The sequence below is a fragment of the Scardinius erythrophthalmus genome, assembly GCF_964197995.2.
Source record: "Scardinius erythrophthalmus genome assembly, chromosome: 3".
Classification (NCBI taxonomy): Eukaryota; Metazoa; Chordata; class Actinopteri; order Cypriniformes; family Leuciscidae; genus Scardinius; species Scardinius erythrophthalmus.
This window is the reverse complement of record NC_138223.1, coordinates 43,066,696-43,138,784: the sequence shown is the minus strand read 5'-3', so window position 1 is coordinate 43,138,784 and position 72,089 is coordinate 43,066,696. Positions and strand designations below refer to the sequence as shown.

Sequence of the window (72,089 nt, the reverse complement as noted above, 5' to 3'; positions counted from 1 at the left end):
GGAACATCCGTCGACGTAAGCTGTGGGCATGCTTTCGCACGCATTTTTGTCAAAGTACCTGTGGCAGGTCAGTTGTGGCTGCTGGGGCTCAGGTGTATTTAGCGTTGCAGCAGGTGCGTTGTCAGAGCAGTCTTGACATGCCGCCAGACCGTTACCTAGAGCGGATTTGTGGTTTTGTGCATATCTGGCTTCGATGTTTCGTCCTTGGAGAGCCATTAGCCATGTAGCTATGCGTGAGTTGGTGACCACACCGTCTCTTATCCGTTGGCTGTTAAGGAACATGACGGGCTGGTGGCAAGTCTCAATGATGACCTTTTGTGCTCCAATGTAGTTGGAGAAGCGCTGAATGGCCCATACCGTACAGAGCAAAGCTTTTTCACAGTCAGAGAATTTGCATTCTGGAGGGAGAAGTGTCTTGCTGGCATATGCGATCACCTTTTTGTCTTGGTCATGCCGTTGGTATAGGCCAGCACTTAGACATTGGTTTGAAAACCCAGCGTCGAGGTGGAATTCTTTTTGCGGATCAGGGTACGCAAGGCAAGGGGCTGAGCATAAATGTTTTTTAAGTTCTTTCATGGCGTGTTCTTGGGCGTCTGACCAGACGAAAGGGCAGTCCTTTTTCAGCAGAGCTGTGAGAGGCCTGGCTATGTCTGAATAGTGTTCGATGAATTGCCGGGAGTAATTGCATACTCCCAGAAAGCTTCGAAGTTCCGAGACGTTGGTGGGAGGCTTGATGTTTTGGATGGCATGGATGCGGTTTGATTGTGGTTCGATGCCATGGTGTCCAATGAGCAGGCCCACGTAATTTACCTTTTTGCGACACCACTGCCCCTTGTGTAGAGCTATTTTGGCGCCGGCAGCAGATAACTGGTTCAGAACATAGTCAATTTCTTTTAGGTGGTCGGCCACCGTCGTGCTTTTCATGAGCACATCGTCAACGTAAATCAGGTTACCTCTCGTCCTGGCGTCAGGGCAGGCTTTGTTTAAGAAGATGTTGAACTCGGCTGGTGAGTTTGCATACCCGAATGGGCATCGGTTGAAGGTGTACTGGCGGTTGCCGAAGGTGAAGGCCAACTTGTGTTGGTCGTCTGGGTGCACTGGAATAGTCCAGAATCCAGAGGCCACATCGAGTGTAGAGAAGATGGTGGCTCCCCTGATTCTGGGTATTTCTTGCTCCAGTTGTGTCATGGGCCATCGTGACAACGGCACCTGCTGATTTAGTTTTCGATAGTCTATTGTTGGCCGCCATTTGCCGTTTGGCTTGAGAACGGGCCAGATGGGTGCAGAGTAGGTGGAATTACAATTTCGAATTACACCTTTTTCAAGCATGGATTCGATGATTTCCTGCACTGGTTCGTGTGAGGCAATGGGAATCTTGTATTGCTTGACAAAGGTGGGAGGAGCCTTGGGGTGCGTGGGTATGCGCACTGTGTGGAGGTTGGTGAGACCACAGTCTAAAGAGTCTTTAGCAAAGTGTTCTTTGAATTTATATAGGACTTGTCGTAGCTTTTGGCGATCGGCATTGTCCTGAAGTGCGTCAGCATCCTGTAGAATTTGTTGCACTTGGGATTCAAAACCTGGATACGGTTCCTCCGTAGGCTTGTCGTCAGTTGAGCTGGTTGTGACAGGCGTGGCAGGTGTATCAGTCTCAGTGACAGGCACGGCAGGTGTACCAGTCTCAGTGACAGGCTGGTGGGAGACCGTGTACACTGTGAGCTGTTTGTCCTCTGTCAGCTCCGTTCTGCACACCTGGTTTTTGGCCACCGGCATGACAGATGTGATGGCAATGAATTGGAAGGGTGCTGTGAGCAATGTGTTGTCAGTATGCCCTTCAGGTATCAGTGCAGGTGGAATGGGCCCTATGACGGGTAACGTCAGGTCAAAGTCATGAAAGGCGTGACTGACTAGCCATCCCAGTCTGTAGGCTTTGGGGATGCCGATGTCAGTTGCCGTGCAATTGTTGAATAGGATGTAGACTACCCGAGATGACACTTCAGTGAGGGGTGTGGCTTCGAGGGTTAGTCCGAGTTCCACGCACTCAGGTGAAGGCTGGAAGAAGGCCAGTGTGTGGTTTAGGGTTTGGCCTTGTCGCAGGTTGAGCCGTACAGCGACCCCCTTAGTGTAAGCAGGTACCACCGTTCCCTGTTCGTTGATAAGAGTGCAGATTTCTGGAATGGTCTGCCCTGACAGTAGATTGTCATGGCTGATGGGAACAGGTGGCTGTAAAGTCAAGGGAGCCCATACAACTTCATTAATCATGTCCACATGAGCCTTGAGGCGAATCAAAATGTCTGCTCCAATGAAAACGTCGTGGGCCGGGTCTTCCAGAATCAGAAAGTAATGGGTCAAGTGTCGGTGATTCCATGTCAAGTTCAAAGCACAGATTCCTTTGGCAGATGTCATCGAGGATGGATCTGGGTTCAAAGGGAAACGTGTGCGTTTGCAGGTGTAGGGCAGGTCTGGAGTCTTTTCAATGATTGCATTGAATAGGGAGAGACTTATGGCTGAGTTATCTGCCCATAGTGCCAGGGTAATGTCTGTTGTGGTCACATCCTGCAACTGCAGGGGAGTTTTTACTTGGGGGCGGTAATTATCAGAGTCTGGCGTTGTTCTGAATGTGCAGAGTAGCGAACTTGAACCCTGATCAGCTGTGGGGACTTTGTCCTCGTGTCTGGCTGATGGAACTCCCGTGAACCTTGTGGTTTGACAGTCTGGTTCGATGGAGTCGTGTGGCTGAAGGGGGTGTGGTTCGCGCACCTGCGCCCAAACTTGTAGGTGCTTGAGGTCTAATAATGGTTCAAAGCGGTCCAGCAGGTCCTTGCCTACGAGAAATTGATAAGTATTTACTGGAGAAATATATACCGGGTGGACTATGCTCATCGGACCGATTGTCAGGTGAATGGGAGCCACGTTCTTTAGCTGGATGTCATTCTGGCTGTATGACTGCACGTTCAACTCACACGTGTGGAATTTAAGAGTTCTGTTTTGTCTTTGAGTTTCACATTTGAGTTTTTCAAACAGCTGAACAGAAATAAGCGTTAGATCAGAGCCGGTGTCCACCAGTGCTTCGATCTGCATTTCCTTTTCCAAGGTAACTGTTAAGTACAGTTTTCGTGCCACTCCTCTTTCTATTAGGTTGCCCAGAAGTTGCGGTGTTGAACCTTGCGTGTTGATTGACAAGCAATGAGGGTAGGTGTCAGGTGGCTTGTCGTGGGTGCAGATCAGCAAGACAGCACTGTCTGGTACTTTATCATGAGAGCTGCTGCAGTCCCGTTCAGGAAGTGGCGTTGTCAGCTGGTTGTAGTGAGTGACCCTGTCGTTTGGTGATGTAACAGCACGTTCAACAGTTTGTGGTTGGACAGTAGTGTTTTGTTGGCCTGTCACTTGGAGGGAGTGAGTGGAGCTGTCATTAGGTAATGTAACAGCAAGTTCAGCAGTGTGGGGTTTGACAGCAGTGGTAGGTGGGCTGTCAGTGCATATAGCATTGGTTTCAGGCCTGTGGGTTAGTCATGCAGTGTCTGGTTTGTCTTTGTCTTCTTTGTGGGGTTTCTTTTTGAGAAAGTCTCTCAGGACGTTCAGAAGTTCTTCTGCGTCGGACGTGGCTGCACTGTTCCCGCTGGATTTGGGCTCCATCTTGAGCTTACCGGTGTCTTGTCGGGAGGGGTCCCGTTGCCGGTTCTCTGGGCTTGTGTTTCGGGGAGATCGGGGTCGGCCTCTCCTGGGGTGTCGGTCGGCATCCCAGCTGCCCCCCCCCTTTTGGTTGTGGGGGAAGTGCTGTCGGTCCCGGGATCCCCTGAAACGGTCATTTTGTGGTTTTGGGCGGGTTCCCCCCCGCCCACGCTGTCCTCTGCCAGCTTGGAACGGTCGTGGCTGTCTGTTGCTGGGTCCGTAGTTGGTAGGCTGTGCACCTTCTAAGTTCAGTTCTGGAAAGGGTGCAGTGACAGGGAAAACTGTGGGGTATTTCCCAGGTTTGTCAGACCCAGTCGTTTGTTTTACGTATGCTTTGTGGGCCAGGTCACGTAATTGTTGAATTGACAGGGTCCGTGGACAAACTAAAACGCCCAGGTGTGCACTTTGAGTGGGGTGGAGATTCCGCAGGAAAAGCGTTTTGAAACTAACGTCCTCTTCCATAAATGCCTCATTCCTCGGTCCGAAGTAAGCGAGTCGCAGACGTTCGTAGTAGGCTTGCGGTGTTTCCAGACGAGCTTGTTTGAGGTCCATTGCCGCAATGATGCCTTGGTCCGAGTCTGGGTTAGAGAATTCGCGGATCAGGGCTTGTCGTAATTGTGGATAATTCTGTTTCACAGATTCTGGCTGTCTATCAAGGAAACTTCTTACAATACGACCAGAAGTGGTCCGAAGGAGGTATAACTTGTCCCAAGTCGTGACGTTGTCCACGGTTTGTAAGTGGAATTCAATGTCGGTTAAGTAAGAGTACACGTCGTTGCCCCCGGCTGGATTTGGATTGAATGTAGGGATGTTTCTTGCAAGCTTGTCCAGTTCTTTGGATGCTGTGCGGTGACTGGTGGCTCGTCCTTCCAGGACGGGGCCAGCAGGTGGGATAGTGTCATGACGTCGGCTTTCCTCTTCTTCTTTAAGCGTTTGGTGGTGAAGTGCAGGTTCGCTGGTGAGGGGAGACGAAGTGGCATGTGTCCCCCCCCCCAGTCCACCTTGCAGTCCGTACGCATGTTTGAGTTCGCGGTGGACAATGTCCAGCTCGTCTTTGAGATCCTGTCTCTGTTGGATGAGCTCGTTAATCTCAGCTCGGGCTTTCTGCAACAATGTCTCACAAGCCTTAATTCTTGCGTCTTTGTCCTTTATTTCTGTGAGTGCTCTTTCTAGCTGAGCCTCTCCACGTATCAGATCGTCATTGAGGGCTGCAGTGGTCTGTTTCTCCGCCTCCACTGTCCTGTCCGTGTCCAGACGCAGGTCCTCCAGGGCCTGTTGTAGTCTTTCCACTTCCTGTTGTAGTTCCGGTTGGGTGTCATCCTCATCCTCCAGAAGTAGCTCCTGTAGACGCTGTTGTGCTTGTTCCTTTTGTGTGCAGGCCTCCTTCAGCTGAGTCCTTAGTCCGGCGGTGTCCTTTTCCAGCTTGGCCTTGTCCTCCTCCAGCAGACGTGCCTGGGACAATAGGTAGTGGGAGAGACTCCCGATGATGCGACTCCAGTCTTTTGCACTGTAGGCTTGCGTGGGGTCCTGGGCCATGATCTGGTCCACTTTGTCGTCCAGCTCCTGTTGGGTCAGGAGTTTTGGGTCACCGAAGTCCTTGGGTAGACAGCTTGTAGTTATGGCGGTTAACCACGCCTCGAGGCTATTCCAGTGTTCCGCAGGACTGGATGCACGGGACATTTTGACTCACTGTAGGCGAGAGAAACACAACACACAAGACACACAAGAAGGGCCAATGCAATCGAGTCGCGAGACTAATAAACTATAGGACGGTGTGCCGTCTATAGAACTTTGGCTAACTGACTTTAGACAGTTAGGCGGGTCCGCACAGGGCCCGAAAATAGATGCTGTTCGGTTGTCCCTCTGATTACTTAGCCTTTTGGGGTCTCGTTGGTGCTCTGCAAGACAAGTTGCAACAGAACATGCAAAGCAGAGTAGGCGAGGATTGAAAGGGAGGGAAGAAACAAAATTAACAAAAATGTCAGTGATTTGGTCTGGGCTGCACTTTGGACACTAATAGCACAAGGGATGTGCCCAGAGGAAAATATTTACGATTATGTGGTTCATAAGAAAGACAAGGGTTTGTTTTGTTTTGTTTTTTTTTTTGTTTGTTTGATTATCAAAGTTCAGTTTACCTGAAATGGACGGAGGTCAACCCAGCCGGGCCCCGCGGAGCGCAGTCAACCTTTCTGGCGCCCAAACACCTGACCGCCGTGACCTTGGATTCTCTGTTACTCTGCTCACGGCCACGCCCACTCAAACAGAGTGACCGTAAGCACAATCCTAGTAGTCCCGGAGGTACCAGCCAACCGATTGCAATGTAAAGGTGGGTGCTGCCCAGAACCCACCAGCGTACGCTGGAGTGACAGGGGCTGTCGGTGGTTTGTGCAGCGGTCCCAACAATTAACTTTTGCGTCGGCGTGGAGGTTGGCACTCCGAGGCACCGGATTGCTGATGTCACTACTGCGTGCCGCCGCCGGGGCAGAGATAAGAGGAACTCAAGAGTCACCGCACGGTCAGTGCTGGTAACGTCAGTTGGCCAACCCGGCCCACGGAGGTCCAACCGGGCTCCCACAGTCCACTGCAGGTGCTGAGAGTCTTGCCTATGACACACAAAATGGAGTGAGCAGAGTAGCTTAAAGTGATTTTAAGATTCCTGGCTTACACCAAAGTGAGTTAGGTGGAAAATAGGACAAAAATCAGGTGGCCCGTGACAGGTAAATGAAAACAATGATAATAAAATAAAATGTTAAAGAGAGAAAGAAAATTAAACTAACCCAAAAGGGAAGAAGCAAAATAAAGGTGTGGACGGCTTTTGCCACCTAATGTTTACAGTAGAAAGGAGTTTGGATAGAATGAGAGTTATTCTGAAATAACCTAACCCGATGGAAGTTCAGCAGTGACCTCAATGCAGGTGGAAACCAGAAGAGGGGGTGGTAGGCTGCTGCAGTGGCTTATTGCGGCCTCAAGGGGGGCGTCTCTCTGTGGTGCACCCTAATTGTTTGACACAATTTACAATCTTAATTCAAAATTGGTTCAAGATCACATCCAACTAAGCCTGAGGAAGAGTCACAAGTGAATTAGAATCGATTCCTTTTAATGATTACAATAACTGAAGTTATTAAATTTAATAAATCTATAAATTTGTAGCAGGCAGATAGCTGACTTGAGAAGGCTCAGCCACCAGGGGGCAGTGTCCTTCTCAAGGCTAAAATGACTGGAATGTGACAATGGGAATAACCAAAATTAAATTAAGTTCAAATTTCACTTCAAATCTAACTACCTTTGGAGAGAAAAAGTTCTGTTGTTTTGGAGAAATAGAAAGATCTCTAAAATAAAATAATTACTATAACATTGAATTTGTTATTAAATGATTATGAAATGGGAATAAAACCAAACAGAATCATTAAGGCAGATTTAGAAATGGAAACACAGCAGAGTAGAGAGTTCGAACAGAAGAGGGATAGTTGACCCAGAGGGGTGTGGCCGCGAGGGGGCACTGTCCTCTTCCGGGTGAACTATCAGTGCTTTTGGATCGAGACACCCTATGATTTCCGGTTCCGTTTTTGGGAATTTGACAATTCACCATAAAATGTCTCAGTCCAAAAAGGGTTGTTTTAACGAACTCAGCGCGCGGGAAATACAAATATGTATTTAAACAACTTTCTTAGATATCAACGACCGCAAATTTTTGAATCACCAAAATCAAAGCGGAAGAAAAATGACCAACAGGTCTGTACCTGTGGTTGAACACGCGGTGGCAGTGTTGAGCTTACGCGGACCACGTCACCGGGCGGTATTTGGAGAAAGTTTCAGAACGCACAATTTCAAGCGTGCAGGCCTTCGCACGTACACCAAACCACGCTGCAAATACTTCTTTTTAAAGATCACGGCAGATCTTTGCAAACACAAACACACTGCAAACAATTTAATAAGATCTCGGCGGATCTGTTTCTGGTCTGTACAGACGCGGAAACGGGGTTTTCTTTCTGGTGAGCAAAACCAGAGTTTTATAACCCGTATTTTATCGTTTACGAACGATTTACAATAGAATATATATTCTTTCTGACCGGAGTAGCTTATTTGCTCTCGGGTTTTACAGAAAAATACCGGTAGTGCCTTGTGGGATTCCTCTGATCCACACACAGGTCTCAACACAGAATTACATGTACGGTCAAGTAAAAACTGATTTTTCTTAAACTCGCAACAATACTGTAACTGCAGTTTTTATCCAGACCAGATTTACTGGCGGATTATGGCTTTTCGCCCTTTGATCAGTTTTTTTTTTCGAGTCGACTTATTCAGTAATGCAATACTTATTCAATAACGTTATCAGATTCAAGCGCGCACAAAATTGTTAAACTTTCAAAATCACACATGAATACAAAACTTGCACAATCTGTATCAAACTGAGTATGAGAGTGCCAGCATTCCAAACACCAATAAATATGTAACAACAATGACTTATTTTGGGGAAATAATTAGCTCAAATTAGCATTAATGAGAATATGCATATGTTGCTTACATGAATTAAATAATTCCCAACTAGGGAGTAGGTCAACTTCAACGTATATCAACAATTACACGATTTCTCGTTGTAATTAATGATATAGGCAGATAGAACTATGTTTCAATTTGGGGAAATTTTAGGTATAAGTTGAAGAATGTTCATTTATTGTACAAAATGTGCGTCCAGCACACGAATTGTACAATTTCTGAACGGAAATCTAGCGTCTTTAACACCAAAAGATAACACTTTTCCTGTGGCCACAAAGAAAATAATTATCCTCGTGTTTAGACAATTTGAGATTTCTTTCAATAGTAAAATTGACCGTAGAGCTTAAGGTAAGATCTGCACTACCCAGGGACTCAGATTTGAAACAAACAAAGCAAACTTGATTCAAATGATTTAACAAGTTTATTTAAATGAACTAACTACTTTAAAATCACACAGGAGTAAATATGCATAAACAAAACAATATACGATCGCAATAAGGAAAACAACAAAATAAACGTAGGAATCAAAGGTTAATATAGGGGAAGAAAGGAGAATATAAGAGAGAGAGAGGGAGAGAGAGAGATGAGCAAAAGAGAGTAAGAGTGATTTTAAGAATGACTTCGTGTGTGTGGGTGTGTTGGAGCACGTGGTCTGGTGTTTTGTCCAGAACCACGTGGGCATGTATTTATGTGTATGCGAAGAAGTGTGAGTCAGTGTGAGTGAGAGAATTGTGAGATAGGAAGAAACAGTTCAATCGTTCACAACAAAAACCCAATAGGCACAGTAATATTAGACATTTGAAACAGCACTTCAGATTACAAATTTAAAGTCTACGTTACTCTTTGTCGGCCTTCCTGGTGCGTGTGTGTCGCGTAGGTGCAGACCAAAGCGCCTGGGTCACGTGTTCACCGGAGCAGTGGGTCACGGCGTTGTCGTTGCTATGGCAACTTGAAACGAGCGAAACTTAGCAAGTTGATCTTAGCTTTAAGTTGGTTTCGTTGTTGGTTGAAACAGACTATTTACTGGAGTAAAATAGTTAGGAAAATAAAACTTGGAAGAAAATGAAAATAAAAGCGAGCGAAGGTTTCCTTGAAGGAAGGAAGGAAGTGTGGTATTCTTCTCTCTCTGGCAGACTGCAATGTTTTCAGAGTTACGCGGCATTTTGAAGGAGCTGAGCTCACGCCTCTTGAGGTGTATGACCCAATCGCCTGGGAGGGCGATGGCGACTACCTCCTGACGTTTTTGCGGAGGCTCACGCCCCCCTTCTAACAGTTATGGAGAAGTTAAATTTGGTCCCAATATTAATAACACCGGAATTAATAAAAGAATGCGTCTTCGGAGATTTTGAGTTAAAGATTCACTACCGTTGAGATTTTTGGAAGAGAACAATACCGTGGACGACTATGTCATGATTTAAAGTCGTAAAGATATAAGATTTTTCACTATAACAAGCATTTCATTCTTTGAGTATATCATAAAACTAGGTTATAGCGGTCCGATTTATAAGGACCATCACATAAAACAAATACATTTCAAGAATACATTTGGAAAAGGGTGATTTTTGATCATAATGTCCGCACATCCGAGCTTCTCTGTGTGTGTAAAGGGGTACTGAAAGTTCACAGCTTGTGCGTCCGGTGCGTGAACTGCGTCTGCTCCCCCCCCCTCCTTTCTTTCCTGAGGGGGAAGACCAGTATGTATGTATGTATGTATGTGTGTTTGCACTCAATGGACAAAGGATCATGCCTACATCACGAGAATACAATTTAAACATTTCACAAGATGATTTCGATCCATACAATGGTAGGATCTGTGTGTGTTTCCTTGTGTGTGTGTGCGGGAAGAGTCACTGAAGGTTCATCCTGCTGCGTTGAACTTTTGTCCCCGAGCACGGGGTGAGAGAGTCTAGGTGTGTGCGTGTTACTCGGTCTGATTAGATTAGCGGTCGAACAGAGTCTGGTTGTTTTCTTACGTGTTGCCTGAGGGTCTACATGTAAATGAATGTCTGACAGAGAGTCCCTAGGGTCCTCTTGAGATTGCTTTTATTGGTCAGGGGGGATTGCTCTTGGTGATCAGCGGATGTTCGCGGAGCCATAAACTAGAAGTCAGCAGTAAGGGATCTCTGTTTTCAGATAGGTAGTTAATGATTTAGGTCATTCGTAGGCGCCGTTGGGTCTGGGGTCCAGGAAGGAAGGATCTTAAGACAATAGAGGTGTTTGTGGATTAGGACACCAATGATTTAATTAGGTCTCAGAGCAAAAGGGGATTTGAAGACAGGCTAATTTCAGTAAATTAACATATAGAGAGATAGAGCTGGTGATCTGACCATCTGATGTGCGTTACACTGGATTCTTTTGATGAATAGAAAATTTTAAAAAAATAAGACTATTGAACAAAGCAACAAAGCCAAAATGCCTGCTGGAATTTTCTTTTGGCCTAGACGCAATTATTATACCTTTGTTCTTATCTGTTATTTCGCAATAACCAAGTGACAATGTCCACACTTTAGTTCCACATCGTTTGCCTTTCTCTCTAATTGTGCCATTCTGCCAATTGATGGTCAACTCTTTCTCATAGGACACCTCTTAACAATGGTCTTATTCTTTCACGTCTGGTGTTTACCAGAAAATCCCTGACTATGCAAAAACTGCTCAGTGGCTGCACAAACTTCTCATATTGACCTTTGTAGTCCCTCAAAACACATCTGTAGTCCCTCAAAACACATCTGTAGTCCCTTAAAAACACATCTGTAGTCCCTCGAAACACATCTGTAGTCCCTTAAAAACACATCTGTAGTGTTGTCCCTTAAAAACACATCTGTAGTCCCTCAAAACACATCTGTAGTCCCTCAAAACACATCTGTAGTCCCTCAAAACACATCTGTAGTCCCTTAAAAACACATCTGTAGTCCCTCAAAACACATCTGTAGTCCCTTAAAAACACATCTGTAGTCCCTCAAAACACATATGTAGTCCCTTAAAAACACATATGTAGTGTTGTCCCTTAAAAACACATCTGTAGTCCCTTAAAAACACATATGTAGTGTTGTCCCTTAAAAACACATCTGTAGTCCCTTAAAAACACATATGTAGTGTTGTCCCTTCAAAACACATCTGTAGTCCCTTAAAAACACATATGTAGTCCCTTAAAAACACATATGTAGTGTTGTCCCTTAAAAACACATCTGTAGTCCCTTAAAAACACATATGTAGTGTTGTCCCTTCAAAACACATCTGTAGTCCCTTAAAAACACAGCTGTAGTCCCTTAAAAACACATCTGTATTCCCTCAAAACACATCTGTAGTCCCTTAAAAACACATCTGTAGTCCCTCAAAACACATCTGTAGTCCCTCAAAACACATCTGTAGTCCCTTAAAAACACATATGTAGTGTTGTCCCTTAAAAACACATCTGTAGTCCCTTAAAAACACATATGTAGTGTTGTCCCTTCAAAACACATCTGTAGTCCCTTAAAAACACATCTGTAGTCCCTCAAAACACATCTGTAGTCCCTCAAAACACATCTGTAGTCCCTTAAAAACACATCTGTAGTCCCTTAAAAACACATCTGTAGTCCCTCAAAACACATCTGTAGTCCCTCAAAACACATCTGTAGTCCCTTAAAAACACATCTGTAGTCCCTCAAAACAAATCTGTAGTCCCTTAAAAACACATCTGTAGTCCCTCAAAACACATCTGTAGTCCCTTAAAAACACATCTGTAGTCCCTCAAAACACATCTGTAGTGTTGTCCCTTAAAAACACATATGTAGTCCCTTAAAAACACATCTGTAGTCCCTTAAAAACACATCTGTAGTCCCTTAAAAACACATATGTAGTGTTGTCCCTTAAAAACACATCTGTAGTCCCTCAAAACACAGCTGTAGTCCCTTAAAAACACATATGTAGTCCCTTAAAAACACATCTGTAGTCCCTCAAAACACATCTGTAGTCCCTTAAAAACACATATGTAGTGTTGTCCCTTAAAAACACATCTGTAGTCCCTTAAAAACACATATGTAGTCCCTCAAAACACATCTGTAGTGTTGTCCCTTAAAAACACATCTGTAGTCCCTCAAAACACATCTGTAGTCCCTCAAAACACATCTGTAGTGTTGTCCCTTAAAAACACATATGTAGTCCCTTAAAAACACATCTGTAGTCCCTTAAAAACACATCTGTAGTCCCTTAAAAACACATCTGTAGTCCCTTAAAAACACATATGTAGTGTTGTCCCTTCAAAACACAGCTGTAGTCCCTTAAAAACACATATGTAGTGTTGTCCCTTCAAAACACAGCTGTAGTCCCTCAAAACACATCTGTAGTCCCTCAAAACACATCTGTAGTCCCTTAAAAACACATCTGTAGTCCCTCAAAACACATCTGTAGTCCCTCAAAACACATCTGTAGTCCCTTAAAAACACATCTGTAGTCCCTCAAAACACATCTGTAGTCCCTCAAAACACATCTGTAGTCCCTTAAAAACACATCTGTAGTCCCTTAAAAACACATCTGTAGTCCCTTAAAAACACATCTGTTGTCCCTTAAAAACACATCTGTAGTCCCTTAAAAACACATCTGTAGTGTTGTCCCTTCAAAACACAGCTGTAGTCCCTTAAAAACACATATGTAGTGTTGTCCCTTAAAAACACATCTGTAGTCCCTTAAAAACACATCTGTAGTCCCTCAAAACACATCTGTAGTCCCTCAAAACACATCTGTAGTCCCTTAAAAACACATCTGTAGTCCCTCAAAACACATCTGTAGTCCCTCAAAACACATCTGTAGTCCCTTAAAAACACATCTGTAGTCCCTCAAAACACATCTGTAGTCCCTTAAAAACACATCTGTAGTCCCTCAAAACACATCTGTAGTGTTGTCCCTTAAAAACACATATGTAGTCCCTTAAAAACACATCTGTAGTCCCTTAAAAACACATCTGTAGTCCCTTAAAAACACATATGTAGTGTTGTCCCTTAAAAACACATCTGTAGTCCCTCAAAACACAGCTGTAGTCCCTTAAAAACACATATGTAGTCCCTTAAAAACACATCTGTAGTCCCTCAAAACACATCTGTAGTCCCTTAAAAACACATATGTAGTGTTGTCCCTTAAAAACACATCTGTAGTCCCTTAAAAACACATATGTAGTCCCTCAAAACACATCTGTAGTGTTGTCCCTTAAAAACACATCTGTAGTCCCTCAAAACACATCTGTAGTCCCTCAAAACACATCTCTAGTCCCTTAAAAACACATCTGTAGTCCCTCAAAACACATCTGTAGTCCCTCAAAACACATCTGTAGTCCCTCAAAACACATCTGTAGTGTTGTCCCTTAAAAACACATATGTAGTCCCTTAAAAACACATCTGTAGTCCCTTAAAAACACATCTGTAGTCCCTTAAAAACACATATGTAGTGTTGTCCCTTCAAAACACAGCTGTAGTCCCTTAAAAACACATATGTAGTGTTGTCCCTTCAAAACACAGCTGTAGTCCCTCAAAACACATCTGTAGTCCCTCAAAACACATCTGTAGTCCCTTAAAAACACATCTGTAGTCCCTCAAAACACATCTGTAGTCCCTCAAAACACATCTGTAGTCCCTTAAAAACACATCTGTAGTCCCTCAAAACACATCTGTAGTCCCTCAAAACACATCTGTAGTCCCTTAAAAACACATCTGTAGTCCCTCAAAACACATCTGTAGTCCCTTAAAAACACATCTGTAGTCCCTCAAAACACATCTGTAGTGTTGTCCCTTAAAAACACATATGTAGTCCCTTAAAAACACATCTGTAGTCCCTTAAAAACACATCTGTAGTCCCTTAAAAACACATCTGTAGTCCCTTAAAAACACATATGTAGTGTTGTCCCTTAAAAACACATCTGTAGTCCCTCAAAACACAGCTGTAGTCCCTTAAAAACACATATGTAGTCCCTCGAAACACATCTGTAGTCCCTTAAAAACACATCTGTAGTGTTGTCCCTTAAAAACACATCTGTAGTGTTGTCCCTTAAAAACACATCTGTAGTCCCTCAAAACACATCTGTAGTCCCTTAAAAACACATATGTAGTGTTGTCCCTTAAAAACACATCTGTAGTCCCTTAAAAACACATATGTAGTGTTGTCCCTTCAAAACACAGCTGTAGTCCCTTAAAAACACATATGTAGTCCCTCAAAAACACATCTGTAGTCCCTCAAAACACATCTGTAGTCCCTTAAAAACACATATGTAGTGTTGTCCCTTCAAAACACAGCTGTAGTCCCTTAAAAACACATATGTAGTCCCTCAAAAACACATCTGTAGTCCCTTATAAACACATCTGTAGTGTTGTCCCTTAAAAACACATCTGGCTTTTATAGTATTCAAACTTATTCTACAATTGTTTTCTATAGAATAGATATAAAATATTTCAACAGTAGTGGCTCAAAAACTTCCAATGAAATGTGACCCTCAAAATCAAGGACATGCAATGATGTATAATAACGTAATGATAAGGTAATATCACAATCATAATTTTGTTGCACTGGGGGGATAAAAAGCACGTAATTTTACTGCAAAAACATTCATGGCTAACCAAGAAAGAAATCCAGTGCAATTGTGTTCATAAATTAGGGAAGGTAATCAACCAAATGCTAACTGTACCTGGATAGCACTGAATCATTTTACAAGAAGAATTATATACATGAGCTTGATAAATCAGTCTTTACGCCAAAGCTTTCAGGTCTGATTTATTTATTAATAAACAGCAGTCAACTCTGTCTACAACAACACAGACATGTAGATTAGTTCCTATAAAGGGGTCATATAAGGAATATCATTTTCCTTGAGCATCCTGATGAAAACATTTTGAACAAGATTTCAGCACCAGCTGTTTCAGTAATGTGTCCAAATGCAGGCTTTCATGTGTGAAGAGGCCATAGTCTTAAAGGCACAGGACACAAATATTGTAAATGAATTCCCTAAGGAGGAAAAATAAATAACAACAAAATACATGATATGACTGCTTTAGTGGACTCCGAGACAGATATCAACCACAGATATCATTGAAAGAAAACACACTATCATGGGTGGGTAATCATCGAATCTTATAAAATTCCTCTAAACAACAGTTTTATTCATGCCAGACTAAAGTTACAACAAAATAAATCTGCAGATCTCAGGGAAATCTCGTGTGCTTTTTGGCCGACAGATGCACATAACACTGCACAAGCCTTTACGTTAAATATTACTAAATATATATGAATATCAGGATCACAGACCCCAGCGCTTTTCTCCACAGCTCTACGACTGATCTCAGTTCAGTCCGTCTGCGCACATTTACATCCGTCATGATGATCATCATTCATTACAATAGTGCAGGACAGATGTGAATACACGCCATATCCACCTATCCTAACATAAGAAACATATATGCTGAGGCTTTGGTTTAGTGTGCTGAACATTCATCAGCCCATCTGACAGCAGTAGTGCATTCTGGGTACAAGGGCGTTTAACTGGGGGAGGACATTTGAGACAAAGTCTCTCTCATTGAGAAAAATATTTAAACACCAGAACAAAACGGCTACATATACCTAATGAAGTAAAATAATAATTCATTTACATATCATTAATGCAATTGCTTCAATAATTCAAATAAAATAATATAAATAAAGAACAGAAAGAAATATTTTAAGTTGGCTGATACACAGAAACACTGTAAACAGCCAGTCTGTATTCAACATTAACAGGCTACATGATCACAATATTGAAATACTGAATATAAAGGGAAAACTATTTAGTGAAACAATAATAATTATAATAATAAAACATAAATATTTAGACGGGGTGTTTCGACAACACTGTAAAAAATGTCTAACCTCCCCAATTCAAAATTTTCTAGTGACTGGTCTCATCTAAATTTTTCAGTTGGCCCAAGTGAAATTATTTTGGGGGGGTTAGACATTTTTTACAGTGAATGTTTATCTTCATGTACTGTACGTGTCCTTTTTTTTTCTTTTTTCCTTTTTCTTTTAGAAAAATAAACCCTTTGATATCAAAATAACCATTCAATAGTCTTTCACGTTCCTACTGTGAATGATAAAAAGAAACGGTCATTTAAAACAGGTCGTTTACTATCCTTCTGCGAAAGTGTCGTGAGCAGCTGAAATCTGAGCAAAGTGCTTTTCCTGCTGCCTTGCATGTGCAATTTCTGCAGCAACCAAACAAAATAACAAAAATAATGACAAAGAACAAGTTTTTTGGACAAACGCGTAGCTCACGCCGCTGGTTGAACTGTTCGGCCCAATTCGGCCGTCAGATCGCAATTCAGTCTGGTGTTGGAGAACTTACACACTTCCTTTTAACTGGGGCTTGAAGACATTAATGGCAGAGTAAGATTAAATATAGCACACTGCACTGGTTAGGGAGTGACAACTGCATGTAATTGCGAGTGAATTGCTTTGCTATGTTTCACCCCTTTCCCCATGAAACAGCCTCGCTTCACCTCCATTCATAAACCCTCTCCCGTGGCCTCATGGGATAGTAAAGTGTCCGTCGAATGCTCACTTCAGAATCTCACCGGAAGTAGTAGGTCATCCGGGATACTATGTATTCGGACATGCTACTCTTTTGGCGTGTTGTTTTTCACATGCTATTTAGTAGGGAAGTGTTCGATTTCGGACACAGCGAGCGAGTCGTCGAGTCATTCATTAGAACGATTCGTTCAAAAGCGAGGATTCATTCAGTAACCAAACAGAAACTGTGTTGCTCTGTGACGCGCAATGGCTCTAGTGTTTGGAACTATTTTCGTTGGCAAAATAGAAGAAAAACAGACAATGTTGTGTCTAAAATGTAAGTCACCTAATAGCATATTAAAGGGGGGGTGAAATGCTATTTCATGCATACTGAGTTTTTTACACTGTTAAAGAGTTCGATTCCCATGCTAAACATGGACAAAGTTTCAAAAATTAAATTGTACGTTTGAAGGAGTATTTCTGTGGCAAAAATTCTCCTTCCGGTTTGTCACAAGTTTCGGAAAGTTTTTTTCGAGTATGGGCCTGTGTGACGTCAGATGGGGCGGAATTTCCTTATACAAGTCCTAAGGGCACTTCTCCCAGAAAGGCGCGGGCGCGCACGCATCCGTAGACCAGAGCGAGAGAGCGAAAGCAGTTCGCCCATCAAAGCGCCCTGCCCGCCTGCCCGGCTTTAGGGAAGTCAGTGTGACCAAAGAAGTGGGTTTTTGGTTGCCAGGGCAAGACAACCCTGCACAGATTCCCAAAGAACCCAGCGTTAAGGGAGCAGTGGACGGAGTTGTGCAAGACTGTTTGTTCCCTGCATTTCGATGATGATTGTTTTATAAACAAAGCCCAGAATGACGGATTTGCAGATCGTCTAATGCTTAAGGATCGAGCAGTCACAATGATAAAGATTCGCGGTTGTGCGTTGGAACCGGGCGGTGAGTAAAACTGCTTCAAATGTCTCTGTGTGTTTTTAGCTCAGCGCGTTAGCACAGCTTTAGCTCCGCCCACACGGCACGCCTCCAGCCGCTCGTTTTTTTTCCGGAAAGACTCGGTACAGCCTATCTTTCTTTTATAAATATAATAAAAACTAAAGACTTTTTGGAGGTTTGAAGGATGCAATACTACTCTCTAGGTACTCAAGATTAACAAGGAGTGTTTCACCCCCCCTTTAACTTCTTGTTCATTGAATCGTATAAAATCAATATCACATTTGCAAACGTGCTGATATCCGGGAAAACTTTTACTTGTGTGATATTGCTTATGAATATTAAAAACAAGAAATTATACGGAGACATTTTTTGCACCATATCTTGGTTTTTGGGGGCATTTTTATTACGTTTGGCTGTCTTCAGGAAGCTAGTTATTATAACCAATAACATTTTAAATATGGATATTTATCTCACACAAACACATGGCTTCACTTCAGAAGGCCTTTAATAACCCCTGGAGACGAATGGACTACTTTTATGATGGATGGATGCACTTTTTTGGGCTTCAAAATCTCGCCCCCCATTCGCTCCCATTAGAAAGCTTGGAAAAGCCAGGATATTTTAACTCTGATTGTGTTCGACTGAAAGAAGGTAGTCATATACACCTAGTATGGCTTGAGGGCGAGTAAATCATGGAGTAATTTTTCATTTTTGGGTGAACTATCCCTTTAAGCACTCCAAACCGGAGTGACACTTAATTCAGCAGTGTGCATGTGGCCTGAGACTCTATTGGAATAGATGGCAATACTTTGTCAAGACAAAATGAGTGGAAAGAATGTGCTTTAACTATGCTTTTCTGGCATTATGATATACAAGCCCTGCCTCTATCATAAACCATATCAAGTCATAAACTGGGTTCTACTTCATAGGGAAAATCATGTCGTTGTGGTGTGATTTGACACGTCACAATGCAAGTACGATAAGCACTGGTGATACTTCACAAATAGCGTCTGTGAGACGACACCGGTTAGAGCACATGCTAATCGCTTTAGACACTCAAAGCAAATGTAGACCACATTCCTCGATGCATGTTTGTATTGGCAGTGATCCCATAGGGAAGCTGAAACAGTCAAAATTTCCCAAAAGTAAAAGCGAAAACATCCCTCTCAGGACCAAGTGGCTTTTCTAGTCAAGCTCCAGACAGTAGACGCCGTGAGGTTGATGAAGCCAAGAGGAAGAGGACAAGCAAGCTGTTTTTATAGTGCTGTCAATGAGGTCAAAAAAAGGAGGTTGCACACCTGTGCTGCTATTTCTCGTGCTCTTTTACTGTCCCGCTGCGTTCCTGCTTCCTTTATGGCACCAAGAGGCTTCAGTAATCTTCAGGACTTCACATCGTCCTGCTCTGGATCGGACTGAAGCTCTACCTCGGACGGGGCGAGCTCCACTGGCATGATGAGTGAGGTGTCTGAATCATTGCTCATGGAGGGCTGGTGCTCACCTGAAACAACAAAGAACATTACCAATGCCGTTTTGGCACCAAATCTAGTGTGAGGCGTCATTTTTGAATCTGAATAAAAATGTGAATAAGAAATGAGTTATATACAGGGTTGGCCATTTATATGGATACACCGTAATAACATGGGAATGGTTGGTGATATTAAAGTCCTGTTTGTGGCACATTAGTATATGTCATGGTCACCACCCATCTTGAGGAGTTTGCCCCCTCACATATACTAATGTGCCACAAACAGGACTTTAATATCACCAACCATTCCCATGTTATTACGGTGTATCCATATAAATGGCCCACCCTGTAGATTACTTTCATGGTGTTTTTTGTCCTTTTTGAAGCTTGATGGACGTATTTGCAGTGCTTGTGAGCAGAAAGTAAACTAGTCTATTAATCTGACTAGAGCTGCGATGGAGAACCAGGACAGGCTGTGCTTTTATTTGCCAAACGGTACCAAAAAAAATGACCTAAATATAAGAGATCTGAAAGTAGGTCACACAGAAGACCACTGGAACAGACTAAAATAATCAAATCCAGATTGAAGAGGTGTGTTCCTTTTAGACAGAACCTTGCATTACGTGGAAACATTTCTTTATTAGGACATTTTCCCATTTTGATAGACCCTCTTTTGAGTTTCATTTCAACTAAAAAAAATGAAATAAGAACAAAGGTCTATATTCCCACTTCTTTTGAATAATGATCTTCTATAAATTGTCCCGTTTTAAGGATTTTTAAAAATTATTTTATACGGATTGCATTGACAAAATAGCAATTTGAAAATTCTTTAGAAATTTCCCAGCCCTGGAAATCACCATTTTAAAATGTCCTAATATTCAAGGCTTCCTTTGACCGTGGGAACTGTGAATTATGAATATTTAGGCTGCACTGCCTTTCAAAAGTTTGGAGACAGTAAATCACAATAGAAAACTTCTTTTAATTTGTAATAATATTTCACAAAATAACTATTATTTCTATTACTTTTGATTGGTAGTGTATGTCATGAAATTTATTCAGAGGCTAGAATTCATTTATAATTACTCAAATATAATATTCATGAATAATCTTGTGTATGTCAAGATTACAGTTCAGGTAATGTAAGACACATGCCCGTTGGTTCATCCAAATACTCACTGCTGGCGATGTGGTGGCTCTCTCCGGCCGGCGGGAATGGGAACGAGTCCATCTCGTGGTAAATGTGTGACAGGCCTGTTGTTCTGAGCGCTGGGTCCAGCACCACCGAGCTCTCGCCCACGGAGACCTCACTCGCCCCCGTCACGGGATTGGTGGGCGGCCCGCTGATGGACATCTCATAATCAGGAGGCATGTCATCAGAACAGTCTGTATTGGGCTGTTTGAATGGAAAATTACAGCTTATTTAGAGCAAAACAAAAGGTCATATAAAGGCCATGGCAAGCTTCTACTCTTACCGGGATGCCCAGGGCTTTAAGGATGTTCATTTTGCACATGGGACAGGTCCTGTGGTCCTGCAGCCAAGGGTCCACACAGCTCTTATGGAAGACATGACTGACAATAACAGCACAGTTACTTACTCAAAAAGACCCGAAAAACACGTTTAACACTTTTCAAAACACATTTTAAAGAGGACCTATTATGCTTTTTTTTATATATATATACATGTTCATCTTTCTTTAGTGTGTGATGTTGCTGTTTGAGCATGAAAAAGGTCTGAAAAGTTACAAAATCCCTCTGACGGGAGTCATTCTCTATATCAGTGTCACTGTTTCTGAACTCCCTGAAACGCCTCCATTGTGGTCATGAGTTTCCTTTCGGGAACAAACACGTCACAATATTCCTCATTTAAATAATTCCCGCCCAAGGCATGCTAAATAAATGGCTGGGGTTTGTTAAAGTCGACTAATCACAACACACTGGTCCAGCCAACCAATCAGAGCACATTGTGCTTTTTAGAAGGAGGGGCTTCATAGAGACAGGAACTAAACAGAGCGTTACTAACAGACTGGGAAGAGAGGGGCTGCAACAATGGAGAATATGTGAAAAACTTTTTTTTTTAAACATTCAAGCATGGAAACATTCTAGTAGACCTTAAAAATAAAATAAAAACTTTGTGAAAGGGCATAATAAGTCCTCTTTAATGCGTTGAAACGGTTTTAAATTTGTCTTTGCACTGGCTATTTTAGCAAAACAGTTGCATGCATACACTGTTGTGTGAAAACTAACATAAGGTAACAAACTGATCATGCAAAAGGCACGTTAATTATTACCACAGACAGCTCTAAAAGTGATCTATTTCTGTCCACTGTAGACGCATTGTCAGCAATGCTTTGGCATGGTAATATTCATATCACATGCTGCACTATTGGGAAAAACCACTTAAAGTTGGACAGATTAAAAGATGAAGACTTTAGTTCAATAGTTTATGGTTGAACTTCAATACGGCCAACTAACGCTACCTATACTAACAATGCATTATGCATAGTTTTAAGCATTTTCTTTCTCTGAGAATTCATAATTTCAGACTACTCGATGTAAATCTTACCGACACGGCAGAATCCTGACGACGTCATTAGGTTTGTAGTCTTCGATACACACTGCGCAGTTGTCAAAGTCCGACTCGGTTTCCTAGAAACGGGGCCGATAAATGTAGTGAGTAACCACACGTGGGCGACTACATGTGTACACTTCCCTGAAATCTCCATTAGAAAAGCAGCGGACGGGAACATACAGTCATAAAGCACGTCTAATGAGAATGAATCACAGATGGGTGTTAAAAGGACAGGATTCAGACAACAGATCAGATACTCCATAAAAGATATAATGAAATGTCACACATTGCAAGCGTAATAGGAGAGTTGCTTTTTATTTTATATAAACTTTTATCGTTTTCTCTTCAAACGTGTTTCTTGCAATAAGAATTTATAATCACATTACGTTTTATACCAGTGTTAAAAAATTTGAGGTCAGTATGATTTTTAAAAAAAAAACTTTTATTCAGCAAGGATGCATTAAATTGATCAAAAGTGACAATATAGGCATTTATGTTACAAGCTATTTAAATTTGTAATAAATGCTGTTCTTTTGGACTTTCTATTTCATCAAAGAATCTCGAAAAAATCAGTTTCTACAAAAATTAAGCAGCACAACTGTTTTTAACCTTGATAATAATCAGAAATATTTCTTGAGCATCGAATCCTCATATTAGAGTCATTTCTGCAGGATCATGTGACACTGAAGACTGGAGTAATGATGCTGAAAATCCAGCTTTGATCGCAGGAATAAATTACATTTTACAATATATTCACATAGATAACAGCTATTTTAAACTGAAATAATATTACACAATAGAGATGCACCGATTACAATTTTCTGGACCGATTCCGATTTCCAATTTTTCATTAAGTTTGACCTGCCGATACCGATTTTAGCCGATTCCGATTTTATTTTTTCTAACCACTTTACAGCACACACAAATATTTATTTTATATCTTTTCTGTAATAGAACATTTTACAATTTGTATAGTTCACACACATCTAAAGTGCAGTGTTATGGAAGAACCATTTCCTTTTCACATTCAATATCCAATAATTTTTTTATATATGTATTTAGCAAACTAAACGTCTGTATGAAAACAGGGAATGACAATAAAATAATATATAAATAAAAAATAAAATAAATCTAGCCTTGCAGTATAAAGATATTTCTCAAAGCACACACACACAGGCCTATTGCAATCACTTGTACAAACTGAATAATAAAACAAGTTTAAATGGGTACATTTTCTATACATATTAGTCTTCGTTTTCTTTTCTGACATAGCCTACACCAGTTCTTGTTAAAACATGCAAATTCTGTGCATTTTGGGCACTTTTTTTTTGTGAAACCCTATTTAGGCTCTTTTGTCCATCAAAAGTGTGCTTTCCCTTTAATTGAGCGTGAGCAGTGCAGCAAATAGACTCAGCGCGAAACACGCGCTCATTGATTAACATGCACGCCGAAAAAAAAATACGCGCTTGCGGTCTGAACGGACGTAATTCACGAGGTTTTCTACATGTGTGTTCCGTGTGCATGTGTGATGCTGATGTTGCGCGATGTTAATCACGCGGCGCCCGAGTGCATTTGACCGGCATAAAATCGGCATTTGTCAGACTGACCGGCCGGTCGCCGGTCACGGCCGATCACGTGAAAATCGGCCAATTCCGGTCACCAGCCGATCAATCGGTGCATCTCTATTACACAATATTACAGTTTTTACTGTATCAAATAAATGCAGCCTTGGTGAGCAGAAGCGATATCTTTCAAAAACATTAAAAAAATCAAAAAGGTTGTGTAGTGTTTAGAAAGTTCTTTGATCATATTGATAAATGATGTTTTTTGTAAGAAAAGACCGACTTTGAAGGACAATGAGTTTTTGCATTATAATTATCGCATTATTGCATTGAATGAAGAGCTTGAAACGTTTCACAGTACTCAAATACCAAGAAGTCAAACAAACCAAACCTTGTCCCCCTTCCGGATGGTCCGTACTTGTAACTTGCTTAAGGCCTTTTTTGCAGCGTCACCCAATCGCCTCTGCAAAAGACAAGAATCATGCTATACTGAAATGTCTCATTTTAAGATTGGAGGTGTACAGTAAACGTAGTGTTGTTGGCGTGGCTCTAGAGCACCTGGTTGCGGTCTCGAGCGTTGGCGTAGCGGAACCTCTGGATGTAGTAGAAGACCAGCCACGCGAGAGAGATGATCATCAGGACGATGAAGGAGATGGAGACGAACACCACAGAGGTGCGGCTCACGTACTTCTGCAGGTTCCTCGTGCCGATGCTGATGTGCATGGCCACCGTTATGTTCTTCTCCAACAGGGCCACTATCTCACGACCTTTGGGCTCGGGGATCATGATCGCCACCACATCGCCCGTACCTGAGGAATGATCTGGGGTTCAAATCTCAAATGATTCACTCAAAAGAAGTGCTAGAGGCACAGAGACGATATACTTCAATCACATTGCACAAACACACCAACACACCAACACTGCACTGTCTATCTATCTGTCAGTCTATTTATCCATCCATCCGTCTGTCTGTCTATCCATCCCTCTATACATCCATCCATCCATCTGTCAGTCTATCCATCCATCCATCCATCCATCTGTCAGTCTATCCATCCATCCATCCATCTGTTAGTCTATCCATCCATCCATCTGTCAGTCTATCCATCCATCTATCCATCCGTCTGTCTATCCATCCATCCATCCATCCGTCTGTCTATCCATCCATCCATCCATCCGTCTGTCTATCCATCCATCCATCCATCCGTCAGTCTATCCATCCATCCATCCATTCGTCCGTCTATCCATCCAACCATCTATCCATCCAATCATCCATCCATCCATCCATCAATCCATCCGTCAGTCTATCCATCCAATCATCCATCCCTCTGTCTATCCATCCATCCATCCATCCAATCATCCATCCCTCTGTCTATCCATCCATCCATCCATCCATCCATCCATCTGTCAGTCTATCCATCCATCCATCATACAGTATTCATATCAGGCAAAAAATTCTAAAATTAAGAAAGAAAACAAAAACAAATTATAGCATGAATTTGAATACATGCATTACATTCTCTCTCTCTCTCTCTCTCTCTCTCTCTCTCTCTCTCTCTCTCTCTCTCTCTCTCTCTCTCTCTCTCTCTCTCTCTCTCTCTCTCTCTATATATATATATATAATGCTTTTTTTAACTTGGGCAATTCTGTCTGTTTTTAAGATTCATTGTAATGTTTTTAGTGGTTAGATATTTTTGCATTTAAACTATATTTCAGTGTGTTTTGCTTGTTTCAAGAGGGGCAGTTTTTCAATGTATGTCTTCTGTACCATTCTGTTGAAGTCTGCAGGACACGTGTAGCATCACCTAACATTTACCATATGAAATTGAAGACTTCACATCTGATCTCATCTCATCTCAGCTCAGCATTCAAATCTCTCTGGACTCATAACATCCTGTTTGCATCTGTTTGTCATTTCTTCCTTAAAATCAGGGCAGCTGGACTGAACTGTAACAGCCAGATGGTGTGTGTTTAGGCTGTTGTTCAAGTATGCGTAACATTAACATCTCAAGCCTAAGCTGAAGAGTCCAGATGTGTTGATCCCTGATGTACTTGTAATGCTCATGGGCATAAGAGTTTCTCAGAAGATTTCACAATGTTGCTCATTTTCATTACTCCAAAAATAGAGTGATGAAGTATTTTTGTGAAGTCATGAAGTCAAATTTTTGCACGACTGGGAAGAGAGAGCAGAGGGTTGCTGTAACTATTGACATCAGCTCTTTTCGACTTCCCTTTTGCAAATATTGTTTCTAAGGATGATATTATTGTGCTCACGTTGAAAATGTATTCATTAAATGTTTACATTTTACATACATTTATAAAAAGGGATACACATAGAGGTGAAAAAGAGATCTGTTGAGAGGCTTTTGGGATGTTGTAAAGAAAATCAGAGGTTTATAATAGGGTTAAGGGTGGTGGTGATAATGATGAATTTTGGGTGAACTATCCCTGTAACATCAAAAAGGCATATATCTGCATTAACCGTCATATGCAGAATATTCTGTCTGAACACTGTTGCGCTGCATGACACTGACAAAAGTGGATCGGACTGAGCAGCACAACACACTTGTAGCCAATCAGCAGTAAAGGGCGTGTCCACTCATGATGGGGAAGGGGAGAGTGAGCCAATCAGCAGTGAGGGGCGTGTCCACTCATGATGGGGAAGGAGAGAGTGAGCCAATCAGCAGTAAAGGGCGTGTCCACTCATGATGGGGAAGGAAAGAGTGAGCCAATCAGCAGTAAGGGCAGGGCTTGAATTTCGGTGCGGGATTGCGGGTATTGCGCATATTTTTTATCATTCCCGCAGGTCTCCCATTTATAATGCGGGAAATTCCCGCAAACATTGATTCACTTTAGCATGTAGGTTCAGGTTGTATTAGTAAATTAATCCACGCAGATGGAAAATCAAATCAGTCATTTTAAAACTGTCTGCGAGACGCAATTTCACAAACAGCGTGAGTGATTCAGCGGCGCTGCGTCTTCTATCTCGCGTCTCTCAAAATGGGTTGCACAATGCAATCGTTAAGCGCGCAGCAGGCGGCGGAAATACACTCTCGCGTTTCGGGAGTCGATCGGGCCAGCATTGCATCACGAGTAACTAAAGTTTACCATTTGCACGTCTTTTCAAGTCTCACCAGTTTAAACAGTCACGCGATTTTAAACTCTTCGGTACTTGCGCGCTGTCTGAGAGATGCTTTTTTCTCTGCACACATACATAGAGTAAAGCAGCCTCACAAACAGCTCGCGGGTAACAAAAGTTATTTTTCGTGGATTATAAATCGCTTTAACAGTCAAAAACATAAGAAAATGATGTCAATTTCGGTCTTGGAGAGTATCCTCTAATCTAAACAGTCGGTTATGTCTTAAATAAGCATAAATCGCACGTGACCGTATAATGAAAACAGGATCCGTGCACTAGCTCTTAAAGGGACAGCAGCCATATGTGTCTGTCATTAATTTGTTTGTCAAAACAACAAAACATAGCTTTCATTTTAAGGAATCAGGATTAATAGCCTATGAATTTAATTTAGTCAGGACTAAAATACTACCCAGTGTTATTTTACATTTGATTAGGCTACTTTATTCAGTCTCTGTAGTATTTCTGAATAGCCTACTAGTTTTAGACCTAAGCAAAAACTTTTCTCTTTATTTCTCTTTATTGATATCTTTATTCTATTGTATTTATTTGTGCTACTTTTTTCAATTTAATTCAAAGATTGAAATCAAGCTTCCTTGAGTTGTGTAAATTCTTAAGAACAAAATGACCCCATTGTAAAAATGCAATGAGTAGGCTAAGCATACATTTAGGCGAGATAAATGTAATTAAAAAAAAAGTCTAAACTCCCCCCTCAAATTAAAAATTCCCCCCCATAAGAATCACCTAAGGGGGGATTTCCCCCCCATTTTCCAAAATGAAATTCAGGCCCTGAAGGGGCGTGTGCACTCATGATGGGGAAGGAGAGAGTGAGCCAATCAGCAGTAAAGGGCGTGTCCACTCATGATGGGGAAGGAGAGAGTGAGCCAATCGGCAGTAGGGGGCGTGTCCAATGAGAGGAGAGAATGAACAAATCAGCAGTAGGGGGCATATCCACTCACGAGGGGGGAGAAGAGAGTGAGCAAGATTTGAGGAAAGACTGTAGAAAGAGAGATGGTTGAGAGACATTACAAAAGAGAAAAGGTCAGATCAGGCAAGAGCTTTAAGGCCCATCAGTTATGGTAAACTGAAGCTCAAGAATGTTCGCTTGACGTGCGAGAACCAATGAGGTTCATTCTCGTGTTACGAGATATTTATCAATATATATCAATATTTATATGTGGACAAAAGCCTAAATTTAATCTGTTTATCATATTATAAAGTGATCAAGTCTCTTCAGAAAATTTGGACTAAACCCTTCAATTCATATGGATTAGTTTTACGATCGCTTTATGAACTTTTTAAAGCGTCAAATGGTAGTTGCGTAGACTGTCAATGGAGGGACAGAAATCTCTCAGATTTCATCAAAAAGATCTTCATTTGCGTTCTGAAGATGAACAAAAGTCTTATGGATATGGAATGACATGAGGGTGAGTAATTAATGAGAGGATTTTTATTTTTGGGTGAACTAATCCTTTAAGTGGGACATAAAGTTGATCTTTATCAATGAAAGTGGCCTCATTAACTTGGGATACAGTGCACAACTTGTACTTTTAGCATTAGTTAATGGGCAAAATTCCATTGGAGAGCAAATGCAGAAGAAAAGAGAGTTGTGTCGTCTTACCGTGATGTGGCATAGTAATGGTGTCATTAGAGTTGCTGAAGCCCACATTAAAAATGACCACAGCAGATGCATTGAGAGTGGCAGCATGTCTGATCTTCTCCTTGTAGGTACAGTTTCCTCTGGATATCAGTGCTATCCATGGGATGTTGGGATGGGGAAGGGGGAATTTAGTGTTACTGTCACATGCCTGTCTGTCCTGCAGATGAGATGGCATGAACACAAAACCCCTGGCATCTCTTTTAGGAGAGTGCTCCCCATATCTGCCACATTCACTCTTGTCTGTCTTCATTTGAGATGTCACTGGGTCCAGATAAGTGATGTTGACGAAAGCAGTGTACCATTCCTCTTTCTCTGCCACTGTGAAGTCCAAACACAGCAAATGCACGAAGCAAAAGGACAGCAGCCACGTAGACAGGGCAAGACTCCGGCAGGCTTGGTTTAGGGACATTGCCATGTTTTCAGAAATGATCCCAAACAAACCGTTTTCAAGCTGGGGAACGTCTTTATCCCACTTCTTTTTCAGTATAGGATGATGCTTGAGTGCTGCATCATTTGGCAGCCTCACAACACGAATAGAGGGCTGTCAGATCGAAACATCTCTCTGTCCAACTCCGTCGTCCTTTAAAAGTGGCTTATAGATGCAGTCCACCATCATGTCGATTCACCCAGCAGCATTTGCGCCTGTGGTGACGGACCACCGAGGTTGCCAGATATTATTACTAAACCTACACTGCAGAGAAATCATGCAGTTGTTGGCGAATAACGCAAAATATAATTCAATATTAAGCAATAGAGATCTCAAAGCGTGTTATATTGTAATTTAATACAACAACAACAACAACAATAATAACACATAAAAAAACTGTCCGGAATCAACACAAGTCAAATCAAGTCACCTTTATTGCTCTTTTTACAATACAGATTGATACAGACCCTTCAGCTTTACAGTGATAACAGGGAAGATTGATAACAACGTTTGTTTAGATCTATACGAAAATAGTGTCATAGTCCATCCTAAGTAAATTCAGTGATGGTTCATTTCTGTTGTGAAAAAAAAAAAAAAAAAAAAGTTATTAATTTTGTTTATTTATCTATACAGCCGCTCTGGAGAAAAGAGTGGTCATCGTCCAGCTCAGTTCAGTTCTCATGTAATGGTGTCAATGCATGCAAATAATATTGTTGAATATTAATGCAACAGAACACAAAGGTTGAACTCAAGATAGAAATTGCTGATCAATCAAATACTGTATCTTTGCATTTTATTAATTAAATAACATATTATATAAAAACAACAGGTGCAATAATATGAAATAATTTAAAATATTATAATATATAAATATTAGAAAATAATCGGATATTAGAAAATAAAGCACAGTCTTAACAGATTTAGAAGTTAGTTTTTTTTTTTTTTTGATATACTACTTGATTCATTTTTTAAATAAAATACATGCAATATTGGACTCTTGTCTTATTTTAATAGTTATCATCATGTATTTAACAAAGGCAATGTTTAGAACTTTGAAATAACCCAGAAGCGATTTGGTAGAGTATCTGGCAACCGCTCCGTTACGGACAGCGCAGAATAGACTCGTTGCCCTCCTCTGTGATGGAGCGGGACTGCATCTCCTGTAATTCCCCTAAATAAATAGAAAATATGGGGTAATGTACATACATATTTTAATAGGATATAACTATATTAGATTACAATCTAAACAACTCGCGCCGCGCAAAAGACACCTATTGGGAAATGTTTGTGGAACTAATAACAGCGCATACTTAAGTGTCCTGCCGGACGATTTACTGTTACACACGCACCGGAATCAGCAGTGATCATCTGCCTGTTTTCAACGCGATTAAACCTTTATCCCGGTAAGTTTTTCATACGACAGGATGGATGGCATTTACGTTGAACTGTAAATAGAAATATGAAAGTGACTGTTTAGCTGAAATGTTTGAATAATGGTTGAGATGTTAAGATATTGAATGAGGTGTCAGGTCCCTCATGTAAGTTCAGTGGAAATCAGCAGCGCGGAATCAACAGGTTATCGCAATATGTTTCATCTGGTTTCGAGTTAATGTGTCATATTTGCATTCTGCCGTTGATATTGGAGGTGAAAGATGCCTAAGAAGAAGACTGGAGCCCGTAAGAAGGCCGAGAGCCGGAAGGAGCGAGAGAAACAGAGTCGGGCCAATAGAGAGGCTGTTGATGTGGCCAAACACCCATGTAATGGAACCATGGTGAGAGTCATCATGATCTCAATCTGCATTGACAGATTACAGAGTTTTAGGAAAATGTTTTAAAAAAGCTTACAAATAATTCCAGTTCATTTGACTTTGTGTGATTTCCAATAGAAAGTGACATTTAGCATATTTGAAATCCTTATTAGTTATATCATTATCAAGCACACCCTCCCATACAAATTATCATTAATGTTGTATTTAAAAAAAATATGTATCTTGGTAAGAATATTGTTATAATGTTATTTTTTTTTATTTCATTTAAATTGGCATAAATTAAAGTCACCATGAAATACAAATTGACAGTGGCGAAGCAACCTGTCACTCACATGAGAACCACAAATAGCAAACCACAGCCATCCAATCAATCCCCCATTGACAAATTCAAGTCCCGCCCTACCTAATGGGCAGACATGCAATATTTGTAGTGTTTTATAATGGCCTGAATTCACTACACCTACTTAGCATTTCTCATGTAAACATCCGTTATTGTTATAGAAATACCCTGAGCCACATAAAAAACATACAATGTCGTAATCATATGTCTATTTGGCATGTGGAAGGGCATCAGTTATGATCCTGGAATATGATTGACAGATCGAGATTGAATAAATGCTCTTTGAGATCACATAGTTCAGTGGAAAATGAATAGAAATTATATTGTGCATAAAGAAATATGTGAGAATAAATCTGTTCTCAGAAACCAATGTTAATCTAAACCTTAAGATTTTTTATGCAAATATTTTTTATGACCCAGACATATTTCATGAGCTCTATACTATCAGTAAATTACATCAGGGTCCTTTGGGAATTTCGATCAAAACTCGGATGTAACCCACATGAATATTTTGGCATTTTTGACCAGTGTTGAGGCTGTTTTCAACGTAATTTTGCTGCAAGTTGCTTTTTCAGTTGGTCCATTAATGCACTGACCTAGCTTTTTTCTCGTTTGTCTTTTTAGGAGTGTGATAAGTGTCAAAGGTAATGTGACTTATTTGTGATTTCTGCTTAGACTTTACCTTTCACATGTAAACCTTATAAACTGATAAACCTTACATAATATTGTTTTGTGTTCGCCAGGCGTCAAAAGAACCGAGCCTTCTGCTATTTCTGTTCATCAGTGCAGAAACTTCCCACGTGTGCACAGTGTGGTGAGATGAACTTCCTCCATCCTAATAATAATGACCCTCATTTTCCTGGCAAACGTTGCTCTGTTTTCCAGTGTTTTCTCAAACACGGTGAGGAAAGAAAGCAAAAGAACAGGAAAAGATACTATTTATTTATTTATTTAAGATAAGATTTAAGAACATAATAAAATCTGCAGCCTGTGATCAAAGCATGGCTGCTTTTCACAAGCTTACGGCAACCCAATAACCCACGGCAACAAAAAAAGACACACAAGTAACAACATTATAAGTAAATGTCAGGGGAAATGAGAAATGAATTGATAATAAAAGAGTTTCCTAAAAAGAAGGGAGGACATCCTACAAAAATATTTTAACTGGCCATGAGTTTGTTACAGCTTGAGATAAATCACGAATAGTGTGTCACACAAAAAAGAAGCGTTACATCTATATGAAATTAAGAAATTGAAATTTTCTATTGTATGTTTCTTTATTTAAAGGCAAAACGAAATGCATGAAGTCTTCAGACTGTGTCATAAAACATCCTGGCGTTCACAGCACTGGAATGGGCATGGTGGTAAGTGTGAACATCACCTTCAACATCCTCACAGATTTCACACTTTACACCCATTACGCTAGAAACAGGAATCCAAGCGACCGTCACCGAGATGCAAGGGAAGGCTAACCAATAGCTTTCTCCGGGTGTTATGCATGAAAAGGGCACATTTCTATGCGATTTAAATTGATTTCTGTTACATTTTTGGGGGGAATGTTTATTCATTTAGAATGAAGCATAAGATTTGTGTTTGTCAAGTTTTGCAAACTTACTATTATCACAATTTGAACTGACATGCCTCACAAAAAGGAAAGATATAAGTTAATCTCTGCCATGCTCAAAACAACACACAATTATTGAACAAACAGTAACAAACGACGAGCCCCCAGTCATGTTGCGTCTCCCTATTTAAGATGCCTAACGCCGCCTTCACACTGGCAGTTGAAATCAGCTCCGATACGGCAGCGAAACGACCGGAAGTCATTCATTTCCTATGGAGATTCGCAGACCGCATGCGAATGGGTCCGAACCAGAAAAAATCGTGTCCGTTGGCCATCCGGATGCGTTTAAAAAATTGAACTCTTGCGAAAGGCTACGGACGGTTTCTTTCCGAAAATCCCAACGGAAGTTAGCGTTGCTATGGTACTGATAAACAAACCTGGATTCTTAACTTTTAATAAAATAAATAATGATTTTATAACGATTAGTTGTCATGTCATTTTTTTTATTTTCATGATGTTTTAACATTATTAGGGCAGTTAATACAATTAAATAATTCAATATTTAAATATACTCGCTTCCGACGCTTTTCACCGTTGTGTTCGACGTCCGCTGGGGGTGTATTGCGTATTACGGAGCTGATTTCAACTGCCAGTGTGAAGGCGGCGTAACATTAAAGGAGAACTCCGGTCAATTTTAACATTGAGCTCATTTTTTTGTACATTTGGAGTGCTGTCAATACAGAGAACAACGACAAAAATCGGTGTTGCCTACACCGAGTTATTCTATTTTTAAAATTTGCACCCTGTTGACTTCAATAGGGCAAGTACTAAACCTGCTTTTAGCCTCTTAACATCCTTGATGTGTCATTAAAAGTGCCCAGCCAATGTGAGTGAACACGAGTGGATCTGACTGCAGTAGATGTGTAAGATATGTATAAAAATGATGTTATTTAAGCCAGCGCAAATACCTGTTTACATCCTGTTTTCAGTTGAAGTCCAAAGTAGTCGATTGTCGAGTTCACGCGCATAGGTTTAGTTACCTATGATCACGCCTATGAACCTATGAACGCCTATGAACCTATACCTATGAACTCGGCAATCGACTACTTTGTTTAAAACTTGCCCCATTGAAGTCAACAGGGTGCAAATTTTTAAAATAGAATAACTCGGTGTAGGCAACACCGATTTTTGTCGTTGTTCTCTGTATTGACAGCACTCCAAATGTACAAAAAAATGAGCTCAATGTTAAAATTGACCGGAGTTCTCCTTTAAGTCATTTTATGGCGCGGTTTTTAATGATGACCACCGTAAATAAGGGCTCCCCCCCTCCCTACAAAAGCCAATTTAACCACTGAGTGGCAAAAAGAAGAAGAGAAGAGGAAAAAAAGGGGGTAAAGAGAGTTAAAGTGATTGTAATGAATGAACAGTTTATTAGTAAGCAATAAGGTACTCGAGGCAAGTGCTGTATCGTGAATAATAACGGCTGAACGACGCGAGGCGGAGTGCCTGCAACCCCTTCAGCCGTTACTTATTCACGATACAGCACTTGCCTCGAGTACCTTACTGCTTTTATAAAACGGTTACCACACAATATTAAAGTAAAAAAAAAAATTATTAGTGCAACTTTCATGAAGTTAAATCAATAAAAGCATTCCTTCCGCTAGAAAAAAATAGTCCCTGACCGTGAACAACAACGTTCCAATGTGTAATATGCAAGCTCACATAAAAACAACAAACCGTTCTCAAACTTTGTCTCATTCTTTTTATTTTTTACAACACAATATTTGTGAAATTTCCTCACACAAATAGGCATAGCTTATCTCTCAGCATGTGAAAACGTTTATTTTTTTGTTCATTCCGTTATTTTCTCTCTGCGCTAAACTAAATCTTTACATAGCCTAAATAAAAACACAAGGGCTCATATTCTGATAGATAACAGTTAGGTCTTTAATCAATTTTATTAATGTTATTCATTTAGTTGCTAAAATGCTGCCTAACAAGAGATACCTTTTTTTTATTGTTGTTGATTTAAATTTATTTGAACATCTCCGTTTATTGTGCACGCATTAAATATTTGTCTCATTTCAGTCGGCTCCACTGTGGATATATTTAACGCGGTTCTCTTTAGTCAGCGGTGTTTTCTGTTGCAGCAAGAATGTCGCTCCAGTGCTTTCTTTGTTTTAAGTTTGGCCTCCAGTAGCTCTGTAGTGAACTTTCACACTTATGTCCACTCACAGACGTAATTTCCCCCGATTCGAGACCAGCATCGGACAATCTCTGCACCATGGTGCTGCCAAGGCAGTGATTTGTTTAACATTGGAGGTTATGTTGATACGTGTGGTTGCTAAGGGCGCAGTGATAAATAGAACCGTTGGGTGAAGCAATCATAGCCGTGTTTTATCGATATTGACCAATCAGAATCAAGGATTGGAACTAACCGTTTTATAAAAAGTAGTAAGATACTTTAATGTTTGCTAATTAATGGCAGTTATATTACCTTAAACTTTATGCAAACAGCTGTTCTGAGTCAGTGACAGTGTGATTTTGTCAGTTTTTTTAGACGCATATACTATCACTTTTATATTAATGTTTTTACTTTACAGTTGGGCAGTTTTGGGGGGATAAATGGAATTTTTAAATTGTATTTGCTGAAATTAGTAATGATATTTATATACGGGTTTATTTAAAATAGCATATATTTAAAATTATAAATATATTTATTTAAAATATCTCTAGCTCTATCTATCTATCTATCTATCTATCTATCTATCTATCTATCTATCTATCTATCTATCTATCTATCTATCTATCTATCTATCTATCATGAACAAAATGACGGGGTGAAAGGGCTGTGATACAAGGGGCACCACGTAAAATCTTGCTTAGGGCAGCAAAAATTGGCGAGGGCCGACCCTGTTTACCTGTTTACCCATTGTTTACCTATGACCCGTTTTGAAGATTTAGAGAGTCTTTTTTTAGCTCTGATATCAGGTTGGGTCTGTATAGCACATGCAGGGTTGTGAGCAAGTGAGAAAAATAAGTTTCTAATGATGAATTTAAGGAAACATTTAACAGACCATAATCATAAGGGTGAATCACTATATGCACACACACACACTTCAAAAGGTTGAAAAAAAAAAAAAAAAAAAGTCTGGTATTTTACATGATTACAAGTGAAATGATTATATATAATTATACTACAGGCTGTTGAATGCTTGATTCTGATTGGTTGACTAATGTTCTAAGGTGTGCAATTATTTTCAGGGAAACGCACGGCTAAAGTAGTTCCAGGCAAGTCTTGACTGCATTACACGTCATATAACTTCGCCAAATGATTTCAGTTATTTCAAAGCTCTTTACAGCCTACAGAACCAAAACCCACAACGACACTGACCGAGCAAATAAAAATAGTAAACAATAGGATAAAAATGACAAATTAGTTTTTTCCACAAAATTGCGTGTTACTATGTATTATGCATTTTTTTGTTATTATGGAAAAACACATCTCTTTCTCACGCTCTCCCTCCCACTCAAACACTTATTTTCCCTGAAAATAATTGCACGCCTTAGAACATTCGCCAACCAATCAGAATCAAGCATTCTACAGCCTGTAGCATAATTAATTATAATCATTTCACTTATAATCATTTAAAAGACCAGATTGTCTTTTCACTCCACCGTTTAAAATGTGTGTGTTTATATACTATAGTGATTCACCCTTATGATTATGGTCTGTTAAAATTCATCATTAGAAACGTCTTTTTCCTCAATTGCTCGTAGAGACGAGGGAGAGACAATAAAAGGCCCCTGAGCTGGAATGCAGTAGGAGGGCTGGGAATCAGAGTAAAAAAAAGACTCTGGGAACACAAATGTGCCGTCTAAATATTCAAAACGGATCAAAGGTCATAGGTTAACATATGCAGTCCACGTATACATGAGTCATACGACATATTCATCCCCCAAGAGAACTGTGATCTCTGTTTGAAACAATAATATCATTATTCTCAATTTATCCAGAATCGTGCAGCTCCTGATCTTCAGGAATGAATGTTCTCAGTTTTACTGGAAAGAGATCAAAACAAATGCCTCTGTTTTCAGATGCTTCCATTGTTTTAATAATGATGCAAGTGTTTGCAAAATGGCAAAAGACTTTCTTCTGAAATAACAAGAAAAAAGAAAGCTGGCAGAGAGCCTTAAATGGTGTCCTCTGCTCATATACTCAGTGACCCCAAAAAGCATTAGGAAAATTGAAGTAGAGTTATGAGTAATAGTGTTAATAAATAATTTCACTGTAACAGACAACAAAATAATAATAATAAAAAATAATATGCAGTTTTTTTTCTCAGAACTAACCATTTGTGCACTAACTTCTAATAACTGGTAAAAAGTGTGGATTGTAAAAGAAACTGTGGGTCAATCAGCTCCCTAGGTCAGTACATCGTGTACACAGACTGGCAAAGACAGTGATGTAGGTCCCTAACTCACTACACGCCGGGACACTGATTATCACGATACATACTTTGTTACATATACCTGCAACATTTCAGACGTAGATTAATTAGATCTAGTTTAGTCATGAAACTCAAGAGGGCGCCGGCTGATCTTTTACTTGCAATCTGCAAGCAATCACATCACTGTTTGTTGTAAGCTTACCCTATTACCCTTACATGAACGATCCATTCGTTGCGTCTGTCACGTGACAAATGAACGAAAGACTCGGAAGGTAAAGTAATTATTTATGTTCCCTGTAAACGATTTTTGACTGCATTATAATGATTTCTTAATTCAGAATATGATCAAGATTGCGTAGGTGGATGTGTTCTGGGAATTTTCCAGTTAATAGTATAACATTTAAAGCCCCTTAAATGAACGAAATGACTCGAAAAAAGATTTGTTCATTTTGAAGAACGAGATCGAACAAGAGAGTCAGTAGACACTGGTGGCTGGTGTTGCCAGATTGGGTGTTTTTTCCGCTACATATTAAGGCCGGTTTATGGTGTTTTCGCCTGGAAGGCTCTATAGAAATCTGGCACTCTATTGAACGAAGTTAAACTGAGAGAGCGTGCCGTTCACAGACACCAGAATGAACGAGTTCACAGTAACGTTCATTCAGTTCACGTTCACCCAAAATATGAACGAGTTCATTGAACGCGTTCAGGCACAACACTGGTTGGCAAGTATGTAAACATTATTTTCTTGTTTAAAAAGATGTTGATTTAAGAGAATCAGGGCCAATTTCTTTGGCAGTTAATGTTATATTTGATTTAATCACACCGACACAGGCAATTACTCAACTCAGTGCATTATGAAACAACCCAAACAACACGTTTGCAGACATAACAGTTTACACTTTAAATACATCACATTTACTTATTCACATACTACAATTCATGCCTTCATCAGCATGCAAATAGGAGTAAATGCAGGCTCGTCTGGTTTATGCTGTCTTTGTCTACAGGCAGCATGGTCTGCTGACCTCCTTGTCATCACCCACTTCCTAACAAAATTAGTTGGGTTGCACAACTCTAGTGGTGGACCCACTAACTTTACGAACATCAAAGAGGACACATTGACAATCTTCAGCTGATTTCTCAGTGGTGAAACAATAATATTCATCGCACTGTGTGTTTTAATTTCAGAAGACCCTCTTTAATTGCCATGTTTGGGTTTTCCTTGTAGTCCCTGAAACCTTGTTTGACACTACAGTAGTTCATTGCCAGACTATCACACAGCTGCCTCAATTCTCACAGAACTAAAAAAGGCCTATAACCACCATTTAGCATTTAATGTTTTGAGGTTAATTTTGAATTAGTCAGATGTTAGATAATTATATACTTTTTAAAATATTTTATTTTTAAATATCAAATTGACTAGATTAATAACTAAATTGTGCTACTTTTACTTGAGCTCCTGGGTGACAATGTCAAGATTTATTAGGCTCAAATTGTGAAAGAATAGTTGTAGTGGAGCGGCTAAGTGATATAATCGTTCAGTTTATGATACAAGCGTGAAAATTGGCATGAGCAGTCTCCATGGGTCACTTGACAAGAAAATTGTCCGAGCCACTTGAAATTTCAAGATGGCGGCCATTTTTCAAGATGGCCACCACCTTAGTGGAGCAGTTAAAGGTGCACTAAGTAACTTTTTTACCTTAACCGAACAGCTTCGGAGTCATTGGAATAGTTATATGACTTGTTTCGGGTTGAATGGTGGTCGTCGCACATCCCCCGAGCGCCTGTGAGCGGAAAAACCACCCTTGCAACTTTGGGACGGCGGGTCGCGTCAGGAAGTATCGCGTGATATCAGGTCTCGCGATGTAACAAATTGCTTTACGGCACTGCACACAAAGCTAGGAAAGCTTTGTCGGAGGACGAAAGAAAGGAAACGGCAGACTGACCAAGCTAGGAGTCAGACTCGAGTAAATATCGTTCTTGTTGATGGACTAGTAGACATCTTCAGAGGTTATCTGTGCCTGTTCGATGTCCGACGCTTTGTAACGCGTTCTGTCAGGAGAAGAAATAGGGATAGCTCACAGATGAAGTTATTACAGAGGCCAGACAGACTCACGGAGGCGATTGGCATCTCACAACTTGCACTTTATTCCCCAGTCGAACTCGTGTAACTGTCTGTCACCCGTTCTACCATCCACATCTTTACTTGATAAACAAAAGTAGGATAAGAATGAGCATCAAACTGAAATAACCCGCATACGGGTGTTCGAGGTGCACATACAACACAGACTGCCGACGACAGTTCAACAGGGCGCGCGCAGCTCTTAAAGGGGCCACACCTTATTTCCACTCGTTACAGCTTCCATCCTATTGAACAGGTACCGGTATAGAGGGCGGAAGGGATCAGGCCGTGAGTGCAGAGACGGCTCTGCGCGAGTGCTATTTACGACAGTAACGTTAAATACAAGTACTCCACAGCGACTCTAGGGGTCGCTGTTTGACAAAAACAGAAAGCTGCATAGTGCCCCTTTAAGTGATACAGTGGTTTATTTGGTGATACAAACATGAAAATTGGCATGAGCAGTCTCTGATGGTCACTAGACAATAAGCCACCCACAGCTACTTGAAATTTCAAGATGGCGGCCATTTTTCAAGATGGCCACCACCTTAGTGGAGCAATTAGGCTCATGGCAATTTTCATGCTTGTATCACCAACTAAATGATTTCTTAAGCCTAATTGCTCCACTAAGGTGGTGGCCATCTTGAAAAATGGCCGCCATCTTGAAATTTCAAGTAGCTGTAGGTGGCTTATTGTCAAGTGACCCACAGAGACTGCTCACGCCAATTTTCATGCTTGTATCACCAAATAAACCACTATATCACTTAACTGCTCCACTAAGGTGTCGGCCATCTTGAAAAATGGCCGCCATCTTGAAATTTCAAGTGGCTCGGACAATTTTCTTGTCAAGTGACCCATGGAGACTGCTCATGCCAATTTTCACGCTTGTATCATAAACTGAACGATTCTGCCAAACATAAGCACTTAGCCGCTCCACTATTGGGAGGGAGCATGAAGAATAGTTTTCACTTGTGAATCGGCTCCTCTGAGTCCAGACCTTAAATTCATTGAAAGTCTTTGGGATGTGCTCCAGTCAAAATCTGGATGCCTGTGTCCATATAAGGGATTTCTTGGAACATCATAAGTTACTCTTACCTGTCATATTATTTTTCAGTAGGCTACTTATACTTGTATTCAAGTGAATTACTTCTTAAGTAGCAATACTTTCACTTAAGTACACTATTTTAGTACTCTTTCCACCTCTAAAAACAACTTCATTAGTTACATACTGTAGTTTTATGTACAAACAGCTTTCTTCTTGATTCAGGCTGTTTAAGTACGCGGTAGAAGCTCTAGGGGTTACTCTTAACGAACCTGTTAACACAGCCGATCACACAGCACGATACAACCATTTTTCTTCTATGTTTGCGCTGTGAGCCAACCAGAGCGCACGTAACAGCGTCGTGACGTCACGGGCGAAGATCGCTATTCGTTAAATGACGGACGTTTTACTGTTAACTTATACTTTATTATTTTTAGAATAAGTGATTCGTTATGCTATTATTGGACTCCTGTCGATTCATTGTCAACTGTTTTCTATAAATATGTGATGCGATCTGGGAAAACCCGTCGGATGTCGCGCTGGGCCGTTTTCAGTAAATTCCAAAATAGTTTGAATGTCAGTTTTTTTGTCAAATTTTTTTTTCCATTAAATTATTATTCTATAACATCTTTTCTCTTATCTCTGAAAATATCTTGGCAAAATTCCCTTGTTTAGTGCAGAAAAACAGCGATTTATAGTGTCAAGCTGAAAATACTCTCTTTCTCTAATGCATTCTATGCGACCATTAGCGCCCGGCAGAGGTGAAAAAAAAAAAAAAAAAAACAATCGCCGTATATCCCATACACCTGTCCGTCTCGTAAGACTACAAAGATAGTTTACCTTTAAAATAAACCGCATACATGTACAGTGAATGTGTATAGTGCGCATTTCGCGCCAATCCTGTTTAAACTATAACGTCACGCAGTTTCATAACAATCGCGAGATGGACGCGTCTCAACGGTGACAGTTATTTAAACCTGTTTTTCTCAAAATTCCGTTCCAGAAAATCATAGAGATCGGCCGACTTCAGATAAACATAACTTCTGCTAGCAACAAGCTATGATAAAAATAAAAACAGATTTGGAAAGGGCTTGATACCAGCATCCATATGATATCAAAACCTGTAATAGGTAAAATTTCACCATGTGGTGGGTTTTCCCAGATCGCATCACATATGTTTGTATTGGCTAACATTTATGCAGCTAGTGCGTGTCCTGTTTAAAATGTGCAATGTTCAAATGTTTGGATATTGGAATAATAAATTAAGTAACCTATCTTAATTGTACACAATGTTCCTATGTTTTTTTTAGGGGTTGATTAATTTCAGACTAGTTGACCAGCACACATTATATGCAATGCAATATAATGCATGTGTGTCGTTAGACAGCAGTGATTATGTCTCAACTACAAACTTTTCTCCAGTATTCTGTGATGATTTGAATCATTGTACACTGTTTCAATTATAAACACGATAACTGCTCTTCTGCTCTTATCAGGACTGTTTTCAGTGACCACAGACGAGTCTTTGATTGTTTTTGTTTCCATCAGGGAGCCATCTGTGATTTCTGCGAGGCCTGGGTGTGCCATGGAAAGAAGTGTTTGAGCACTCACGCCTGTTCCTGTCCTCTGTGTGACGCAGACTGCATTGAATGTGACCGCAGCGTTTGGGAACACGGTAAAGAGCAAGCGTTCATTTCCAGTACGGTACAGACAGTTACCGTACTGTAAAGCACTTTAATGTTGTCGGAGAACCCAATAAAAGCCTGTTCGCTTGTGTGACGTGCAGGTGGACGCATTTTCCGCTGCTCTTTTTGCGACAACTTCCTGTGCGAGGATGATCAGTTTGAACACCAGGCGAGCTGCCAGGTCTTGGAAGCAGAGACTTATAAATGTACGTCTCGTTTCCAGTGGTTTGATGAATATTTGAATTCTTCAAACTGACTTTTTGTAACCTTTTAATGATATTTGCCCCAATTTCAGGTTTATCCTGCAATCGTCTCGGACAGCACTCTTGTCTCCGATGCAAGGTTAGGGTTTTCATCTGTCCGATTTGCTTCTATGCTTGTTTTGTTTGGACAAACTACAATTGAAATCCTGTCGTTCTAGGCTTGTTTCTGTGACGATCACGCTCGAAGCAAAGTGTTCAAGCAGGAGAAGGGCAAGGCTCCTCCGTGCCCAAAGTGTGGACATGAGACTCAGGAGACCAAAGATCTCAGCATGTCCAGTGAGTGCCTTCTACCATCTACTGTTATAGTCGGTTTGTTTTAACTGTATTTTGAGACATCCAAATTGAGACATGTTATTTAGTATAGTTTGGGGTTACGTACTCATCCTTCCCTCGGGTCATTTTGACCCAAATCTTTTTTTAAATTGTGTTCATCAGAGGGGTCCAAGACCCTAGGTCACACTTGAACCACGAATACACACACAAAAAATGTAATGGATTCGACGAGTTTTGTGGTTTAAACTGAAAAAAGTAACAAATCCAATTTGGACCCCCTTAGAAATGAATGGAATGCTTTAGTACACAGAAAAACCTAAAAATGCTAAAACTTTACCAAAAAATGATTTTATAATGTCGATATGTGTACATTTGAATGCATACTGAATGGGTCTGACTTTAGGACCCAGTGGAACAAGGCCATCTAGTGGCAAGAGTCATGAAATATCATGTTATATTATTATTTTTCCACAAGAGGTCGGCAATGTAAGATATTTTGAGCTGACTTAAAGGAGAACTTGGTAGCTTTTTTAACTTAATAAAACTGTCTAGAAATCATTTGGATGGTTAAACAACCTGTTCTGGTGATATTGGTGACTTTCCCCGCTCCCCCCAGCGTTCCCAGGCGGAAAACCAACCTTGCAACTTGTTCACTACCGTCCCGGCAAGATAGAAATTGGAAGTCTCGTGAGAAGCGAAAGCGAGAACGAGCGCGAAACACAAACCGCTTTACGGCAATTCGACATAAACACACACGCATGTATGATGTATTACCAGATTACCCACCTCGATAGACATAGCTCCACGCGATACAGTTGGCTTGCTCCGATCAAAACAAACGCACATGAGCAGCGGTAGAGAAGGGGAGGAGGCCGCCGCAAGTGAGTTTATTACGACTGTGTTGTGAAATATACGCCCCACCACAGCTGTAGGGGGAGCTCGTGGGGAAAACATGCGACCTCAAAAGGGAAAATCAGCGAAGAAGTGACTAGAGTTCGCTAGAGTTGCCGAGTTCTCCTTTAAAAGGGTTATGCATGAAATTATTTTAATATTATTTTGAATTTAAGTTAAAAGAATGTGAGGAATGTGCTTAAGTGACTCTTTATTTATTGATCAAATCTAATCATTTAAAGGTAAAAAAAATAAATAAAAAAATTGCATTAAAAAAATAGAATAAAATAAGCTTTCTGGACTAATAATAAATAAAATTAAGTATAACTTTAGGGTTTCGGGTCATTTTGACCCGCGAGGGAAAGATGTTACAAAGTGCGAGGGAAGGATGAAGGTTAATCAAAATAAAGCGAATTAAAATGATTATATATTAGTTCTCAATCTATTTTTTTTTTTAAATATGAAAAATATTACTCTAATACAGCGCCTAGTAGTAGTTTGGAGTGGCAATTAAGTCTGTTATTAACTGGATGATTGTTTGATGTTCTTGCAGCCCGAACCCATAAATTTGGCCGTCAGACTGGCGCAGATGAAGACGATTATGGTGCGTCCGGATACAGCTCCTACTGGAAAAATTTGGAATCTGGAGGGGGATACCGAGACGAGGAGGATAATGAAGACGATGATGACTATGATGATGATGATGATGATGAAGAGGAGGAGGAAGATGATGACGAAGAAGAGGATGACAATCCTGAGGTTGAGGATTCAGTCTCAAATCTGAGCTTGGGAGCGAGCGGAAAGACCTAATAAAAAGCTGTAGATGAGAGTTCAGATGTAGACAGAGCCGTGGAGTCATCAAAGAAAAGAAAATGACACACGAGCTTTGTGGTCACAAGCGACAGATATATGGCCTTTTACCAATTAAGGTTTTCTGCCTAATGAAATGGAGAGTGTATTGATGTGTGTGCATAACTGTAGTGCAATTTCTGACATTTTTGAATTGCAAATATATCTGAAGAAATGTTTTTAAAAGTCATTTTTTTGTGTGTTTTTCTTTCAATGGGATCTTTGTCTTTTAATTATATCAATAATGCAGACCAACCTAAACCTCTCAGCTCTTAGGACACCTACACTAGATTTATCTGTTATTTCAAAGGAAATTGAAATGTCGGGTCGGGGATAGGTCTCTCACTGTCGTGTTCGAGTCTGTCGTCTGTTTTAAAAGGAAAAAAGTTTGAAGTTCAAAGTAAATTCTACTGATCAGATTAAATTACATTAAAGTCACTTGTATATTAATACCCAGATATGGGAGCTGAATGATATTTTAAACAAATTTGTGAATTTCTTATACCCCCGGTTTATAAGCTTTTATTACATGGCTTGGTTGAATTCTAAAGGCCCTTTCACACCGGATGCGTAACGAAAAAGCGAAACGAAAAAGCGAATAGTTCGTGTGCGAATAGTTCGCATCAAAACCATTCACATCAGCCGCGACGCGAATTTGCGACGTCTGTGACGTTCAGAGAGCTTCAACATTCCAAAACTTTCGCGCGAATCGCGCCGACAGCTGAGAAAACATGGACACTTCATCATCATCATCATCATCCAGTCATAGTCATAGCATCCAGTGAAGACGAGCTTTTCATTTTATTTAAAAGACAGAAAAGAAGGTTTTGGGTGCACCCAATCTTACAGAACAGAAAGTCTGAAGGGGAGTATGCTTATGTGCAGTTTTTTTTTTTTTGCGTCTTCAACAGTGCGTTTTGTAATGTAACTACACATTACATGTAACACACGAAGTAAGTTAAAAATCATTCGACTAGAAATATCACACAAATATTCGACTAGAAATATCACACAAAGAATGTATAGTATAGCCTACTAAAAGCAGCCCTAAATAGTCTCACTGCATTTTGTTACGTGTTCAAAGTAAACACGGTCTCTGTCTCTATCTTTGACGATAATAGTGTTAGCTTTCTATCCCAAATGTAGTTTGGCCTGCTAGCCTACACAGCACAGGACTATCACACAACACACTCACAGTCGTGATAACCGGTTGGTTGGCAATGCTACGCCACACATTGTCTTTCAAATCGTTGTCCTTGTAGTATGTGAATTAGCTGAAGCCTATTCTGTCGCCGCAAAGTAAAAAAAAAAATCGACATCGAAGCGAAAAAAATAAAAGTCGTTTTTTCGCCTCAGCACATTCGCGTTCGGTGTGGAAGCGCTCATTACACAAACAGCTGATCAAAAAATAAACCCATCGCGCGAATTATTCGTGCGTCAAAATCGCGTCCAGTGTGAAAGGGCCTTAATGTAGAATGCGGTCTGTTATGTCTTGATAACAGACCACTGCGAAGTATAACAGACCGTTGCCATGAAAAACAGAGCGTTGCTATGGACGCGGAACGGACTATTTTCTTTGGCGGAAGCAATACATTCGTTTTTAAATCAATAAACTCCTTTTTTAAATCAATAATTCGTGTCAAATTATTTATTTATTTTGTAGGTAGCCACGTAATAAGCGGGATAATGTATAGAGAGGCGATCGTTATAGCGAATAACAACCCCTTCAGGCTGATTCAAGATCCCTCCGCTTTCGCGTCGGGGTCCTGTTCAGCCTGTCGGGGTTGTTATTCGCTATAACGACCGCCTCTCTATACATTATCCCTTACATAAGGCATAAGCTAGGCCCAGAGAGTAAAATGCATATTTGTTTTAACTAAAAGCAACACTGTGACTAATATATCTTAAAATATGTCGGTGCCATTTTTGTTGTTGTCTCAAGATACACACCAGTAATGTTTATTTTTCTAAGAGCTACTCATGCCATAATTGAACTAAGGCCTAATACTGGCTTAGTGTTAGCCTTGTCTGTGAAACTGGGCCATAGTTACCTTTGATGATAAAATTCGCAGACGCCCGTTTCACTTTCCGACGTTCTGCGTGATTGTCAGGAATTTCTCCTTTTAAGAGAAATTCTTGAACTTGTACATAAAATGCAAAAGAATCCATGTAGATATCTATGCTATCTACGTAACCGAGATGTTTTTTCGCACATACAGAACAATACAGTACGGATCGAGTAGTGACAGTGACATCGTTATCGTTAAAACGTTGGCGATGACAGGGAGAGGCAGCAAAACTTGCGTTCTTGCACATGCGCAGTACAGATCGTGTTTCCGGTCCGGATCGAGTAGTGACAGGCAGTGACGGAAGAAATGATGCAACTAGGCTACTAGTTGACTCGAAATTGAAAAGGCTCTGTTTTATTGTGAGATCCCCCTATTGGGCGGGTTGAAAACATGCGGAACTAGCTCCTACCACTGGCTGTAGTCTCTCGCCTCTGGTCAAAAAAGCCTCCGATGACGCGAAATGACGATTTTTGCGTCATCAGAGTTTTTTTTCCAGACACAATAGGCTCTATGCATGATTTCTGGCTCCAACAACAAAAAGGCAGTTAAAACTGTCAACATATGGTCCTCTTTCTCTTTGTAATGGCCCATAAGCTAATGATGTTAACAATATTGTGAGGCAGTTAGCTGTCACACCTAAGAGTAAGAAAGAGAAGGGCTTTATATATTTCGAGCTACATCGACAACTTTGAGGGTGAGTATTCTCCCATATCATGTGAAATCCAACTAGCGAATCGGTTTCTAAAATCGTTGCCTCCGTTTCATGAAATTTTATGAATTTTATGAAAGTTTTGCCGCTACTACACTTTGCTATAGAACACGCTGTGCGGAAGTAAAGACGCTGGCTGAGATTCTACCGGAAATACGTCAGCAGCGTTCGTGCATAGAGCGTATACAGAAATCTCTCGTCTCAGGGGGACATGAGGGAGGGAAGCACGGTCATTCGAAAATACTAACTTGGGTTGATGACAAATAAGGGTGAAACAGCATTTTTTTAAACAGTTCTAAATTACTTGAGAATTGTATGAATTTGTAAAGTTCAAATACTGTTGTTTTTGAAACTGTTAGAGGTTAGCAGATTTTTTTTCTTATTATGTAATTTATTAAGCTTTTCTCACAGCTCCAGGCAAAATATGTCCTGCGGTGTGACATGACAATACTATAAAATTCAAATATTGAAATATTATTAATTTCAATATACAAATCAGGTATGTTTTAAGTTTAACAAGTATTCTTAAAGAATGATCATTAAAATTCTGCATATTATTTTTTTCACAGCTGTTTTTCTATTATATTCTTTGCTTGTGCCATCTTTTACCACTCACTCCAGTGGAAATGTTGTGTAAAATGAGAAAAAATATTTGAAAATGTTTATTATTTTTTTATATAGTTATATTATGCAATGTTTTCAAATGCATATAATCATTTAAGCTAGTTAACAGTAAAAGTTGTTTAATTGTGTTTAAAGTGATGTCACACCACAGGACGAAATGAGACACTGTATGAACGTTTAGGCTATGGTGAAATTTATTTAATATTTTTGTAACAAACAAATTCATTTGCATCTCTATTTGAACATTAATATATCAGTACAATCTTATTTCTTAGTGTATGAATTTGAACTAAAAACATAGTAAACAAGACATACTGAATAATTAACATTTTGGAGGCGTCAAATCAGACCCAGTCATAAAGACCATTCATTCCTATTTTTAACTTAAAATACTAAACAAATATCTTGTTTCTCAGGAGAAAGTCATTAAAATCATGCTAAAATAATTAAAAGCATGTTTAAATCATCAATTCAGCTCTTTGAGCAAAGATTCCAGTGAACAAGAGAAATTTGACTTCATCCTGTGCTAACCTTTCCCTGTACCTCCTTGTCCTTTCTTTGCTCATGCCTAAAAACTCCACTCCATTTATTATCCTAAATTAGATGCACCTGTTTGAGGTCGTTAGCTGCATAAAGACACCTGTCCACCCCATACAATCAGTAAGAATCCAACTACTAACATGGCCAAGACCAAAGAGCTGTCCAAAGACACTAGAGACAAAATTGTACACCTCCACAAGGCTGGAAAGGGCTACGGGGAAATTGCCAAGCAGCTTGGTGAAAAAAGGTCCACTGTTGGAGCAATCATTAGAAAATGGAAGAAGCTAAACATGACTGTCAATCTCCCTCGGACTGGGGCTCCATGCAAGATCTCACCTTGTGGGGTCTCAATGATCCTAAGAAAGGTGAGAAATCAGCCCAGAACTACACAGGAGGAGCTGGTCCTGAAAAGAGCTGGGACCACCGTTTCCAAGGTTACTGTTGGTGGTAATACACTAAGACGTCATGGTTTGAAATCATGCATGGCACGGAAGGTTCCCCTGCTTAAACCAGCACATGTCAAGGCCCGTCTTAAGTTTGCCAATGACCATTTGGATGATCCAGAGGAGTCATGGGAGAAAGTCATGTGGTCAGATGAGACCAAAATAGAACTTTTTGGTCATAATTCCACTAAACGTGTTTGGAGGAAGAAGAATGAGGAGTACCATCCCAAGAACACCATCCCTACTGTGAAGCATGGGGGTGGTAGCATCATGCTTTGAGGGTGTTTTTCTGCACATGGGACAGGGCGACTGCACTGTATTAAGGAGAGGATGACCGGGGCCATGTATTGCGAGATTTTGGGGAACAACCTCCTTCCCTCAGTTAGAGCATTGAAGATGGGTCGAGGCTGGGTCTTCCAACATGACAATGACCCGAAGCACACAGCCAGGATAACCAAAGAGTGGCTCTGTAAGAAGCATATCAAGGTTCTGGCGTGGCCTAGCCAGTCTCCAGACCTAAACCCAATAGAGAATCTTTGGAGGGAGCTCAAACTCCGTGTTTCTCAGCAACAGCCCAGAAACCTGACTGATCTAGAGAAGATCTGTGTGGAGGAGTGGGCCAAAATGTGTGCAAACCTGGTGAAAAACGTTTCGGTTACTCACGTAACCTCTGTTCTCTCTAGAAGAGGGAACGAGTATTGCGTAGATGCTTACGCTACGGGAAAGCCTTTCTTTCTCGAGATACTGAAGCCAAAAATTTTCCTTAATTTTTATAATCTTGTCAACGCAGTGCGGCAGCCTGCAGACCTAGGGCAAGCTAACTAGCGTGCCCATTGGCTGCCCTGCGGCAACTGCAGCAGCCTACCGCTGAGCCCTTGGCGTGACGTCACGACCAATGAGCGCGCTTGGCGCGCTTAATGCGTCACAGCCCGCGAAAAGGGGTGTGGCTTAGCGTATATAAACAGGGCTCGGAGGCTGCTTCTCTGGTTTCTGTCGCATGAAGCGAAATGAGCTCGTGGCGCGAGCACGGCGGGCTACGCAATACTCGTTCCCTCTTCTAGAGAGAACAGAGGTTACGTGAGTAACCGAAACGTTCTCTTACGAGAGGTTCTCTCGTATTGCGTAGTTGCTTACGCTACGGGAACGCCCTTGTCAACGCCGTGCGCGCCCAGCATCCACTGAATGAGTCCCAGGGAGAGCCCGGGGAACGTGATAGCGGAGAGCCGGGCAGCCCGAAGAGGGCTAGCGCCGTACATAAGCACACACTAGGGGGTTAGGAGCGGCACGGCCGGTCCTAACTGACAATTCCCTGTATAATGCAGCTCAACCAGTAGAGCTAAATCACACAACGTAGCCCGCGCACAGATAGTGGGCTGGCATACGCGAGACTTAGACTGATAAGACTTTCGCCTGCAAGGCGGGAACATCCAGGTTGTAAAACCTAACAAACGTGGAGGGGGAGGCCCAGCCTGCCGCTGCACAAATGTCATGAATGGGAATCCCGCTGGACCATGCCCACGACGAGGCCATGCCTCTAGTGGAATGAGCTCGAACGCCCAATGGGCACTGCAGGTCTTTAGACGCATAAGCAGCAGCAATAGCGTCCACTATCCATCTGGACAGGCTGTGTTTCGAGGCGGCGAGACCCTTGGTGCGCCCACCAAACGAAACAAAGAGCTGATCCGAGCGCCTGAAAGCGGAGGACCGTGAAATGTAGTTTCTCAACGCCCTGACCGGGCAGAGGAGATTACTATCGGCCTCGCTGCCGTGCGTCGGCAGGGCTGAGAGGGAAATGACCTGTGCTCTGAAGGGAGTGCCCAAAATTTTTGGAACGTACCCATGAGAATGACTTTGGAGTCATTAGGTCCGAACTCGAGGCACGCGGCGTTAACAGATAACGCGTGAAGGTCTCCCACTCGTTTGACTGACGACAGTGCTATCAGAAAAACGGTTTTGAGCGTGAGGTATTTCATATCCACAGTTTCCAAGGGTTCGAAGGGATGCGCTCTCAGGGCCTCCAAGACCAGAGAGAGATCCCACATAGGAACCGAGGGGGGTCGCGGGGGGTTCATCCTCCTGGCTCCCCTAAGGAAGCGGATGACGAGCTCGTTCCTTCCTAATGCGCGGCCCTGCTCAGAAACCGAGAGCGCTGAAATGGCCGCAACATAGACTTTGAGCGTGGAGGGGGACCTGTCCGCGTCCAGTAGCTCTTGAAGGAAACACAGTACTCGCGATACCCCACATGTCTGTGGATCGAGCCCCTTAGCAGTGCACCATGTGTTAAACACTGACCATTTCGACATGTAGAGCCGCCTCGTAGAGGGGGCTCTAGATTGTATGATCGTGTTCATGACCCCGTCTGGCAGATTAGCGTGTAATCGTTGAGGCTCCACGCATGCAGAGACCAGCGCTCTGGATGGGGATGCCATATCGATCCGCGTGCTTGAGAGAGGAGGTCTCTCCTCACCGGTATCGGCCAGGGGGCTGAGTCTGCCAGCTGTATTAGATCCGGGAACCAAGCTTGGTTCTCCCAGCATGGGGCTATGAGGAGCACTGAGTGGCGCGCTTCCCTGATTCTCTCGATGACCTGAGGCAGCAGAGAGACCGGGGGAAAAGCGTACAACGGGCCGCTGGGCCAGATCTGGGCCAGCGCGTCCTCGTTCTTCGAGAAGAACTCTGGGCAGTGAGCGTTGTCTTTTGACGCAAAAAGGTCGACTTTCGCTTTGCCGAACCGTCGCCACAGTGACTGGACTGTTTGGGGGTGTAGAGACCACTCCCCAGGGGGAACGTTGTCCCTGGACAGTCTGTCGGGGCCCTCGTTCAGGTGGCCAGGCACATGCGCGGCTCTCAGCGAGCGCAGAGAGTGCTGAGCCCACACGAGGAGGCGTTCCGCCAGGGTGCAGAGCATCTTTGATCTGACACCGCCCTGGTGATTCACGTAGGCCACTACCGATGTATTGTCCGTGCGGACTAGAACATGGTGACCGTGGAGGAATGGGAGGAAGTGTTTGAGCGCTTTCTCGACCGCGAGCATCTCTAGACAGTTTATGTGTAGGAGATTCTCCTGGTCTGACCAGCGGCCATAGACCGGTCTGCCTTCGAAGAGCGCTCCCCAACCTAGGTTGGAAGCGTCTGTCGAGACAACTTTCCGGTGTGAAATCACTCCCATAGTCACTCCTGTGTGATACCATTCGGCTGCCAGCCAGGGCTGCAGGGCTGAAATGCATCCCTGATTCACTCTGACTCGCAAGCCGCCGGCCGCCCAGGCTCGGTGGGGCACGCGCATTTTCAGCCAGCGTTGGAGCGGGCGCATGCGCAGTAAACCCAGCTGGAGCACTGCTGCAGCTGAGGCCATATGCCCCAGGATACGCTGGAATGTCCTCAGCGGAACCCGGCTGCCTATTTGGAGGGATGCGGCGAGGAGGCGGATGCGGCGCGCGCGCTGCTCCGACAGTCTGGCCGTCATAGCCACCAAGTCCAGTTCTATTCCAAGAAAGGAAATTGACTGACGGGGTGATACCGAGCTCTTGGTCCAGTTGACCGAGAGACCCAGCTCCTCCAGATGGCTGAGAAGCGCTGTTCTGTGAGACACAAGTTCCGTCTCTGACTGCGCTAGAATAAGCCAATCGTCCAGATAATTCAGTATTCGCATTCCCTGTTTCCTCAGGGGAGCGAGGGCCGTGTCCATGCATTTCGTAAATGTACGGGGTGCCAAAGACAGGCCGAACGGCAGGACTGTGTACTGATATACTCGACCCTCGAAGGCGAATCTCAAGAATGGCCTGTGACGGGGAGTTATCTGGATCTGAAAGTATGCGTCTTTTAGATCGAGAGAGATAAACCAGTCTCCTGGGCGAATCTGCGCGAGGATTTTTCTGGTTGTGATCATTTTGAACGGCCGTCTCATGAGGGCTTTGTTCAGATGTCTCAGATCTAAAATAGGTCTGAACGCTCCGTCCTTCTTGGGCACGAGGAAGTAGCGGCTGTAAAAGCCCGACTCGCTCAAAGAAGGATGAACCTGTTCTATAGCCCCTTTGCGCAGCAGCTTCGCTATTTCTGCTTGAAGCAAGTGCGCGGCTTCTGAACTCACTCTCGTCTCCGTCTGTGCTGTATAGCGCGGAGGGCGACGAGCGAATTGAAGCGAATAGCCGTGTTTTATAGTTTTCAGCACCCATTCTGACGCGCCCTGAATCGCTTCCCATGCTTCCGCATGCATAGCTAGGGGTCGAATGGTCTCTGGGCTCAGATCGCCGCGCTGCGCGGGATGGGGAGCCTGTATCAGAGAGAAAGGCGCGGCGCGCGCGCCGCTGGTGCTCGAACACGGGGGCTGGTAAACAGTATTGGCCGACTGTACAGCGTTCAGTAGCTCGGTCCCATCGGATGGAGCGTGATTTGCTGTCAAACATCCCAGGCGCGAGAGAGGCGTGGGGATTATCATGTCTACAAGTGAGTGCGCGTGCTCGTGAGCGGGCGCAGGGTTTACACTTATGACACGGCCAGTGTTTGGGAGCTTTAGAGGGTCCGTGACCCAAGGTAACTGGCTGGCAGAGCGAGCAGCGGGTAGGTGTGAGCACAAGGTTGTGGGCACATTTCCTACATTTAATACTCGAGCGGCTTGCGACCGCTTCATGAGAGAGCGCTCTGTACGCGTTACCATGGGGACCCTGTTTGTGTGAAGCAGTGAGCACATGGGAGTGGGCACATTTTCTACACTTATAACACCCTCGGCTTGAGCCGCTGTTGCCCGGGGTAACCGAGTGGCAGAGCGAGTTACAGGTAGATGTGAGCACAGAGTTGTGGGCACATTTACTACACTTATTACTCGAGCGGCGTGTGACCGCTTTATGAGAGAGCGCTCTGAACGCGTTACCATGGGGACCGTGTTTGTGTGAAGCAGTGAGCACGTGGGAGTGGGCACATTTTCTACACTTACAACACCTTCGGCCGGAGCCGGAAAGCCCGAATTTACACTCTTTCTGAGATTTATTTGGGCCGCCGTAAAAACGGCGTTTGTGTGCAGGCGAGCGAGTGGTATTACTGGCTCGTTGGCTGCGGTGTAAGCTGCTGCAGTAGCCTGCACTGAGGGGACTGACAGAGCTGGGCGTTTTGATGGCGGTCCGGCCGCAGCGGGACTCAGCCATCTCTTCCTCCCTGCGGGTGCTAGGAGGACTTCGCGGGCTCAGACTTCAGCGTTATCTTGGGACGCGGACCCCGGGGGGGGGCGGCGGTCTGTGACGGCTGGTCGAGCGCGACCTAGGGCGGCCGCCCTGGCGTCGCTGCGAAGTGGTTGGTGGCCGAGACGAGCGCTGTGTGGAGCTGCGCGCAGGAGGCTGAGCTTGAGAGCGGCCTGCGGCTGGGCTCGAGCGGCGAGGCAGGAAGAGATTCATAGCCTGCGACGACTTCTGCACTTCAGAGAAGCGGTCCACAATCCCGCTGACCGCAGGGCCGAAGAGGCCGGTGGGCGAGAGCGGGGCGTTGAGGAAGACAGCGCGTTCTGACTCACTCATATCCGCCAGCGTCAACCATAAGTGTCTGTCGATGACGGTGAGCGCGGCCATAGATCTGCCGATGGCTTGTGCAGCGGTCTTGGTAGCACGGAGCGAAAGGTCCGTCGCGCTGCGCAGATCTGTTAAGGCTGTATGATCCGAGCCCTTCTCGTCCAATTCGCGGAGGAGGTCGGCTTGCAGGATCTGAAGAACAGCCATCGAGTGCAGGGCAGAAGCAGCTTGGCCGGAGGCGGCGAATGCGCGGCCGGCGAGAGCTGATGTGGTCCTGCAGGCTTTAGACGGCAGGGCAGACTTTGAGCGCCATCTAGCAGACGGCAGGCAAAGGTGCGTTGCCACCGCTTCCTCAACGGAAGGGATGCCGGTATAGCCTTTCTCGGCGGCCCCGTCCACCTGGGAGAGAGCCGAGGAGACAGACGAGCGGAGTCTAGCGGAGAAGGGCGCGTTCCACGACTTCGATAGCTCCTGGTGGAGCTCAGGCAGGAAGGGTGCTGACCTAGAGGCTGGCGCTTGGCGGCGGCTAGGCAGAAAACACCCGTCGAGTCGGTTAGGCGCGGGCTCCTTGGGTGGGGACCAGTCCAATCCCAGTCGGTCGACCGCTTTGGTGAGGAGGCGGATAAGCTCCGCGTCGACACTGGAGCGGGACCTGCCAGACTCAGGAGTCGAGGAGGCGGAGCGGTGAGAGCCCGACCACTCCTCGCTGTCCGAAGCAAGCAGAGAGCAGCTGTCAGCGGCGTCATCTGCTTCATCCCCTGAGGCGACGGCAGTGCGGGCAGTAGCCGGCCACTGCGCGTCGGTGAAGGGCGGGGGAGAAGGAGAAAGCGAGGCTCGCGGGAGGGGCTCCGGCGAGCGCTCAGCTATAACCACCGGCTCGGGAGGCCTTTGAGAGCGGCGTTTCTTCTTACGCGGCCCTGAAGAGGCAGCCGGGGAAGGTGGAGGATCGTCAAACATGGCGAGTCGAGCCCGCAGGGTCGACATCGGCAAGTCCTCACACTGTTCGCAGCCGCCCGAGGAGAGGGCGCGGGCTGCGTGGTCGAAGCCCAGGCAGAGAGCGCAAACCACGTGGCGGTCTCCATCGCTGAGCGGGGCTCTGCACGAGCCACAGGATGAGCGAGGCATTTGCAACAACGCCTCGCGCTCTTTTAGATGCAAAAGTGTGTCGCGGGGCGAACACACAAACACATACAACACAGAGCAGTAAAGGATATGATCGCCGGATAGCGAAGCAGGCAGGGAAAGCTGAAGGCGGCGAAGGCGGCCGGCGTCCTCAGGCTGAGATCCTCGGCGTGCTGGTCGCTTGTTTCGACGGCGGCTTCCTCAGAGAGCAGCGATGCGAAGAGCTTCGCTGAAAAGACAGAAATCAGAGAAGCAGCCTCCGAGCCCTGTTTATATACGCTAAGCCACACCCCTTTTCGCGGGCTGTGACGCATTAAGCGCGCCAAGCGTGCTCATTGGTCGTGACGTCACGCCAAGGGCTCAGCGGTAGGCTGCTGCAGTTGCCGCAGGGCAGCCAATGGGCACGCTAGTTAGCTTGCCCTAGGTCTGCAGGCTGCCGCACTGCGTTGACAAGATTATAAAAATTAAGGATAATTTTTGGCTTCAGTATCTCGAGAAAGAAAGGCTTTCCCGTAGCGTAAGCAACTACGCAATACGAGAGAACCTCTCGTAAGAGAACTACAGGAAACGTTTGACCTCTAATTGCAAACAAAGGCTACTGTACCAAATATTAACATTGATTTTCTCAGGTGTTCAAATACTTATTTGCAGCTGTATCATACAAATAAATAGTTAAAAAATCATACATTGTGATTTCTAGATTTTTTTTTTAGATTATGTCTCTCACAGTGGACATGCACCTACGATGACAATTTCAGACCCCTCCATGATTTCTAAGTGGGAGAACTTGCAAAATAGCAGGGTGTTCAAATACTTATTTTCCTCACTGTAGGTATATTGTATATAATATTTGCAATATTTGTTTAATATATATAGAGAGACAGAGATATATTTATATTTATGTTTAATATTGCAAACATAACAGACGAAAATCTAGCTAGACATCTGACTTAATTGTCACATCTGTCACACCACAGGACTTTTTCACCTTTGCAGCCATTTTGAGTAATTGCTATACAAGACTGACCTTGGGCATTACAGTAACTGAATAAGTTCATTGTTTTAAACCTGAATATGATTCTTTTTAAAAAATATTTTTCTTTTTTCTCGAACTAGATCAGTCACACCACAGGACTATCAAAAATGGACACGTTCATGGTCTCACAGAAATGATGAAATATATCAAATTAATAAGAGATTAACACTCACATTTTAACCTCCTTAGCACATTCCTGGTAGGGGGCTTGACTAAAGGACCCCTATGGCTGTCCATGTAACTGCCAGTACAAAAATCTAATATCTTATGTCACACTGCAGGACAGCATTTGTGTTTCAAAACTAAATGTACTGTAAATATTATTTTAGTACTTTTTAGCATTTTGAAAACTTAAGTCCATCCATCCATCCATCCATATTAATATACTAATTAAGTAAATACATACAAAATAATGCCAAGGCATTTATTAGCTGCTCCAAACATATCTGCTTTATTTTACTAATATTTACATTTGATGAGTCATCAATGTCACAGTCACACCGCAGGACATTTTGCTATTCACCTTGAAATATGAACAACACCAAATACATTTTACGTCCCAAAATCATAATATTGAGTTCTATGCCCCACTGGCATGTGTTGTTTTAGTTGAAAAATGCAGTTCAGTAAACATTTACACTTAATTACAGAAAAAACATTTGTCACGTCATCTGCCCACTTACCGGGTTTCTACTGATACAAAGCTTAAAGGAACACTCCGAATTTTTGGGACTTTAGCTTATTCACAGTATCCCCCAGAGTTAGATGAGTCCATACATACCTTTTTCATTTCTGTGCATTCTGTAAGTGTTATTTGACACACCCACCGCTAGCCTAGCTTAGCACAAAGACTGGATGTAAATGGATAAGGTAGCATACTAATCCCAATAAGTGACAAAATAATGCAAACATTTTCCTATTTACATGTTGTGATCTGTATAGTCACAGCGTGTACAAATAACAAGGCTATATGAGACAGAGACCATTTTTAGTCGTATAAATACTGGGAACTATATTCTCACTAGGCGTAGGAGCACAGCTACTTGGGCGGAGTGATTAGCGCAGCACACGAGACGCCCTGTTGATGGTTCCGTAAACAAAACAAACGTGACTAACTAGCTAGTAGCGAACATGACTCGTGATCATGGCTGACTTTGAGGAATTGTCAGAGGAATTTTACTGGGTATCAAACCAAGATCCAGATCTATATAGTTTTGAGCCAGAATACACAGACGAGGAGTTACAAACTTTGGAAGCTGTAAGACAAGATACAGCGAACACCCATGATTGTAAACTATAAATTTACTCTGTTGACTCTATTACTCCAACTCTGAGCGAACTCTCTGCTCCTCACCACAGGGCGTCTCGTGCCTACACAGTGCTCCTACGCCTAGTGAGAATATAGTTCCCAGTATTTATACGATTAAAAATGGTCTCTGTCTCATATAGCCTTGTTATTTGTACACGCTGTGACTATACAGATCACAACATGTAAATAGGAAAATGTTTGCATTATTTTGTCACTTATTAGGATTAGTATGCTACCTTATCCATTTACATCCAGTCTTTGTGCTAAGCTAGGCTAGCGGTGGGTGCGTCAAATAACACTTACAGAATGCACAGAAATGAAAAAGGTATGTATGGACTTATCTAACTCTGGGGGATACTGTGAATAAGCTAAAGTCCCAAAAAGTCGGAGTGTTCCTTTAATGCTAATCGGTGAAGTAAGGATGTAGGAACAGTGCAAGGGTAAGTGAAAGTGACATGCTGAAAATTTGCACTTTTGCTTTATTCAAATATAGTCAAATATTTATGACGTTCACACTAAGTGGTTTACTTTGTAATGCATTAATAGTAGGCCTAGGCTACTCATTGTTTTGGATTTAATGCATTCACGCCAACAGGTGCCAGTATTAAGTGAGTGTATTAACTGCTGCCTTTTCACACCAAAGCTGTGTTTTTTTTCAGTGTTTTTCACCCTCCATCTCATGAACCCACACACACAACCATATAACAGACACTCTTAAATGCAGTCTCAGTGGATTTTGCTGGTTTGTGATGTCAGCTAGCTAAACATTGTTTAGGTTTTCGAAAGCGCTTGCAGCACTGACTAAATGCGCTAAATAAACTTAACTTTATTGTTATTAGTAAATTGCGTGACACGTGGTCATGTGATGCAATGGCGCCACCAGGGGGTGGCCAGGGGTGGCCAACTCCTGGCCACCCCACTGGCCACCCCACTGGCCGGTATAAATTTTAGTAGCATCAGTTATGCATTTCATCCCTAATGCACAGCCAGGCAGGCAAACCGCTCTAGACGCATACCGTAGCCCGCCCCTCCCCCGCCGCTGCTGTTGCGCGCTCAGACAGCACCAGCTCAGCGCGTGCCCGTCAGTCAACAATTTCTAAAGAAGTTAGAAGACGAAGAAGACTACCGGTAAGTAAATAAGTCAAAACTATTCTTTAGTAAAAGAAAACGGGGAATTATGTGTCGTGACGTGCTTTTTAAGTGCCAAATGGTTACAGTATACTGTTACAGCAGCTTTTTGATGTGTCTTTGACACGTTTTGACAAGAGTTAACGTTACCTAGCTAACGTCGTTAGCTGGTGCATGTTATGTCAATTTTCAGACAATCAAGAGAAAGTCCACAGACATCTCTTCTTATTTTAAGAAGAAAAGTACAGAAGGAGTGAAAGAGATGGCAGGGGAGCAAGAGAGGCTTAGTAATAGTGAGGAGGAGGAGGAGGATGGAGGAGAGGAACAGACAGAGCAGCATGACAATGATACACAGCCAGCATTAGTGACAGAACACAATGACGAGGAAGAACAGACAGCAGCAGCCCAGGGACAGTCAGCACCATTGGTCACAGAAGCGTGGCAGGACATGGCAAAAGCAGGTGTTAGACGTGTTCCTGGACCAACAGGTGAAGTTACGATCACGTGGCCCTAATAATGAAATTGATGGCTAGCCAAGATAGTAACATCATCTAGAGAAATGTTTTGTTTAGTGTGTTTCCATTAAATTACAAATCATGACAATCACTTAAAGCTTTTTGATTCATGTTTATTAGTAGTTGAGTTTTATTAGTCTGAATAGAAATGCCTATAGGCCATTATTACAGCTTGATTGATAATTACGAGAGGGGCTTATTATTATTATTGTTATTATTATCATTATTATCATTATTATTTTAATATCAGAATAACTGATTTTGCCTCTTGTTTCATTATAGATATCTCCCAGTCAAGAGCAGAGGAGCCCAAGCAGCCACATCTGAAAATCTTCCCTTGTACCTTTCAAGGGGACAGAAGACGATGCTTCTCTAAAGACTGGTACAACACACATAAATGGCTGGAATACTCTCAGAGTAAAGACTCTGCCTACTGTTATGCCTGCCGGCATTTCAGTCTCCCCTCCTCAGGTGATTCAGTATTTACATCTGAAGAGGGATTCAAACATTGGAAAAAGGCAACCTTCAAAGATGGGGGACTTTTAGGTCATGCCAAATCTGAAGCACATACTAATGCAATGTTAGCATGGGCAGAGTATGAGAAATCCACTGCAAGCACATCCTCTCTCTCAGCCTCCTTAAATGTGGAATACAATAAATTAGTGAAGGAAAATAGAGAGTACATTAAAGTTGTTGGAGAAACCCTGCTTCTCACAGCTACGCAGAACATAGCACAGAGAGCACATAAAGAATCAGAAGGTGAGAATAAAGGAAACTTTCTCGCTATTATGGAACTGCTAGCCAAACACAATCCCACAGTCAAAAGAAAAATGACAAGTCAAAGAAATGCAACATATCTTGGGCATGACACACAAAATGAAATAATTGATTGTCTAGCTGAAATGGTCCGCACTTCAGTAACTAGTGAAGTTTCCCAAAGTGAGGCTTTCAGCATTTTGGTTGATGAGACTAAAGACCTAAGCAAAAAAGAACAGATGTCCTTTGTAATAAGATACTATTACAATGGGTCAGTATGTGAGAGCTTCCTTGCCTTTGAGGCAGCACAGCGCCTTGATGCTGCAGCACTTTCACAGAAAATAATTCAAATTTTGCAAAAGCATGGTCTTGACTACAAAAACCACCTTGTAGGGCAAGCATATGATGGAGCCTCAGTCATGAGCGGAAAAAACACAGGTGTGCAAGCACGCATAAAATCAGAGGCCCCATTAGCTTTTTATGTGCACTGCAATGCACATTGTTTAAATTTAGTATTAGTTGACAGTGTGAAATGCATCCCTGAAGCTAATTGCTTCTTTTCTCTTGTGCAGAAACTGTATGTTTTTGTGTCAGGGTCATATGTGCACCAAAGATGGCTTGAGGTACAGAGGGAGATGTTTCAGGGGGCCCCAAGAGAGTTACAAAGACTGATAGAGACACGGTGGGCATGTAGGTATAATGCTTGCAAGACAGTGAGAGACAGACTGTCAGCCATCATACGTCTACTAAAAGAAATATCAGAAGAGCAAAATGGTGACAGAGCTGTAGAGGCAAGAGGTTTATTAGCCCAAATAGATCTCAAGTTCGTTAGCCTCCTTGTAACATTCACCAGTGTTCTTGGTGAGATAAAATATCTATCAGATATTTTACAGTCCCCACAACTTGATTTGGGCACAGCTGTCACACTTGTTGACTCTCTTGTTGACACATTGGAGAGTTACAGAGAGGGCTCTCTCTTTAATGACATCTGGGACAATACTTTAACTCTTACTGAGCAATGCAACATCAGTGCCACACCTTCAGGCCGTCAGGTCAGACCAAGCTCTTTGCTTGAAGGGCATTACTTGTTCACTCCAATAGTTCAAAGACAAGAGAGCACAGAGAAAGAGTCCTTTCGGACAGGTTCATTCATTCCAGTTATTGATGTGCTTCTCTCCGAGGTGAAGAGAAGATTTTCTAAAGAAAATTGTGTGATTATGAAAGGGATACAGGCTTTGAATCCGTGCAGTGCCATATTTTGTGAGAAAGATGTAGTGTTTCCATTTGCCTCACAATACAACTGCAGTACTGAGGATCTACAATATGAGATCCCCCAGCATAAGCGCATTCTTGAGAGGAAGCAAAGTAGTGGTCAGGAAACACCAAAGACATTAATAGAGCTCACTGTCTTTCTGGAGCCATTTAAGGAGGTCTTCCACCAAATGTTTAAACTGTGCAAAATTGCACTTGCACTACCCGTGAGCACTGCATCCTGTGAGCGCAGTTTTTCTAAGCTAAAGTTAATCAAAACTGCCTTGAGAAGTACCATGACTGATGAGCGTTTAAGCAATTTGGGTGTGCTGAGTGTAGAATCAAGAAGGGCTAGGGCCATAAATCTTGATGACTTTGTGGATGTGTTTGCCAAAAAACATAGCAACAGGCGAATCAAGCTATTCTGAAGCCTGGTAATCAGAATCAGAGACTATTGATCCCTGTTGGGAAGTTCTTTTTGTAACAGTAATAATTATTTTTGTTTTACATTAAGCAAAGACATAAATGTTTCTTACACATACTGTATAGCCTGGTAATCAGAATCAGACTATTGATCCCTGTTGGGAAAGTCCTGTTACATAAAGCAAAGATGTGATTGTTTCTGTCCTTGCTTTTATTATCTGCCAGTATCTGCTTTTCCCCAGTAACTGTTTTGTTTGCAATAAATGTACACCTTATGCCAAATATAATTGCAAAATAAAACAGAATTGTTCTGCAACTCAAAATGTTAACTGTACTGTTATTAGTCTATGCGCATTATATCATTAGTAACATTAAATATAACACAATAAACCAAAGTATATCAGTAGGAGTTTCCTTAAGTCTTTCTGATAGTTTTCTACAGGCCGATTTACTACAACAGTAGAATAAAATTCTGAAATTATGGTTTATAGTTTTGGTGTGCCACCCCAAGATTTTAAGTGGCCCCATCTGGCCACCCCTATGAAAAATTTCTGGAGGCGCCACTGATGTGATGATGTCAGCATGGCAATATACCCATTAGGGGGCGACCCGCTCTACATAAAATAAAACAGATGTTTCCAAGTCCAAGTTAAAGATTGATGACTGGAGTCTTCATCTCATGTGAGTGGAAAATCTTTTTAATCGTATTTCTCCAAACTGCTATTAATTTCTTTCACAGATGACATAACTCATATGTGACTTAATTACCGTATCTCGAGGTCTTGTCAGTGGACTTTAAACCTCTGCTTCCAACAGCGATTACATTACATTATTCTTTATGTATCCGAGATGAACGTATGTTTAACACCCAAACAAACGTGTTGCTGAGTTACATAAAAGGAAGAGAACTCGCGTTGCACTTCACAGAGAAAACACGCATGTTGCCAAAGTGAAAGCTACTCCGTCCACTGGCTGCAATGGGCGGGTGTGTGTGTGTGTGTGTGTGTGTGTGTGTGTGTGTGTGTGAGAGAGAGAATCTTTTCAGTTGCAGATTTGCTCAGTGCTCACACGGAGGAAGAAGCCTTCAGTGTGCACTCATGGATTAATATCCAATTGGAGTAATCAATAGGATTTCATACGCCTCCATGACATACTACAAGGACTTTTACATAGCGAGATCATGTGAACTTCACGCAACTGTTGTGGTTGGCCTACCAACAAGCTCGTTTCGATGATTTTAATGACCCTCTTCATCGCCTTTATCGCAGGATTTTGGAATAGGCCACCAAAAGCAAGGGTAGGAAATGCGCTCTCGCGGTGCACTAATGTCACTCAGAGCTTGTCAAATTAATGTGTTAAATGCATTTATAAGTTGATAGTGGTGATCATGTATGAGTGAAATGTCAGATTATCGATCTACTAAATATATGAGAACCATGTTGTAAATATGTCGAACACTTGTTGTAAAACGTCCCATTTCAAAATGTGCATGGGAGACATTTTCTATTGGAAATTTGTAGACAAAAAAAAAATCTATTCTTGCTGAAATGTATTCATAAATATTTCGGCTATTTATATTTAAAAAGTAATTTTAATATACAAAGAAGGCTCAAAACTATTAAATATATGTTATATAAATCTATTTTACAGCATGTATATTTGGGGTATTTTACTTTATGTAGGCTAATATATTGGCCACTGCGTTGTTGCACAATGTTATATATAGACATCAGATTACAGTGCGCACATTGTGCACTACAGCGGTACATGCAACGATGAATACGTACAAGTACTTCAAGGTTCGCATGTTAGTCATTGGAAATGACTCAATCAAACTTGCCGGTGCACGCGTAGCTTGTTCATTAAATCCTCTGCTATCAATTACGAAACGACATGATTTCATATAGACTTGATCTTGAAATATTGATTAATATTAATTTCTGTGAATCCTAATGGCAAGCCATTTTAATATCTAACTAATTCTTTTAAACTAAAGCGTATAGGCTATTATGTTACTAGTAGCTTATTTTTACTTACTAATACATAAGTAATCCAATAGTGACTAGTATCAATTTTTATTTCACTATTAACTGTTTACTAGACACCAATTAGCCTATTTGTGCTTTTTAATGCTACAAGTCGTAGAGACTATTCGACTGTTACTGGCAACAAATTGCAAATTTGCCAACGAGTTTATTTGTGATTATATACTATTGACCAGTTTTATCTAGTCCTGTGTACTGTTTATTTGGTAGTAGTAGGCTTCTTAAATGTTAGATACTAGTAACTGTCCCAGTTGTAAAGTACTAGTAACAACTAGTTGCAGTTTCTTTTATAGCCTACTTCTGTAAAGACTAGTCAGATTAGCTACTCTATAGATCGACCGAACACTTTACACTAATACATTTGACTTTTTACTAAGCTTTTAAATGTTACTTATTGTAGGCATTAGTGTCTTTATTAGTATGCCTGCTAGGAAAACTGGAACGGTTAACAAAATTCATTTGAATGAAGTTAACAAATATAAGTACTAGTAGCCTACTCAATGAATAGTTACTGGTAAAAAGAAAATCGGAAGTAAATTGTTGATATCTAAACTACAATTCAATGGCAAAAATGTGCTTTGTTACCAGTGAGAAGTAGTAATATCCAACCTGATCTCACGGGAAAACGGACAAATTCTATGAAGTGGCTAATTCGTACGAATTCATACAACCTCACTCGTACGAATTAGTACGATTTTTGCAAAATCATACATATTTTATGAATTGCCCAATTCGTATGAATTCATACGAATGACCTACCCCTGACCCCGCCCCTAAACCTACCCATCACGTGGGTTTAGACAAATCGTACAAATTCGTACGAGTGAGGTCGTACGAATTCGTACGAATTCGCCAACTTTTTATCATTTGTACGAATTCGTACGAATTTGTTGTGAGATAGTGTTGTAATATCTAATATGTAAGTACTAGTATGTAATGAAAAGTTACAAGTGAAACTGAAAGAGATACTGATTACTAATAATTAACTAGGGATGCATCGAATTGAAACACTTTGACGAAAGCCGAATACCAAATGCGTTTTTTGTGTGTGTGTGTGTGTGTGTGTGCATTTTTTCCCATTTATTTTGCCAATTTTTCACCATTGCATAAATTTAAGTCAATATGCTTTTTACTATTTTGTCTTGCTTTTAAAAAAAATAAAAATAAATCAATTATAAAACTACTATTTAAAAATATTTAATTAACACTTTTTAACATTCCAGCAGACGTTATACATACAAAGCACAATATAACTTAATATAAATCAATTATTAAACTAAAAATAATTTTAGTTTGCCATCTTTGAGCAAGGAAAGATTAAATCAAGCGTTTACATGTTCTCTCGATCGGATTACAAAAGGAATAAACCACCCCTTTCAATCCGATTGAAATTTCATTCGGATCGAGCTCATTTTGGATCGATTAAGGTGTTTACATGAAGGTTTTTTAGTCCGATTGAGCCGTCAATCCGATTATAAGTGTACATGTAAACGCAGCTATTGTTTGGTAAAATTTATTCTGTCTTTTCATTTATTCAACTGAATAATTTCGGTTGCCGAACATTCAGTGCTTCATGCTGTAGTTCATTATTTGTGTTTAAGTTTCCATGTACTGACTGTGCTCTTTGTTTCCTGGAACTGTTATTCTTTCCAACAAATGAAAGAATCACTTCTCTATCTGTGGAATTTTTGCAGCATTTTGCACTTCTGAGTACTAAAAAAGTGTGTGATTTCTTACAGAGAACTGGAAGATGTGTTTGTAACCCTTGGTGTTTTGAGAATCACATGGAATGCCTTTTGAACTCAGAGGTTTGGAATTCTATCTTAATTCTGAGGTATATCTAAGAAATTAGACTTCTTTTGCTGATTTCTGTGTGAATCTGGCACAAAGCCTAGAGTGGGTTGCAAAAACCAGTTGTACTATAATCCACTGGGGGGAAATAATCAGTGTAGAAAGAATTTTCACTTTGAAATTGCACAATTACAAAGAAATGACAGCACACATTGAATTAAATGTGAATTTGTGACTGAAATAGTGTTTTCTTCTAAAGCATACTCCAAGAATCTTTATTTTATTACAATTCTGAAACATCATTATTATTGCACAGAAAATTCAACACCTTTTGTGACAATGTGCCCCAATAGCAGGTTATGTTGACACTTAATTATGGGGTAAGTTGTCACAATGGCCTGCCATTAAATAGTCTGAATGAAACATTAAGCGATTCTTGAAACAGCAAAAATAGAAGAAAATACAGTTGTTGAGGCCATGAGAAGTTGGCTAAAATATTACTTTAACATGATAATAAATAACACGTGACAACTCTCCCCGACCTGACCATTTATGAAATATATATATATATGACATTTGTCTAATTGGACTTTGGACTCTTTACAGTTCTTGAGTTTATAATTGTTGAGATACAGCCCTTGTGACAACATCACCATGTGAGCAATCTGATGCACTAGATATTGAATCATCTGAGATTTCTGTAAAGTGCCGCCCCACTATACAGTGCATTAGCTAAGCGTGCACGTCTACATAAAATTCCCACTCGACTTGTAATATGACTCTACAAGAGCGATCTCTGTGCCTAGAGCAAACAACACTATTGTCTGTAATTGGCACGACGTTGTTTGGCCTTTTCAATTGTCTTACAATGAAAAGGGTGGAGAATTGTGACCTTGAAAAGTGTTTAGATTTCAGATTTGATTTCAATTCTATTATTACAATGGGGGTGAAAAAAAAAGTGATATAAAACTTGACTCACTTTTAACTCTTTCCACACCATTGAAGGAAATTTCCCGCGATCTGTGTTTTCACAGTTATAAGGTAGGGGGCGCTATCACGCATCATCTGAAAGAGTACTGAAACTCCGGATCAAAACACAGGCAAAGAAGAAGCAGACACAAGCGATAAAAACGTTGTAGTCTTCAACAAAAACATGATTTTCTCAGCTTTTTGTTCTATTTTTCACACTTACCTACATTCAAGTGTTGATTAAAAAAAAGCATGAAGCTAGAATAAAGCGGGTTGTATTGTTTCTTTTGATATATTTTGCATGTTCAGATATTCCAGGGGCCTTTTAAATTTTTTTTTTTTTTTAATTATCAAAAATGCTGGCGGTGGCTGTCAACTTTTTTCAAGAACGCTGGCGGGGAAAGAGTTAAAGGTTTTATATAAAGGAGAAATGTCTTCAATTATTGCATAATACTTTCATGTTTTGGGCTATTTAAAGCTACACTGTGTAATTTTTTAAGTTGATTCTTAGCAAAAAACACTTTGTTCTTTCAAAATGATATGTGCTCATTAATGTGTAATTACTTCTACCAACTAATCAAGTATTCTCATAAGCGTAGAATCTGCCATTTAGAGAGCGCGTCGCTTGAATGGCGGAAGCCATGTTGCGCCTCCATCTTGAAAATACATTAGCCAAAGAGGGACATACCTGGAAATTAAAGCTTCGCCTTTCGCGTTTTTAAACTCAGTGGCACCGTGACGAATGCGAGGGGGAGATTACTCGCGACTGCCGGCAGATTTGAAATAATACGGCCACCGTAGGAGTTAAAACGCCCTCGGAATGAAAGTTGGTAGTCATAAACAATTTCACCGCTAGATGGGAGAAAATCCTACCCAGTGTAGCTTTAAACAGATGTTGGTGATAAAGTATGTTTACGAGCTGTAATAAAAATGAATTAAAATACAAAAAAAAAAAAAAACATTAAAACAAAATGACTTTTTTGGACTAAATCCATGAAATGATCCCTTGATGAAACCTCGATAAGATTCTATATATGAAGTGCAGAAGACTGGCTCATAGAAGGTTTTCTTCTAAAAGTTTACTTTGTTCTAAAATACCTTCTTTTGGAGATGATGACACTTTAATGCATTAAGCTTACGGAAAAAAAGTGAAATGTGGATTATTAATATATAGTTCTGATTCATTCAAATACTGTGTGCTGTGTGTTTTTTTCTGCTTGTTTGAGGATTTAGTAACATGATATGACCAGCCTCTATTGAAATCAGTGCTTTGCACAGCGTACAGATGTATTTCAACACTGATAATAATCATAAATGTTTCTTGAGCATCAAATCATCATATTCGAGTGATTTCTAAAAGGATCATGTGACACTGTGGACTGGAGTAATGATGCTGAAAATTCAGCTTTGATCACAGGAGTATATTTCATTTTACATCATATTCACATAGAAAACAGTTATTTTAAATTGTAATAATATTTCACCATATTTCCATTTTCACTGTATTGTTGATTAAATAAATGCAGCATTGGTGAGCAGAAGAGACTGAATTAAAAAACATAAAAAAAAGTCAGTCGATTACAAAGTTCTCTTTTCGTTGGGATGTAACTGTAGACAGCAAAGCGGCTTACGAGGTTTTGGAACCGAGCCATATGCTGCATTATTGTGTCAGGGTTATTGCATAAACATATAAGGTTTATGTTCAGAAGAGCAACATAATGCAGTGAAACACAGGGCTGGGGAATAAAGGGTTTATGAAGTAAATGTTAACGGGAAAACTTTAGTGCCTCATTAGTTGAAACTGCAACACGTGGCATTGCATGTGTATGTGTAATGGTGGTTAAGTGATTGTAATTGCAGGATTATCGAGCATTTTTAACTGATTCTTTTTTGTTTTTTTTTGTGTGTGTTCAGCTGTCTAAGTGCTCTGTTGCCCATGGCTGAAGGTCATGCAACGCAGGCGCTGCGAGACCTCCAGAGAGCACTAGAAGAGACGGAGCATTTATTCAATGTAAGCGTGAAATATGATATTTTGATGCATTGTGCAACTTAAGGAGAAACTGCACAGTCGATTTATCTTAGTTTTGTGTCATAATCGCTGTTTTGATAATCGCTGATATATATATATATATATATATAAACCATCTGGCTTTATCATTCAGAATCCTTATTTCCAAACATCTTCTTTTCCAGAAATCTGATGCACGCTTGTACACTCCAAATACTGATGATATCAATGTAAGTTTACTTATATAACTAAAGGAAATGAGACCAGTCGGACAAAATGTAAGCCAACAAATGACTGAAGCAACACTGGCATTGTGATGGATAAATTCTGCATAAACCCAATCCAGTGTTATTCTGTTTGTTTGCAGGACTGCACATATAAGCTTATCGACTGTTTTCTGATGGAGATGAACGTTCTCTTGCATGAAGAAGACCCAACAAATAATAACCAGCACATGATAGAGACGACTTTAAAAGATTATAGTGGACCTGTAAGTCAAAGCAATATCCACAATGTGTGTCGGGGTTGTGCGTCATTCAGAATTGACTAAATATTGAGGCAGCGGAATTGTAACACATTTTTTTTTAACTTTTCCAGCATAAATGACTCATAAACATGTCTATACACACAATATATGGAGTATTTCTAGAAACATTCGGTTAGATTGATAATCAACCTTTGAAATGGCACTACAGAAATTTGCATTTAAAATAACAGTTCACCCAAAAATGAAAATTTACAGTACTCGCACTCAAGCCATCCTAGGTGTGTATGACATTCTTCTTTCCGTCGAACACAATCAGAGTTATATAAAACAATATCCTGGCTAATGCATCGGGTCAGAGGTCACTCTTCCGCTGGAACTCAACTCCCTCTTGAAAGTAAGCCAGTGATTTAGTTTATAGTTATAAAAAAGGATATTTTTCTTACACAAACACATGGCTTTGTAGTCCAGTCATTTTAAGCCAAAATGAGGGTCAACCTTGAACAAATTGCAACAGAAGCAAACTCAACTGATTCTGTATCCTCAATATGTCCTGAGTAAGGAAAAAAAAGTCCAGAAGAATCCCATTAGGGGAAAGTTTCGAAAAAGACCCAAATATAGCCTGTTCATTATTTTTCTTACATGAATAGGGTAAAAAATTTAACCTTTAGATATCACCATGAAAATTACTGAGTTGATTACTTACATCAATACAAACAAAAAACGTATTACAAGTTTTTAAAAATTGTTTGTTAACATGACAAACGGTGCATAATCTAATTACGTATGTGCTAATTTGCATAAATACCACAACAGATCTAAACATTGGGTATAGCCAGGTGAACATGTCTTGTTGAATCTTGTTGACACATAACAGTAAAATACTTAATGTTAAGGTCTGAATGAACCCATTTAGGATACCCATGAGCATTAATACATAGAGGCAGGAAGAAGAGTATAACTGCACACTATTAATCATCAGTTAAGCATTAGTAAACAGTTAATTCATCATTTATAAAGCATTAAAAGAAATTAATAAGCAGTTTATAAATACGGCTATAAATGATTTATTCTTGATTCATAATTTATCAGTTTTAAATGAAGTATTGCATTATTTACAAAGCAGTTATTTAAGAGTTGTCAGTGATTCATAAGATCACTTAGAAAGTGTGAGTAAATGTAGTAATTCAGGTAGTTATAATGCATTTAGTAGTGGCCAGTGAACTATTTTTATGAGCTCATCTAAAGAGAAGACTAGTTATGCCTTGTAAATCATTTACAAAGGAGATTTAAAGACTCAGGTTTTCTTCTAAACAGAAAAAGGAAACAAACACAACACAGTGATACAGAACATAAAAACATATTTAACAGCCTTTAAATCTCCTTTGTAAATGATTTACAAGGCATAACTAGTCCTCACTTTAGATGAGCTCACAAAAATAGTTAACTGACCACTACTGAATGCTTTATAACTACCTGAATTAATACGTGTTAATAAAGCATTTATTAACACTAAGTAACTATTACTATATGTCTGAATATTAACATGTATGAATGTACATTTAAATAATTTATTAATCATTTACTTACACTTTCTAAGTGATCTAAATAATGCAATTCTTCATTTAGAAATGATAAATTGATCATTAATAAAGTATGAAAATACAATTATTAAACACATTATAGATATGCTTTTAAATCAAGAATACAGCATTTATAAACTGCTTATTAATGTCTATTAATGCTTTATAAATGATTAATAAACTAACGATTAATAGCGTACAGAATCAGATATTATAAAGTGTTACCATATATATTATTTTTTGTCTATTATCAGTACACTTGTGTGAAATATTATAGTAAGTAATATTTGTAAAGTTTATATATAAAATGATCTCTGAAAACAATATGGTGGACATTTTGTGGTGTTTCTTAAGGCTGATTACTGTTGGTCAAGAAAAAAGTCTTATTAGACAAATAATTCTGCATAATACCAGAAAATAAATGTGCTCAATTAGTTCAAATGTTTGTTCCATAACTTAATCAATTTCTAGTGGGTTGATTTTCGAATCGTCCTGCAATTCCAATTCAAGTTCACAGTCACGAATGGGAAAAGCATCCGATTCTTCAATTCTGAATGATGTTGATATATATAACAATAAATGATGGTCATGTTGGTAATGAGTTTGTGTTTGGATTGCTTCTACAGAAGTGTAAGAAAACATACTACTGTGAACAAGAACTCACCAATCCCATGGTTTTCTTTGAGAGGATGAAGACATTTCTCCAGAAACTGTTAACAATGTGCCAGGGAAAACGGGATCGGGATGTAACATGTGATTAGAATCATACTTTATCTCACTGATTGCGTGTACAATAAGCTCATTTATCTATTATCATTTTAAATTATGCTAGTGTCTTTTTTGTATTACTATTTATATCACTTCACTCTGAAAGTGTCACTTTGTTAATACTGTAAGAAAATATTTTGTAACAGAGGGGTTTTGTGAATAATTGTTGAGCTGTGAATGTCTTCTAAATGTACAGAATTTTGAGGTGAAATATGAAAAATTGTTTAATGTAATATAGCTTTTATATATTGTTTTATATTCCATGTATTGCTACATTAAAGCATGTTTTATTAACAGAAGTAGTTGTTTGTTGGCATGTTGTGGTGAATTGGATTGGTTTCTTATCTCAGTATTTATGCATTTGCTCTGAAGTGGATTAAAGGGTGATTTAAAAAGAAAATCGAAAAACAAACCCACTGACGAGACTGTCTGGAGGAAGCGTAAGGGCCAATGTCATTATTTTTAACTTTGAGGAACAAAGAGGCTCTATTATTTTGCTTATCTAAGGAGGGATTTCCTGTGGAAGTGTTTTGTGAACTCCACGCCTGTCCCATGTGAGCCAACTACTTGTTCATGTCACCATGACTCATTATGCAATATAAATCAGTAAGTTGAAAATAACGATTGAATTATTTCAGCATTAGTTATTCAGCTGCTTACCTGATGTTGAGCTGGTTGATGCTGCAGGTGATCAGGGCCCGTTTCAGGAGGTTCAACCAACTCGGAGTTAAAGTCCCCCTGTAGTCAATCATTTTATCCCTTAAAACTCATCTTTGATCACCAAAATTACACATTTAAATGTTTTTTAATACATTTAAATTACATTTAAATACATTGCCTTAAAATAGTTGGAATGTAACTCGACACCCTTGCCTCATTTAGTATATGCAGTTCTATGAATATGCAAATGAGCCCTGCCTCCACTCACTCAGAGATCCACTCGTTGCCGATCACACGTTGATCTGATTGGTTGCAAGGTAGTTTGTGACGTCAGAAATAACCGTGTTTTTGAGACTGTCTGTGGTTCACTGCAGTTTTAAGGAGAAAATACTCAGCAATGGTGTCGACTTATGAATTTACACATGGTTTGTCTTAGAGCATATTAAAAACACCACATAGACATATAAACAACATTAAAAACTTGATTTTCATCACATTTTCACAGGCTAAAAAGAAAAAAGAACGTGGCAGTAGCTAAAAATGAAGTATAAAAACATTTTATATACAAATAAGGTTCATTGGTGTAGGGTACATGACTTTACAAACATTCGACATATTAAATAAATATCATTCAGTGTCCATTTAAATGTGCAGAAGCTTTTTCCATATTCTAACACTCTTTTCACATAATTAAAT

At 41.1% G+C, this 72,089-nt stretch overlaps 3 protein-coding genes across 3 annotated transcripts; 2 read left to right on the top strand and 1 right to left on the bottom strand.

Moving 5' to 3' along the window:
* Positions 1-14,897: 14,897 nt before the first annotated feature.
* Positions 14,898-28,635, bottom strand: rnf150a (ring finger protein 150a). Its single transcript, XM_081362003.1, has 7 exons — positions 27,951-28,635; positions 23,755-24,005; positions 23,588-23,659; positions 21,629-21,711; positions 20,538-20,634; positions 20,242-20,458; positions 14,898-19,098 (listed from the first exon to the last, which is right to left on the bottom strand). Exons 1-7 carry the CDS (start codon positions 28,402-28,404, stop codon positions 18,980-18,982), a joined length of 1,293 nt encoding a protein of 430 aa, XP_081218129.1. The 5' UTR covers positions 28,405-28,635; the 3' UTR covers positions 14,898-18,979.
* An 840-nt stretch (positions 28,636-29,475) lies between these two features.
* Positions 29,476-45,290, top strand: znf330 (zinc finger protein 330). The gene is made up of 10 exons (XM_081362002.1): positions 29,476-29,819; positions 30,062-30,188; positions 31,150-31,169; positions 31,269-31,339; positions 31,813-31,889; positions 41,250-41,376; positions 41,488-41,592; positions 41,682-41,728; positions 41,808-41,925; positions 43,367-45,290. Exons 2-10 carry the CDS (start codon positions 30,069-30,071, stop codon positions 43,621-43,623), a joined length of 942 nt encoding a protein of 313 aa, XP_081218128.1. The 5' UTR covers positions 29,476-29,819; positions 30,062-30,068; the 3' UTR covers positions 43,624-45,290.
* Positions 45,291-58,074: 12,784 nt separating this feature from the next.
* il15 (interleukin 15) lies at positions 58,075-71,032 on the top strand. Its single transcript, XM_081361598.1, has 8 exons — positions 58,075-58,140; positions 58,938-59,414; positions 61,577-62,382; positions 64,870-64,964; positions 67,805-67,901; positions 68,084-68,128; positions 68,266-68,388; positions 70,592-71,032. The coding sequence occupies exons 3-8, from the start codon at positions 62,317-62,319 to the stop codon at positions 70,724-70,726; spliced, it is 561 nt and encodes a 186-aa protein (XP_081217724.1). The 5' UTR covers positions 58,075-58,140; positions 58,938-59,414; positions 61,577-62,316; the 3' UTR covers positions 70,727-71,032.
* The last annotated feature ends 1,057 nt before the right edge of the window (positions 71,033-72,089 follow it).

Excerpts from the sequence above, each read along its gene's own strand:
- rnf150a (XM_081362003.1), bottom strand. The coding sequence starts at position 28,404 with ATGGCAATGTCCCTAAACCAAGCCTGCCGGAGTCTTGCCCTGTCTACG. Across the intron at positions 21,712-23,587 it reads CCATCCGGAAGGGGGACAAG|GAAACCGAGTCGGACTTTGA; the intron begins GTTTGGTTTGTT and ends CCCCGTTTCTAG. Across the intron at positions 19,099-20,241 it reads GAGCCACCACATCGCCAGCA|GTGAGCACCAGCCCTCCATG; the intron begins GTGAGTATTTGG and ends TTGTTGTTTCAG.
- znf330 (XM_081362002.1), top strand. The coding sequence starts at position 30,069 with ATGCCTAAGAAGAAGACTGGAGCCCGTAAGAAGGCCGAGAGCCGGAAG. Across the intron at positions 30,189-31,149 it reads ACCCATGTAATGGAACCATG|GAGTGTGATAAGTGTCAAAG; the intron begins GTGAGAGTCATC and ends TTGTCTTTTTAG. Across the intron at positions 41,593-41,681 it reads GGAAGCAGAGACTTATAAAT|GTTTATCCTGCAATCGTCTC; the intron begins GTACGTCTCGTT and ends CCCCAATTTCAG.
- il15 (XM_081361598.1), top strand. The coding sequence starts at position 62,317 with ATGATTTTAATGACCCTCTTCATCGCCTTTATCGCAGGATTTTGGAAT. Across the intron at positions 67,902-68,083 it reads AGACGGAGCATTTATTCAAT|AAATCTGATGCACGCTTGTA; the intron begins GTAAGCGTGAAA and ends CTTCTTTTCCAG. Across the intron at positions 68,389-70,591 it reads TAAAAGATTATAGTGGACCT|AAGTGTAAGAAAACATACTA; the intron begins GTAAGTCAAAGC and ends TTGCTTCTACAG.